This window comes from Carlito syrichta, unplaced genomic scaffold (assembly GCF_000164805.1).
Source record: "Carlito syrichta isolate Samal-C Ts95f unplaced genomic scaffold, Tarsius_syrichta-2.0.1 Scaffold307189, whole genome shotgun sequence".
NCBI lineage: Eukaryota > Metazoa > Chordata > Mammalia > Primates > Tarsiidae > Carlito > Carlito syrichta.
In genome coordinates this window covers 1-72,089 of record NW_007251285.1, presented here as the reverse complement: position 1 = coordinate 72,089, position 72,089 = coordinate 1, and the positions used below count along the sequence as shown (strand labels likewise).

At 33.6% G+C, this 72,089-nt stretch overlaps 1 protein-coding gene and 1 pseudogene across 2 annotated transcripts in view; one reads left to right on the top strand and one right to left on the bottom strand.

The window, feature by feature from the left end:
* The window catches only part of LOC103266461, a 949-nt pseudogene extending 794 nt beyond the window's left edge, over nt 1-155 (bottom strand). The window contains exon 1 of the transcript XR_002482315.1: nt 27-155. The product of XR_002482315.1 is annotated as a fumarylacetoacetate hydrolase domain-containing protein 2A pseudogene (transcript). The remainder of the gene's footprint in view (nt 1-26) is intronic.
* A 19,772-nt stretch (nt 156-19,927) lies between these two features.
* LOC103266460 (sodium-driven chloride bicarbonate exchanger) lies at nt 19,928-62,782 on the top strand. The gene is made up of 12 exons (XM_008064096.1): nt 19,928-19,995; nt 20,693-20,853; nt 26,625-26,813; nt 35,925-36,016; nt 36,990-37,079; nt 41,863-42,020; nt 45,307-45,394; nt 52,854-53,000; nt 58,094-58,194; nt 61,223-61,397; nt 61,977-62,110; nt 62,533-62,782. Exons 1-12 carry the CDS (start codon nt 19,928-19,930, stop codon nt 62,780-62,782), a joined length of 1,653 nt encoding a protein of 550 aa, XP_008062287.1.
* Nucleotides 62,783-72,089: the final 9,307 nt, after the last annotated feature.

Here is a 72,089-nt window from a genome sequence, read left to right as displayed (position 1 = left end):
TTCAACTCTTTCATTCACATTTTTACCTGGGTGAAGGGAGAGGTATAAGAACTGTCAAGAGCATCTGGTTTCTTAGAGTAAGATGCTTCGCAGTGGAAAAGTCTCAAGATAATGTTAATTATTTTCCAATACATTTCAAAGTATTTTCTGAACATATTGCTAAATAAATACTAATAAATATGTAAGTACAACTTTTGGATTCTCATTAAAAATTTTATTTATGTTGAGCTTCAAGCCCTCTACAAGGATAATTAGTTCTCAAAACTTAGGCAGGAGAAAATCAAACTATTTGGGGCATTTGACCTATCAATATGAGATGAGTGAATAATTTCAGTGCAGAGAAATGTAAACTATCTGCACAATTCAATTAGATTGTAAGATTAAAAATTGAAAATGAAATTCCAGTCATCTCAAAACTAAGTAAAATAATATTCTAAACCTTCAGAGAAAATAAAATTTAAAATAACATTTAATACTCATTAAATGTTCTCTATTTGTATATCTCCTTTTATCAAGCATAGGAGATATTGCTATAATGATAACCTGCTACAACAAATAACAGCAATTTTCCAACTCACCTATATAAAATTGGGATAAAGTAAATCTAGGGCCAAAGGTTGCCACAAATATAAATGAAGATGAAAGGATTTGGTCTCTTACAACACTGACTGTTGGTAGATTATTCTTTGCCCAGTGAAATTTCAGGAGATACTGATTTGAGCCTTGGAAGAGAAGGCTTGCATTTATTATTAACAGCAATAGTAATTTTTTCTAAAAAGTGTCAACACATTGTATCACCACATTCTGTTCATAGCATTTATAAATACAGTCATACAGTCTTTAAACTACAAATAATTTATCCTACCTCAAATAAAAATAAACCAAACAAAAACAAAAAACTAATTATATTTTATTTATTTCCTTTAAAATTCTTCCTACTTTTTTTTTTAAGTTGGTAGCTGTCACCCAGGCTGGAGTGCAGTGGCATGCTCACAATCACTGCAGCCTCAACCTGCTAAACTCAGGTGATCCTTCTGCCTCAGCCTTCCAAGTAGCTGGAACTATAGGCATGTACCACCATACCTGGCTCATTTTTTGATTTATTGTAGAGACAAGGTCTCGCCATGTTGCTCTGGCTGGTCTCAAACCCCTGAGCTCAGGCAATCCTCTCACCTCCACCTCCCAAAGTGCAATCCTTTCTACTTTTAAGTAATACACGTGTGTACAAAGGATTGATTGAATACGATGTATTAAGATGAATTTATGAGGCATGTTGGCTAATACCTGTAATCCTAGCACCTTGGAAGATGAAAGGATTGCTTGAGCCCAGGAATTTCAGACTATCCCAAGCAACATAGCAAGACTGCCTCTCTACAAAAAAAAACCCCCAGAAAACCCCCCAAAATTAGCAGGGTGTGATGGCATGTCCCTGGGTTTCCAGCTACTTGGGAGACTGAAGCGAGTGGGTTGCCTGAGCCCAGAAGTTCAGAGTTACAATGAGCTATGATTGTGATACTGTACTCAAGCCTGAGCAACAGAGTGAGATCCTGGCTCAAAAAAAAAAAAAAAAAAAAAAAGAATTTATGTATTTAATATATTTTTTTTGACAGAAATGGGACAAGGGGAAATGAGAAAAGGATAAAGAAAAAGAAAAGAACTACCTGCCAAAGGTCAAGTAGCGGGTGCTGCACTGGATTACTTAATTCAATAATACCTCAATAGAGTTCACCATTACTTTTTTTATTATGGCATATTGGTGCTTCTAAGAACACTAACAGTGAAAAATAAATGAGTATGGCTTCAGATGCTGCAGGTGACAGTGGGAGGCCAGGTTTAATTCACTCTTATGAAGTCTTCTTGGATTGTGTCACTTGTAGAATTTGTACTTGACTTTTGGAAACATAAAATGTTCTTGCCACTGAGAACTAATTAAAAAATCTGGCCCTCTGTGACTGAGCTCATTTTGTTCAGGTTGACTGCATGTTCAAGTTTGACTCAAGATGCTCATCTAATGTATACTGTGACCAACTATTTTAGTTGGATTAAGATAATTGCCTAGCTCAACATTATCCTTATACATTCCACAAGAATGGTATTCAAAGTCCTTAAATGAGACTGCTACTGAACACCACTCCAGGTTTTTAAGATGCTTGAAGTTAACGTTGTGCTTTGGAATGAACCCAAAGTAATCCAAGACTACCATAAGCAAATAAAGAGTAGAATGGACCTTGTAGCAATTATCAACATGGATGAATCCCACAGATATTAGGTTAAGTGAAAGAAGCCAGATTCATACAAGAAGCCCTTATGATTCTACTTATATGAAGTTCAAAAACAGGCAAATTTAATTCACAGTGACAGAAGTCAGAATACCAGCTATCTCTGGTATTGACAGAGGAGAGACATGAGGCCATTTTCTGTATCTTAATCTAGAATGTCTCCATAGGATATTATATGTCTATACAAATTTATTGAACTGTATTCTTTGTGGTTTTACTGTATATAGGTTGTATCTTAATGAAAACACAAGAATTCTGGAAAGTACACAATTATGCTTCAACCGATTTTTTAATGAGACTGCTACTGAACACCACTCCAGATTTTTACAATGTGACTATTTGACTACTATAAATGAATATGAGTGCTATTTTTTAGATCTAATTTGCCTTTACTGCTATACAAGTTCAGCAAAGGCTTCAAAGTCTAGGTTATCTTAGCAAAGTAAGCACACTGAAGCTTTGTTTCATTGTGTCAGCAGTGCTTAAAGCAGAAAAGTAGGAAAGTTGAGTCTTTCATGAAGGCCATGACCACAGTTCTGGGACTCAGGAAATTATTCATTAAATAAATATTTATTGGGTACTTTCTGAGTGCCAGATGCTATTACAGGCACAGAAGATACAAGAATGAACAACTAAGGAAAGGTCTCTGCTCTCGTAGATCTTACACTCTGAGATTAGGAAAGAAAAGACAAGTAATTTAAACATAAATGTACAAAATACACTAGGAAGTAGTGAGTGCATATGGGGAGATGCCATTTTAAATGAAGTGGTCAGAGAAAGGCCTCTTTGAAGATATGACATTTGATCTGTGTCCTGAATGATGAGGCAGAGCCAGCCATGTAGAAAGCCAGGGAAACAAAGAAGCAGGTAGACTGAACAGCAAGCCAAAGCCCCAGATGAGGAAAAAGCTTGACATGTTTGAAGGTCAGTTTCTCAACCACAAGGAGCTAGTGAGGAAAATGTATGAGAAAAACTAATAGAAGGGCTTAGAGGTCATTTTATTTTGTTTTATTCTATTCTATTTTATTTATTTTTTTGAGTCAGAGTCTCACTCTGTCACCAGGTTGAAGAGTAGTGGCATGCTAATGGCCTCTGCAGCTTGACCTGCTGGGCTCAGGTGATCCTTCTGCCTCAGTCTTCTAAGTAAGTGGAACTACCAGCACAGGCCCCCATGTCTGGCTAATTTTCTGATTTATTGTAGAGATGAGGTCTTGTTGTGTTGCTCAGGCTGGACTCAAACCCCCGAGCTCAGGCAATCCTATCACCTTTGCCTCCCAAAGTGCTGTGATTACAGGTGTGAGCCACCATGCCCAGCCCTGGAGGCCATTTTAAAGAATATACATTTGGTTCTAAATACAACAGCAAGCCATTGGAAAGGAATAGTAACAGAAGGAGAGAAGTTAGAATTGAGACATATTTGGAGGTGGACTATATCAGATTTACATGAATTAAATGGTGGATAAGGAAAAGGGCAGATTAAAAATAACAGCTTATAACATCACATTGATATCCAAACTGGGTAAAGATCTAACAAAGAAAGAGAACTATAGGCCAATATCCTTGATGAACATAGATGCTAAAATTCTCAACAAGATTCTAGCAAACTGAATCCAATAACACATCTCAAAAATCATCCACCATGACCAAGTAGGCTTCACCCCTGGGATGCAGGGCTGGTTCAACATCCGCAAGACCATAAATATAATTAAATACATCAACAGATGTAAAGACAAAAACCACATGATTATATAATTAGATGTGGAAAAAGTTTTTGATAAAATCTAGCACCTCTTCTTGATAAAAACCCTCGAACATCTAGGCATAGATGGAGCATACCTCAAAATAGTAAGTGCCATTTACAATAAACTCACAGCTAACATTGCTAAATGGTCAGAAACTGGAAATATTTCCCCTGAAAACTGGAACAAGATAAAGCTGCCCTCTCTCACCCCTCTTGTTCAACACTGTGTTGGAAGTCCTAGCTCGGGACAATTAAACAAGAGAAGGAAATCAAGGGTATCCAAATAGGAAAAGAGGAAGTCAAGTTATCCCTTTTTGCTGATGATATGATCCTATACCTTGAAAATCCAAGAGCATCTGTCAAAAACCTACTTGCACTGATAAAGGACTTTGACAAAGTCTCAGGGTACAAAATAAATGTGCAAAAGACAGCTGCATTCCTATATACCAACAACAAGCAGTCAGAGACCCAAATTAAAAGCACAATCCCATTCACAATAGCCACCAAAAAAATGAAATACCTCAGCATCTTCCTAGCCAGAGAAGTGAAAGACCTTTACAATGAGAACTACAAAACATTGCTCAAAGAAATCCAAGAACACAACCAAATGGAAAAATATTCCATGCTCATGGATAGGAAGAATCAACATTGTTAAGATGTCCATCCTACAAAGGCAATCTACAGCTTCAACACAATACACATTAAGTTACCAACATCATTCTTCTCAGACCTGGAAATGACGACACAGAAATTCATATGGAAACATAAACAACCATGAATAGCCAAAACAATTCTTTGCAAAAGAAACAAAGCAAGAGGTATCACACTTCCAGACTTTAAACTTTAGTATAAGTCTACAGTAATCAAAACAGCCTGGTATTGGTACAAGAACAGGCATATAGACCAATGGAACAGCATAGAGATACTGGAAGCAAAGCCTCAATTTCTCAAGCAACTCATCTTTGACAAAGCCTCCAACAACAACCACTGGGGAAAGGAGAACCTATTGAGTAAATGGTGCTGGGAAAACTGACTGATCACATGCAGAAGATTGAAACAGGACCCCTCACTCTCACCATACACAAAAACTAACTCTAAATGGATCAAAGACGTAAATGTAAAACCTCAAATATAAGAATCTTAGAAAACGCAGGAGACACCCTTATGAAAACCAATTCCTATTCAGAACCCTAAATGCCCATACCTTTAGAAATAAGATAGACAAGTGGGATCTCATCAAACTAATGAGCTTCTGCAAAGCAAAAGAAACCATCAAGAGAGCAGGGAGACAGCCCACAGAATGGGAAAAAATATTTGCCAACTGTATATCTGACAAAGGCCTAACATCTAGGATCTACAAGGAACTGAAACACATTGAAAGGAAAAAAAACAAACATCCCCATGAAAAAGTGGGCAAGAGATATGACTAGACACCTCTCAAAAGAAGATATATGGGCAGTCAACAGACACATGAAAAAGTGCTCAACCTCACTCATCAGAGAAATATAATCAAAAACACATTGAGATACCCCCTAACCCCAGTAAGAATAGCCATCATTAATAAAACAAACAACAGATGCCGGTGAGGATGTGGAGAAAAAGGAATGCTTCTACACTGCTGGTGGGATGCGAACTAGTGCAACCTCCTTGGAAGAACTAGGAATTGACCTTTCATATGACTCAGCAAGTCCCCTATTGGGAGTATACCTGGAGGAAATCAAATCATTCTACAAAAAAGATACCTACACACGTATGTTTGTTGCAGCTCTATTCACAACAGCAAAAACATGGAACCAACCATGCTGCCCATCAAAGCTGGACTGGATAAAAAAAATGTGGTACATATACACAATGGAATATTATGAAGCCATAAAGAAGGACAAACATATGGACTTTGCAGCAACTTGGATGGATTTAAAATCGATCATACAGCTGGGCTCGGTGGCTCAGCCTGTAATCCCACGTCTTTGGGAGGCTGAGGTGAGTGGATTGCCTGAGCCCGCGGGTTCGAGACCTGCCTGGGCAGCGAGACCTCATCTCTACAATAAATCAAAAAATCAGCCAGGTGTGGTAGCGCATGCATGTAATTTCGGCTACTTGGAAGACTGAGCGGAAGGATCGCCGGAGCCCAGCAGGTCGAGGCTGTGGTGGCCGGGAGCGGCCACTGTACTCCAGTCTGGGCGACAGAGTGAGACTCCAACTCAAAAAAGTAAATAAATAAATAGATAAATAAAAATAAATAAAATCGATCATACTCAGTGATCTATCACAGAAACAAAGAACAGAGTACCATATGTTCTCACTCATAAGTGGAACTTAAACAATTATTATAATACTATAAGAAACTGTTGGCAGTAGTGGGAAGCTGTCAGGGGAGGAGTGTTGGGATTGGCAGTTGAGAGTAACTGCTAGGGGAGGGAGGGGCATACCTCATCAACAAGGGTACCTGCATAATCAATGTTTGTATAACTAACCCTGAATTGTACCCCGCATCTTTATTCTAATATATATATACATAGGAACATTTTCTATACCAGCAATACAGATTTATGCAATATTTTTAATGACTACACTGCATTCAGTTGCACACATTTTTAGTTATTTATTTATCCAGTCTTGATAAATATTTTGGTTGCTTGATTTTTACCATAAAAATTGCTACAATGATCATTACACAAATATTTTTTCATTATTTTGTAGGTTTTTATATCAAGTAAATTTCTAACAATGGGACATATGAAACAAAGAGAGAAGACTTTTTTACTTTGATAGATATTGCAAAATTACATTCATAAAATTTTTTGGTAGTTTACACTTCTAACAACAGTGTATGAAAGTACTTATTTCCCCCAAATCCTTGCCACATTTAATTATCAAACTGCTTGATTTTTTTCTCAAACTGCTAAATTTTTTTCAGTTTTATAAATAAAATGTAAATATTATTGTTTTAATTTGATATCTTTAATTATTAGTGAAGTTCAACATTTTATACACGTTCTTATTTTTTCCTAGAAATTATTTATTTCCTTTCCATTTTATGTCAAATTATTCATTATTTTCCTTATTGCCTGTTTGAATACCTTAAATTGGTGGCGTATCATTCTGTGTGAACTACTTTTATAATGAAAAAATTTACATAAATCAATTTCCCTTGTGATGCTTTCTATTGTAATATTTTAAATATAGAACTAGATTTAAGACAGTTTTTATATAACCTGGTACATTCTAAGGTTGAGCCTTCTGCTTTACATTTTTTTCATTCCAACTGCATCAAAACTATGAGTATAAAAAATGCATAATACATGTGCTCGGCTTCTTTATCGGGTGACAGAAAAGCAACATACGATCATCTCCTCCACAAATTAGTGATATAACTTTTCTTTTGTGATTAAAGAGTTGTGGATAGGGAAGTTAAAGTGACTATCTCCCTGCTTAAGGCTATAAGCATCTGTCTTCCACTGATAACAAGAAAAGGTATTCTCAGATGACTTGGAGGAAAAAGATCTGGTGGTTGTGATGACTAGACAGTTCTAGTTAGTTAGAGTCTCTTTAATCTATTGCTAAGCAGTACATTTTTGAAGTATTTATTTATGTATTTTTACCCTCGTGTTGCATAACAACTGGAAAGAAAGATTTGAATCTAGAATTTGGCATGATCCCTTATTCTGGTGGGTGATTTTTCGTCTTTCAGATCAAGTAGTGATCCATTTCTTTAACTAATAACTTTCGTGTAACTTGCCACTCTCATAGAGCTAGAAGATAGCAGAAACTTCTAGTCGAACTTAGAAGAATCTAGTTCTTTCACTCTGTCACAGTTGAGCAAGTAGGATGTCATCATGTTCCATTCTAACTGGAATAACATGTTTAACCTAAACCACCAAAATGTAGTACTGTTTACATATTAAAAAACAAAAGAGACAATACAGTTAATTAATTGCACATTCTCTACTGTTATTAGATAGGACCTGTGTTCTTAGCTATGCTTCTGGAACCTTATTCATAGACAGCTGTTTGAGATTCAGAGAGACATCTGATGCCATCAAAATAGTAACAGTTGTTGAAGAGGAGGGTGGATGAATTTTGGCTAAGACACAATACTTCAGGGAAGAGTAGAACATATTTATTGAGGTATTAGAAAAGTAATGGGTTTTATTTTTTTTTAATTTTGGGATACAATTCAGGGTGAGATATACTAGTGTTCATTGTACAGGTAAAGTTTGGGTCTCACTTTGGTTCCCACTTTATCTTAGTAATGGATTTTAACGTGTCAGAAGTAATTTTGTTCTGGTTGCCCTTGTTCATTGAAAGGTTAATTTTTAAAAATTCACGACTCCTATCTGATTTTTCAAATGCAATTTAATTCTAATAAATCATTAACATAAACATTTGAAGCACTTCTTTTGGTTAGTATTCCAGGTGGGACTAATAATTTTCTACCATAATAGAACTGAAAAGGATATTTTATCAGCACATTGCACCTGCCACATGTCACATCTTGAAATATGTCCACTGTCATTGCCAAGTAAAACTTAAGCAAAGTATTAGATTTTGAAGCTAAATTTTTGAATCATAATTATTTAATAAATGTTTGTGAAAACCAGCTTTTCACTTTTTAAAACCCTAAAAGAAATTATATGAAAAAGTTAATGAAATCTACACGATTACAATGGTCCTGCTAGTATAATGCTATTAACAGAAAAGTGAGCAAAGCTACCACAGTTGTGCAATTGTGAAGACAACATGCTTGACCACTGTGATTACTCTTTAAAATTGCTTTCCACAAATGAGCTCAGAAGAGGCAAAGCAGGAGGTAGCTGGTAATCCTCTAATATATACACAGTAGTATGGAAAAGGATTATTACAACAATTTTATTAACATTGTGAAGACATTTGATATTCAAAGCTAGTATAAGTTTAAAGCATCTGGATTTTTCAGGGGAATGTAAGGTGTGAAAATAATATGGATTAAGAATAGCTAATGTGGCTGGGCGTGATGGCCCATACCTATAAACCCAGTATTTGGGGAGGCTGAGGCAGGAGGATCACTTGAGGTCAGGAGTTTGAAACCAGCCTGGGGAACATAGTAAGACTCCATCTTTGCAAAAAGTAAAAAATAAAAATAAAAAAATTAGCCAGTCATGGTGGTGGGCTCCTGTAATCTAGACTACTTGGAAGGTTGAAGCAGGAGGATTATTTGAACCCTGAGGCTGCAGTGAGCCATGATCATACCACTGCACTCCAGCCTGTCTCAAAATAAATAAAGTAAAATAAAATAAAGAGTAGTTAATGTCTATAAACAGCAGGTTTGGATGTATTTCAGTTCTCCTTAAAATGACTATAGGCATTCTATGATTACATTTTATTTTCAGTCCCAGCCTAATCATGTGCCTCTACCTGCCATCTCTCTCAACTCTCCTAAAGGAGATTTTTTGTTTTTGAGGCATCCATTACTTCCTCCAAGGCTATTATTTTGGATAATATAGTAATTTATTTTTGTTTGGGTAGAATTAGAGAATAAAAATTCTAATTAACAATGAAAAGTTAAACTGAGCTAGTGGAAATAGAACACATAGAAAAAGTTAAATTCTCTAGAAAATGTCGTTTCTAATTGGCAGAATTTTATTTTGTATATTTTTAATATGAATATTTCAGAGGAGATTATTATCAAACTAATCTTCAAAGAATTCATCAAACACCTATTTAACATTGCTTAGTAGAAGGAGACTCCAGTGTACTAATCTTGTATGAAAACAGACTCAGACATATTGAAGGAAGTGAGTATAATCTGCTCAGGGTTTAAATCCTGTCCTAAACCCCCTCCCCATGGAAAGATCATGCTATTGGTCTACAATTTTTATTTTTTATTTTTTTGCATTGTCCATCATATCTCATTCATGCTTTGAGACTTTTGTTTGCTTTGATTTGCTATTCAAACAAATGTCAGCAGAGTTTATTTGAAAACTGGAACAAATTGCCTCACTTTAGGTCATTAACTATAATAAGGCATTTGCAACTGACAGTATATTCAGTGACTGCAAATTTTGAAACAGAATCTAGAGTGTTCCCAGATCTGTTAATTTCTATCTTTGAAAGATGAAATGGAATTTTAAAAAAAACAACAGAAAAGAGAGATATAGTTATGTATTTATGTGTATACATATTATTTTTAATAGCCTCTTTAAAAATATTCATTTAAATATCTTTCTTAAAGCTTTTGGCATCACTTCGGAGCTGGCAAAAAGCACTGAGTCTTGAAATGTTTAGTATCTTTAGTAACTTGATATTTGTAACTTGTGGGTTCCTTTTTATGGAAAGTACCTTCTGCTTCCTCTTATAATACTCTTAGAACCTATGGGTACATCAAACCATCCGTGCATATAACTTATATTTGGTCATTTTAGCTACCAGACTGCTTGGAATGCTCTGAAACTTCATTCTTTTCTAATAGAACCAAGCATCTAATTTAAAGAACATTATTCTAAAGAAAACATTATATATCTTGGATTTGTTTTTAAAATGCCATTTCAGATAGACACAGAGATCACTGCAACAGAAGAGAGAACCAATAAATAGACCAACTAACTGATTTTTGACACAGGACAAAACTATTAAAGGGAGGAAGAATAATCTTTTCAAAATGGTGCTGGACAATTAAACATCTATGGGCAAAAAAATTAACCTTGGTCTAGATCTCACAATGTACATACAAATTAATTCAAAATAGATCATAAATCTAAATGTGAAACATAAAGTTATAAAATTTTTAGAAAAACATAGAATAAATCTTCGGTACCTAGGGTTGTAAGATTTTAGATGTAACACCAAAGCACAATCCCTAAAAGAAAATATTCATAAATTGGACTTTACCAAAACTAAAATATTTGTGTTGTGAAAAATCCTATTAAGAGGATAAAAAGCTACAGACAGGGATGAAATATTTGCAAACTTTATATTTACAAGCTATATATATATATATATGGGATATATAAAGGATTCTCTAAGTTCATCAGTATGAAAATAAATAAACCGATTAGAAAAATGGGCAAATGACACAGGCATTTCATCAGAGAAGAGATACATATGACAAATAGCTCATAGAAAGTTGTTCAGCATTATATCATTAGGAAAATGCAAATTAGAACTCATGATAGACATATTACTGTATACCAAATAGAATCACAAAAATAAAAAATAGTCATAATAGCAAATGCTGGTGAGGATATTAGGAAATTGGATCTTTTATACATTGCTAATATAAATGTGAAATGGTACAATCACTATGGAAAACAATTTAGCAGTTTCTTATAAAACTAAATATGCATTTACTATATGACCCTGTAATTGCACTCTTGGGCATTTATCCCAGAAAATTAAAAACTTATGTTTACATAAAACTTCTGCATGAATGTTCAGAGCATATTTATTTGAAATAGCAGAGCCTGTAAACAACCCAAATGTTATCCATGAGTGAATGGTTAAATAAACTGATACATCCACTCATATAATGGAATATTGCTCAGCAATAAAAATAAACAAAATACTTATATGTACACCAACTTGAATAAATCTCAAGGGCATTATGCCTACTGAAAATAAAAGTCAATCTAAAAAGGTTGCAAACTGTAAGATTCAAATTAGATACTCAAAATAACAACACTATGTTGAAGAATAAATTAGTGGTTTCCAGGGGACAGGAACAGAGTGAGGGTTGAGAATATAAAGGTACACACAAGGGATTTCATTTGTGATTCTGGAACTGCTGTGTATCTTGATTGTGATTGAGGTTCCATGAATCTACAGATGAGATGAAAATGCATGAAACTATACACACACACACACACACACACACACACACACACACACACACACACTCATATACACACATACATATACTCCACATCTTATTGAGAGTTTTTAAATTTAAATTTTACTTTTAAAGGAGCCAAGATGAAATGATGTAAATGCTTTGCTACCTATTTAATTTTCTTCACTGTTATCCAGAGGTATTTAACTATACATTTTTAGATATGATTTGATCATTTTATATACATTAGGAGATCCATGAATATTTTAAAATAGAATTTATTATGAATGTTATTGCAACTTACAAACAATATTGTTGTATGGGTAAGTTCACAGGGCTGTACTTAAGTAGTTAAGAAACAACATGATTTTTTTTAGTAATGTACAAACACTCTTTTCAGGGTTTTATACTTGAGTAAAATTTTTGAAGACAGCATTTTAGAAATAATTTTTTATATAAGGATAACAGACAATACCATAGCTCCAGAAAATTTAATTGAGGACTTTTTTTTCACAGAGAAAAATATTTTTTCCCCAAATACTATTATACCCTTCTGGAACCCCAAGTCATCTTTGCCACCTAATAGACTGGAAAGTAGATTTGAGATACAAAATGTTCTTCAGTCAAAATTATACTAGCATACGTGCTGTTATATAGTTTCCCCTTGTTTTGTTCTTTTTGTCTGAAAACCACATCATATATCAGTAGTATACAGAGTGATAGAAGATTTAATAAAAATTGAATACACTTTCCTGGTGCCACTTCCCTGTGGAAAGTTTTATTACAGTCCTTCCAACAGAATAGAATGTTTGAGTCTTATTCACAAAGGAAAATCATCTATTTTTATCTAGCACAGCAGGTAATAAAGAAAATAAGTATGGGTAATGTAAAATGAAAAGGGAAGAACAAAGGACATTTTTCAACTTAAGATTGGTTCCAGACAAGAATGAAAATTAAATATTAAATCAATTTTTCTACTGTAGGCATTAGCATAAGAGCTTTGAGTTGAAAAGGACTTTAAATTCAACTCAAGTAATTGTATTATGTTTGGAAATGGCTATAGGTTCTGGAGTTAAAATTAAAAGCAACTTGGGATTGAATCAGTGTCCCTGGCTAGGTGATCTTACACAAATTATTCAATGCGTTGATTTGAAATAGCAAAATCTGTGATCAACCCAAATGTTCTCCATAGGTGAATGGCTGAATTTGTCCTATTGTTTTACAGATGAGAAAGCTGACTCAGAGAAATTAAAAGACTTTCCTTTGGATATATGGTGATTTCGCTGCAGAGTACAGACAAAATCTAGATTTCCTTTTTTCTTAACTAGTCCAAAACACTTTCTACAATCCTATTCCATTTCAAATATCTCCCAAGACATTTTGTGATATTGACATTCATGATGTGGCCACAGCCCTATGCTTATATCTGGCATGAAATACTAATTTTTTATATTTATTAAAATCATGTTTGCTCTCATAATTAATTCTAACTAGAATTTTTATGCTGGTATTAATAGCTACATGGTGAACTATATTAGTTGGGATAGGCTAAATTATGCTATAAAAATATTCTGAAATCTCTGGCTGGGCATGAAGGCTTGCACCTGTAGTCACAGAACTTTGGGGGACCAGGGCAAGAGGATTGCTTAAGGTAAGGAGTTTGAGACAAGATTTGGTAACATAGTGAGACCTTGTCTCTACAGAAAATCAAAAAATTAGCTGGCCATGGGCGTGTGTGCCTGAAAACAAAAAATTCTGCAATCTCAATGACTTAAAACCCCAAAGGTTTAGTTATGGCTCATGATCCATAGTCGTCATGGATCAGTGGATGCTCTGCTCATCTGTGCATTGTAGTTACTTAGAGACTACTGATAGAGCAGCCACCATCTTGAACATTGCTGTTTGTTATGTTGGAGCAAAAAGAAAGCTCCAGAGAGTCTCATCTTGGAAATTAAATACTGCAATCTGGGGTTACACACATATAAAATTTTTACTTCCGACTCATTTCCAGAACAAGTTACAGACACATGGACTCACCCAATTAAAAGGGAGCCCGGTAGTGATGTCCTTACCTTTAACTAGGAAGAAAGAATCAGTTGTAGTTCATGAGCAATACTGATGATCTTCACATGATTTATGAGGCTGACTAAAAAACTGTAAGAATCACAAATATGAAAAATTCCTATAAGACAAAAATATTATATAAAACTATCAGCCCTGAAGAGATATTGTCAGTAATTTGTGGCTTAAATATGTTATTTTCAATGTCCATGTGTTCTGTATAGGTATAGCTATTCTTCTCTATTGATTTCCTCTTCACTTCCTAACTTTTTTCCCCTCCCTGAACGCTAGAGACAAATTCATAACTTTTTAAATCTCTCTTGCTACTCTGCACATTATTCATTTTGACTAGCTTTTTTTGGTTCATTACTTTTGGCTAGTTCACCAGATTCCCTAACTAGTTACTCCCACATATTTGTTGTATATTAAATGAAGTTGACTCATTTGATTACATAAAACAGTAATATAATATCATAAAGAGAAATTGAATGGCATTGCTCAGAGTGAGAAAATAGGGCCAAAAATGAATAAGGAGAAAAGGAATAAGGGAAATGATGGAGATGGATGTCAGTGGGAAGAAGGCAATTAAAGATAAGGTTCTTTAAAAATGGTGGAATGATTATGGATGCTGGAAAGATTGTAGAAGATCCAATTGTGCCATGCAAGTCCAAGTGTGAGAGAGTGAGTGTATGGGAAATTTTGCTTATGTGTCCGTGAGTAAGTGGGCATGTGAGTGGCTGACTGAATGGGGACTTGGGAGCAAGTGGCCAGGGATTTCCTGGTAAGCAGCTGGTGCCATAGCTGCTCTGCTTGGACCCTAGCACTCCCTGGGGGCACAGGAGCCACATGCCATTTTTTAAAAAATCAGAAAAGCTCTTTCTGGAAGAAGCTGCAAGGAGTGACTGCTGGCTCCAGGCTGTACCTTACAACTGTAGTGCCTGGCTGGCTATTGGCAGCAAGGGCTACAGAGGGAGCATAGCAAGAGAGTCAGAGACAGAGTCCCACTGGGAAAGACGAAATAGGCACCCTGCCACCATCTTGAAAACTGGGCAGGAAAGTGCTCCAGCTTGCTCACCACAGAGTGAAAAATCCAATCTCTGTGACCAGAGGATTAACTACCGAGGGGTTGATCATGAGCCAGAGGGAATATCCCAAAAGCACAAACTTCAGAAGGACAGGACAAGTGTGGAGTCTTAGTTGCCCCACCCCCTACCCTGATTCAACCATGGGACAAACGGTGCAATCAGAAAAGGTTGAAAAAGACCCCCACAGAGATGAGGGGTGAGTCTGGGGCTGACCTAACCCCCTCTTCCCCAGCAATCATCTGAATGTCAGACCCACAGGGCTGGGACACGACTGAGAGGGACAAACCCAGGCAGAACCTGGACATCAACCATGATAGGTAGATTCTACTCCAGGATAAGCCTAGCTCAGGCACCCCCACCAGCACCTGGGGAAGAGACAGTCCCAAACCTCCCCACTGGAGGGATCCCCCTGGCCATAAGAGACTGGGAGGGGAGGACTGAAGCCCTACCCACCCCGACCACCTTCTCCTTCTTCCCCCAATGGACACTGAGGAGATTGTGAATAAGGCTGCATCTCTGCAGGAGACAGCAGAGTGGCTCACCTGTGAGTAGCTGAGAGGAACAATTACAGAACCTGCCACAAGAGGGCAGGTTGTTTTTTGGCTTTTGTCTTTGTTGTAATTTTTTTTCTTTTTCCTTTGTGCATGAATGTGTATGTGAGGGTTCCATCTGCAGTCCCCCCACCACCTTCGTCTTTCTTTTTAGTTTCTTCTTTTGTTTTTTGCTTTCTGTTTATGTGTGAATGTGAATGATTGTGTGTTCATCTTTTTTTTGTTTGTTTTGGTGGTTTTTTTTGTTCTCTCTTTTTAGTTTAATGTGTATGTGAATGTATGTGGCAGGGATTGATTTGAATTTATTCTGTTTTTTTCTCCTTTCAGTTTTTTGTTTGTTTTGGTTTTTGTTGTTGTTGTTGTTCTCTCTTTTTTAGTTTAATGTGTATGTGAATGTATGTGGCAGGGTTTGATTTGAATTTATTCTGTTTTTTTCTCATTTCATTTTGTGTTGGGTGTGTGTGTGTGTTAAGTTTTCTTTTCTTTTTTTTTTTGAGTCAGAGTCTCACTCTGTGACCCAGACTGGAGTGCAGTGGCTGCTCCCGGCCACTGCAACTTTGACCTGCTGGGCTCTGGCTATCCTTCCGCCTTAGTCTTCTGAGTCGCTGGAATTACAGGCATGCGCTACCACACCTGGCTGATTTTTTGATTTATTGTAGAGATGAGGTTTCGCCAAGTTGCCCAGGTGTGTCCCGAACCCGTGGGCTCAGGCAATTCACTCACCTCGGCCTCCCAAAGCGCGGGATTACAGGCTGAGCCACCGAGCCCAGTGGTGTTCAACTTTTCTCTGTTCTCATCATTGCTGTTACTGTATCTTAAACTAGGGGATACACACGTATACCCATTGCATCGTCATATAGAGTGGTGGTGGGGAGTGAACATTGTGATTTGCAGGTAGTTTCTGAATCCTAGCTCCCCATCCTCCACCTTATTTGACTCTCAAAACTACAAGAGACAGTAGAGTTTCACACCCACAATGCTGTTTCAAAACAGAACAAATTCAGAGTCCTGATCAGGGAAGAAGAGAGGGTTGAGCAAGTATCAGAACTGAAAGCCTCTTCCGCTGCCACTGAATAATGGAACTAAAGAGAAAAGAAAGAGATCTGTCACAAATGAGGAAAAATCAATGGAAAAACACAGGTCATTCCCATGTGAAAAGGAGAAAATGCCAGAAAAATCAGACCTAAGAGCCCAAACAATGGAAGTCATCAACAACTGGTTCCAATTACAGCAGGAATTAGGAAATGAAGGAAAGAGTGAATATAACTCAGAGATAAGATGCAACACTGAAAGAACTTGTAACAGAGATTTTGGCCATAAAAATTTTAATCCAGGAAATAACTAACAAAATGACAAGTATAGAAAGCAGAATTAATCAAGAAGAAAGAATTTCAGAACTAGAACACCAAAACATGGAATTAACCCTATCTGTAAAAAGAATAAAGGAAACTCAGAAAGAAAGAACAAAGCCTCCAAGAGATGTGCGATTGTATCAAGAGGTCAAAACTATGCCATATTGGTATCTCAAAAGAAGAAAAGGAAAGGGAGAACACCTTGGAGCAAGTATTCCAGGAGGTTATCCAAGAAAATATTACCTATCTCACAGAGATGTGTCCATCCAAATACAAGAGATGCAGAGAACCCCCACAATATATCAAATGAGAAGACCAACCCCTAGACATATAGTAATTCACCTACAAAAAGCAGGTACAGAAGAAAAAATCCTAAAGGCAGCAAGAGAGAAAGGTCAGACTATCTACCAGGGAAAGTCAATCAGAATAGCAGCAGACTTACTGGCAGAAACACTACAAGCTAGAAGGGACTGAAGTCCAATATTCAGAGTCCTCAAAGATAAACAATTTCAACAAGAATTTCCTACCCAGCCAAGCTCAGTTTCATCAGAGATGGAGAATTAAAATCCTTCCCAGACATCCAAATCCTAAGAGATTATGCAGCTTCCAGACCAGCTCTACAGGAGATGTTTGGAAAGGTACTAAAAATAGAAGAAAGGAAGAAAAAAAAAAAAGAATGACCACACACTTCCCTTCTTGATAAACTCTCAAACACCTAGGCTTAGAGGAGCGTATCTCAAAATGTTAAGTCCCATCTATGATAAACCTGCAACCTGCATATTGCTAAATGGACAGGAGGTGGAACCATTTCTCCTGAAAACCGGAATGAGACAAGGTTGCCCACTCTCACCCCACCTGTTCAACATTGTGTTGGAAGCCCAGCTAGAGCAATTAGACAAGAGAAGGAAATCAAGGGTATCCAAATAGGAAAAGAAAAAGTTAAGTTATCCCTCTTTTCTGACAATATAATCCTATACCTCAAAAATTCAAGAGAATCTGTCAAAAACCTCCTTTCACTGATAAAGGATTCTGACAAAGTCTTGGGCTACAAAATAAATATACAAAAGACAGTTACATTCTTATACACCAACAAGAAACAGAGAGCCAAATAAAAAGGACAATCCCATTCACAATAAGCCATAAAAAAAAAAAAAAAAAAGAAATACCTTGGCATCATCTTAACCAGAGAAGTGAAAGATCTTTCAAATGAGACTACAAAATGCTACTCAAAGAAATCAAAGACACAAGCAAATGGAAAAAATAGTTTATGCTCATGGATTGGAAGAATCAACATTAAGATGTACATTCTACTAAAGAATCTACAGATCTAGTGCAATACCCATTAAATTATCAGCAGCATTCTTCTCAGACCTGGAAATGACAATACAGAAATTCATATGGAAGCAAAAACAACCATGAATAACCAAAACAGTTCTTAGGAAAAGAAACAAAATGGGAGGTATCACACTTTTAGACTTTAAAGTTTAATATAAGGCTACAGTCATCAAAACAACCTGGTATTGGTACAAGAATGGGCATATGGACTAATGAAACAGGATAGAGATTCTGGAAGCAAAACCTCAATTTCTGAACCAACTCATCTTCAACAAAACCTCCACCAACAACCACTGGGGAGAGAAGAACCTATTCAGTAAATGGTGCTGGGAAAACTGGCTGATCACGTGCAGAAGATTGAAACAGGACCCCTGTCATCATACAGAAAAATCAACTCAAATGAATCAAAGGTCTAAACATAAAACCTCAAACTGCAAGAATCTTAGAAAATACAGGAGACACCCTTATAGAAATCAGAGTAGGCAACCAATTCCTGATCAAAACCTCAGGTGTCCATCCCATAAGATATAAGATAGACAAGTGGGACCTCATTAAACCGAAAAGCTTCTGAAAAGCAAAAGAAGCCATCAAGAGAGTGGGAAGACAGCTCACAAAATGGGAAAAGATATTTGCCAACTGTATGTCTGACAAAGGCGTAACACCCAGGAATTACAAGGAACTCAAACGTGCTGAAAGGAAAAAAACCAAACAGCCCCACTAAAAAGTGGGCAAAAGACATGAATAGACACTTCTCAAAAGAAGATATCTGGGCAGCCAACAGAAACATTAAAAAAAGTGCTCAGCCTCATTATTCATTAGAGATATGCAAATCAAAACCACATTGAGATACCACCTAACCCCGGTAAGAATGGCCATCATTAATAAAACAAACAACAGATACTGGCAAGGATGTGGAGAAAAGGGAACACTTCTACACTGCTGGTGGGAATGCAAACGAGTTCAATCTCTATGGAAAATAGCATGGAAATTACTAAAAGAACTAGAAATTCACCTTCCATATGACCCAGTAATCCCCCTACTAGGAATATACCTGGAGGAGCTCAAATCATTCTACAAAAAATATGTCTACACACACTGTGCTGTCCATCGATACTGGACTGGATTAAAAAATGTGGTACATATACATGATAGAATATTACACAGCCATAAAGAAGGACAAACATATGGACTTCACAGCAACTTGGATGGATTTAGAATCTATAATACAATCACAGAAACAAAAAACAGAGTACCACATGTTCTCACTCACAAGCTCACTCATTTACCATAATACTATAAAAAAGGGATTGGCAGTAGTGGGATACTGCCAGGGTGGGGGTGGGGACACAATATCAGTAAGGTGACCTGATCTCATGCCAGGCAAAGTAGGGAGCAAAGGGAGGCAAACTTTACCTGTATGATGTCCACTCATACACCTGATCCTGAATTGTACCCCACATCTTTAAAATAAAATGTTTTTAAAATTGTGAAATGAAATTGGTCAGGATTAGAAAAAAGTTCCTAAAAGGATGAGAGATTGAGTGGTTTATGCCAGAACAATAAAATAATTGGTTTCTCTTTATCCTTTCCAGTTATCTTGCTTATAGACAATCCCACGTATTCCTATTCATCTCACTTCAAGAAGGCAGTAGTTTCCTGTTTAACATTATCATATCAAGGTTTTTCTCCTATCATTGGTCTGGCAGGCTCATCTAGGGAATGGAGTCTGATCAATTCTCATATATTCAGTCCCTAGGAAGTGACCGCTATCACTTGCTTTCATCCAAGTAAGCCTAATTAGGATTTTTCCTAATTAGGGGAAACTGCCAGGGGAGGAGGGGCACACCTCATCAACAAGGGTACCTGCATAACGAATATTTGTATACCTAATCCTGAATTGTACCCCACATCTTTAAAATTAAAAAAAAATTAAATATTTTTTCTATAGGCCTCAAATTATACTAGCATAATGAATATTTATATACCTAACCCTGAATTGTACTCCACATCTTTAAAATAAAAAAAATAAATATTTTTTTCTATAGGCCTCAAATTATACTAGCCTCCCTAAAAATCTAAGGAGAAAATTATCAGAAGAAACAAATATTCTTGTTTAAGACCTACCATTAAAGTGATTGTTCTTTCCTTTTCGTTTTCAATTACCATTAACCATGGAGTATATTCTCTTTATTAATTGTACAAAAGATTTACTAAAATGTGTCTTTAGAGCTAGACAAATTAAAAAAATAGCAAGAGTTTTTCTTTGTTTTTAATTATCTTTCACTTGCAATAATAATGCTAGTTAAATGGAATTTAAGTGAAATAAATAAAATGGATTGAGATAACTTTAATGTACTTCAAAAACCTATGGAACCAAGAAGCAACATGAATATATTTCTATTTATATCTTTTACTGTTAGAATGAAGGATCATTCATCTACAATATAATAGGCAATGTGCTGATAATACTTTTTATTTGTATAGGTGGTTGAAGTTTGAAGAAGATGTGGAAGATGGAGGAGAAAGGTGGAGCAAGCCTTATGTAGCTACTCTTTCATTGCACAGCTTGTTTGAGTTGAGAAGTTGTATTCTGAATGGAACTGTGTTGCTGGACATGCATGCCAACACTTTAGAAGAAATTGCAGGTATATATTTTTCCCCTTAGTTTATTTGACTCTCATGGGTACAGCTACTTTTTATTACTCTCTTTCCCTTATAATTGCATATATATGTGAGTTTTGGAAAACACAATTCTCATGATTAGCCTTCATTTGAGATAAAAGAAAAATCGAATCTCAGAGAAATACGGTCGAGTTTGTCAAAGGCAAGTCTAGGACAAAGACCTAGATATCCTGACTTCCATTCAGTATTTGTTTTTCACTATCATATTTAGACTGTCACCATTAGAAAATTGAAGGTGAAACCCTTAAAGCTACAGATTCATTTTCCAACATTTACACATATGAAAAAATGTTGGTTTAGAACAAACACAAAATAATGTGACCATTTATTTTAAACTGAATTAAAACTCTTGAATTCTGGAGGAAACCAAGTGATTCAGTTGAGATTTGTTTTAATTTAGTACTATAGCCACTCGGATGAATGATTTGTATTAGAATCCTACTATGTCTTATAGCATAGACAGTTATACTTAGGAAATGTGTTACTGTTGCGGAAATGAAGTCAGAGAACTCATATCTTTTGATCCGAAAGACAAACATATTTTCGTAAAAACAAAATAATACAAAAACAGATACAATACTAATACAGTAATGAGTTTTGAAAGCATGTAAATGAAATGATTGATGGATGTTTTAAAAATTAAAGCAAAGAAAAGACAGTTTAAAAAATTCCTAGTTTGGGGGGAAAAATAAAATCTATTCCATGAGATTTTTTTTGTGAAGAGAGACTTCAATATTTTAATTATGTTGTAGAGATAGAGAAAGAAAAACCTCCAAAACTCTGTGTGTGGTTTTAGATCTCACAAATAAGATAATAATGTATTAGAAAAATGATATATCTAATTTAATCTTAGAACAGTCCTTTTAAGTAGTTGTCATTCTCATTTTTCAATGAAAAAATAGAAACTCTAAAATTTTCATGGTCCAGATTTCATCCAGGGCCTCTAACTTTAAGCTCAGAGTTTTTTCTATTACACTACAACTGCTCTCTGAAGAAAAAGAGATATCTTGAAATGGATATCACTCAAATTTTGATGGCATATTGATTACTTAAATTTTTTTTTATTTGGTCATTGTTGTTGATAGTCATGTATACATTGCAATGTGTGTGAAAGGAAAACTAAGTATTGAAAAATAAATGGTTAACTTAGAAATTAGCAAACCTCTTAAGAATCCTGAAATAGTAGCTGTCCATCTCGATTTCTTAACATTACATTATAGGGTCTTGTTGATACCCAATAAACATTTTAATAATTTAATTAGGAATGAAATGGCTGGACTTTTCATAATACTTTGAAGTTTGAAAAGCTGTTACATTTATACATTATCTTTTTGATGCTCAGACCTGTGACTTTGTGTTATTACTGTTATCCGTATTTCATAAATAAAGAAACTAAGGAACCTAAAATTCAGAAGGTTGAAAGTGTTGCCCTAAAGAATTTACTTTTGCTGGTTAGCTCAGTGGTAAAATTATCTTTGAAAATAGATTAATTCGAGTAAGTTTTGAACCAGGTAATGAATCTGTTAAATTCCTCAATCTGGCAAAATTAGCTTCAAAATATACCCTGTATACTTTTACCAGACTTTAAATTTCTTAAAGTAAGTAGTTTTAAATGCCTTCCTTAGGAAGTTATTTCTATGAGAAAGTTTTCTCCTAGTAATTTGCCTAAAACTGTATTCATCGTATCACCTTAGTTCAGTTTTGTTATCTAAAAATATGCTTCTTTTTCTTAGCCATGCCCCTCATCCCCAAGCTCAATTCTGTAGAATATGTGAAGGTTAACTGTGTTAAATCTAATTTTTTCAATTAAATTACATTCTCTAAGTTTATCCTTACAATGAAAGTAGTTCAACTGAAGTCTTGATGTCCCAAATGCTCTTTAGTATTCTCTCTGTTCTTCTAATTAGTATGTATCTTTCTGACTCCAAAGTAGCCCAACTTGAATGTCCCATTTTCAGCATAGAGCAGCCTGTAAAATGACATTCAGAATATATCAGTAGTTAGAGCTAACATCACATAGAAAAATATGATTATAATTGGTTTTGTTTATCATTGTAATAAACAATGTTATTACAATGTTAGATTCCTTAACAATAATTAATAAGAGATTCCTTCTCATCGAATAATTGTAACTTGATTTTATTTAAAATACAAGTTATTTATTTCTGCCTTCAATAAAATCTCATTAAAACATTTTCACTATAGCTTGTAATTATTTTTTATTTTCTACTATTTTCACTTTATTAAACTTGAGCTGCACTACTGAGTAATAAATATGTTTTCCATTTTTAGGACTTCTTATTTTGCAAAGTATTTTTACATCCATTATTATATTTTATTATTATAGCAACTTATGAAATAGGAAGGAGGCTATTTTTCCCATAAACAGATAAGCAGAAAGTGCTATATCAAAGATGACATTTGCAGAAATGAAAATAATTTCTTTTGATAATCTATAATTATAAATGTTGTTTATAATTATAACTGAAACTTTTTCCTTACCTCTCATTTATCATTATCTTTCTATATGTTAGGCAGTTACTAACAGGTATTAGTCACTAGTTTCAATTTTTCAAAAGCTAGATCTAACAGTTTACCTTTAAGGCTTCTGATTCCTACTAGTTCATGAAAGCACAAGCATTAGTGTTTTTCAGATATTTCTATAGAAGAATATGACCCAGATATTTTATAGTAATGATCAAGGATTTTTATATCAATGTTCTGATACATTTTTAGCAGACTCAGATAATTTCTTAAAGATATTTTTGTAGACTTAGTGGCAAAAATTTCTTTTGTTTCTGGCAGATCTGTCAAGAATTTTTGGTATAATTAAAGTAGGATTTTCTTTTGAATAAAGTTAAAATATATCTACTTCTCAGTGTTTCAGGAAACTCAATAAATTTAAACTTCATCTTTCAAAATATTACTTAACCTTTAAAATCCAAAAATCTCCAGATATATTTTCTTATCATGATTTACTCTGATACAGAGATTAATTGTATTATAATATTTATTAATTATATTCATGCAAATCACAGGCAATTTTATGGTCTATGTTAATCTCTTTGAAATTAAGCATTATAAAGATTAATGATAGAAATGTTCTCTCAGTAGTGTATATACTTTAACCTAATTCTGACAATGGGAGTTAGGAAGAAATTAAAACCAAACTAAAATTAATACCCGTGACAAGTGATCAATCTTTGTTGTTTAAAATCTTTCATTGAAGGAAAAGTCCACAGTTTGTTCCACTGAATGAATTTGTAGATTTGGGGATATGAGAATAATCATATATTTTTTAACATGCCTATTCTATGGTAATCCTTAGTCTGAAAATTATGTGTTCTGTGGTAGTTTATGTCTTTAGTTCACACAATCCTGTTAACACTGGCAACCAAACCACAAAATTTAGAAACTTCATATTCCCCTCTCCTCCTATTTATATGATAATCTTTAAAAAGTCAGAGATTTATATCAGATCTGCAAAATCTCATGATCTCTAGGGGCTTTCACTCAAATAGATTATGATAAAATAATTACTTGATTAGTATAAACAATAAATTTTCTACAGCTTTTTTGCACCAATGTGACTAATTTTTCTAGAGCCTGCTTGGTATTAGAAGAGTGTGACCTATTTATCCTGTTGTTTTTTTATTTTTCTGTTATCATCCAGATCCTAACATTGTGCTTTGACAGGCTAGATTGTATTATTTAGGTTTCACAGCCTGCTGAGATTTTAGGACTTGGTGCTGGGCCCAAAGCCATTATAGTCCATTATCCTTTCCTACTTTCAAGTTAATCCCGATATATATTGAAGTGGTAAAGAGAGCAAAGTGATTATTGAATCAGATTCCCTTTGGTACTTAAATCATACCCCGGTTTGGGTTATATTTTTAAGCAAAATGATTACTTTTCCAGTTAATCAAGATATTATTTGATACAATTATACTTTGGAGGAGTTCACTGCATATTTCTGTGTGAATAATGAACAGAAGAGTTTTTTTTAATTTACTTTTCCTTACATAACTATCTCAAATAGAGAACTTATCTCTGAAAAACTGTAATGTCCGCTACCTGTGGGTTTTGTAGTGTTCAATCCTGAAAATAAAATTGTGCCTTAGTAGAATTTAAAAATCATAAACATGTGCAGAGTTTTTAATATGATTACTTTTGATTCTAGTTAGAATACCAAAGTGGGGATTTATAACATGGCTTTCAGATGGAACAGCCTTATAATTATATCATACTGGTGTTTCAATAACCTACTTTACAACTTCTATTATGAGGTATATAATGTATTTATATACATTTTTCATCTTAGCAAGGTTTCAGTGTAATATCATATATATTGATAATTTATTAGTTACATTATTCCAGATTAATTCAGGGGTGTTATAATTACTGATCTTCAAAGAACTTTAAAATAGATTTAAACATTATTCTATAGTATCACGCAATTTCAGAATGAGAAGGGACCTTTGAGGTAATTTTAGTGGCTAACTTTCAGACACATCCTGGGTATCTATTATGGCTGACTCCCAAATATTTATTCTACCTCTTTCCATTATAAACAGAAAAGTGATAGAGCAAGCCATACTCCTTGAGCCAAAGATTGCCTACTGCCTGATTTTGTAGAACTTTTGAGCTAAAAATAGTGCTTTCATTTCACGTGGTTGAAAAATAATAAAAAGGATATTAATATATTCTTATGTGAATATTTTGTGAAATTCAGATTTCAATATCCATAAAAAGTTTTATTGAAGCTTAAAAATAGTCAGTTGTGTACATGTTATCTCTGGGTGCTTTTGTGCTACAAAGGTAGAGTTGAATAGTTGTAGTAGAGATCATATGGCCCACAAAGCCTAAAATATTTATCATCTGGCTCAGCTCGGAAGAGCTTGTCTGGTTTAGATAATTAACTCTAGAGTAAAGGGCAGTTTTGATTAGTCTAAGTCAATCATGTGAATCCCATCTCCTTTGCCAGTGATTGGTTCAGGCTGGGTAGCAATAGGTCAGTTGGACTTAGGATAATTATTAAGAGAAAGTCACAAGAGACCAATATATTTATCACTGGATATGAAACAAAGACATATATTTCCTTTTTGCTGCTGGAAGCCACCTTATGACTGTAAGGAAAATTAGCCTGAGGTTACAGTTTACACTAGAGGAGAGGAAGCTGACAAAAAAACCCACAGAGAAACAGAATAAGAACTAGTCTAACTTTTGCTATTTCTGTGATGTATGCCAATAAAATTAATTGTTTTGGCTAGTTGGATTTTTTATAGATGGACTTCAGCTCACATAAGGAGGAAATGAGGAAATTATTCTGTACTATATAATATTAAAATATACATATAAAACAACTTTTCAATTTCAAACATACCTATTAATTTAATATTACTCCCACAGTTACTTCTTCCCACTAGTGTGAATAATATAGAAATAAAGAACTCTCTTCTCAATGCAACTATTTGTAAAATAATACTGCATAGAAATTATATATTTGAAATTGAATGATTTGTAATGAAAATTTACAAGTCTTTCTTGTGCAACATTTTTATAAAGGGAGATAGATTTTTGTTTGTAACACCATAGAGATTTTTTAAAGAAATTGTTTATATTTTATGATGAATAATGTTATTTAGAGCTTGCGTATTTAGACTCAGTGGTTCGCTACTGACAGATGCAGGGTGGGAAAATGAGCTTATCTCTTCTTCCTGGCATTTCTCTTCAGATATGGTTCTTGACCAACAAGTGAGCTCAGGTCAGCTGAATGAAGATGTTCGCCACAGGGTCCATGAGGCATTGATGAAACAGCATCACCATCAGAATCAGAAAAAACTCACCAACAGAATTCCCATTGTTCGTTCCTTTGCTGATATTGGCAAGAAACAGTCAGAACCAAATTCTATGGACAAAAATGGTAAGTGTTTCTTTATTGTGGTCCTTATTTATGTCTACTCTAAAATATTGAAGTGCTTCTAAATCTTTTAAAATGCTTTCTTTGAAAATAATTTTTTGAGAATGCTATTGTTATAGGATAATTTTTCATATGCATAAATTGTCTTATTATCAAACATCAGATTCTAGAAATTTTAACAAGTGTTTTAAGTCTCCTGAAATGTTCATGACAAAATGCAAAGAAAACTGTTATCCAATGAGAACTTATAGATTTGAATGCAGCAAGCATTTATGGAAAATTTATTGCATACCAAACAAGGTCTTAGTCTCTGTCTCATAGCTCGAAATTGTAATGCAATGCTTTGAGTTATGCCATAGACGGTCTGTTAGTTAAAAGAATAAGGAACTTCATCTAGTGTTTATGGAAAAAGACACTGGTTTCATGTTTCTGATAGTCTACAGAGTCCATTAGAGATAATGATTGAAAAGACCAGACAGTGCATTGGTTGTGGCTCTGCATATATTAAGCCCGATTCAAGTTTCATAGGCTCATTGCTGTTTATAGTACAGCATCTTCAACATTCATGGAGCAACCCACTTACCATCCTCACATACCAACATAGATGACCACCACCCTTTCCTAGCAATCATGACTTACTATGATTTATACTTCAGACTATTTTATCTTTCCCGTACTTTTTGTACTCTCCTTGCATCCGTTTAACCCTTCATCATTTGCACTAAGGAAGTCACTTAGAAATCTCCTATTATCATCCACCCTTCCATTAGTCTCTTGAAGGAAAAAAGTTTCCATGAAGATGATGAATTTATTAAACTTCCACCAGCTATAAAAGTTTCCAGTTATAAAAGATAAAAATTAATGAAAAATATTTTTGAATGCTACTGGAAAGACTCTGATTTCCACAGCTGGACTGAAGCACATATATTGACAACTTGGAATATTATGATTTCACTTTTATCTTAACAAGTTTCAGAGATGCCTTAAATACAAATGTATGAAAATGCATTTTCTCCAGACTTTGCTTTATATGGGAATTTTTACTAGTTTTCATACTACTGTATCAAATATATGCAAATATAGAAGAAGTGATTTAATAAATAGATGAAGATTATGTGTCAATTTGTCTCAGAATATAGAACTAGTTTTTTTTTTTTTTTGAGTTGGAGTCTACTGGTGCCCAGATGGAGTGCAGTGCCGCTCCCCACTGCAACCTCGCCTGCTGGGCCCCGGTGATCCTTCCGCCTCAGCCTTCCGAGTAACCGGAATTACAGGCACGCGCTACCACGCCTGGCTGATTTTTTTGATTTTATTATAGAGATGAGGTCTCGCTGCCCGGGCGGGTCTCGAACCCGCGGGCTCAGGCAATCCACTCACCTCAACCTCCCAAAGGCGCGGGATTACAGACTGAGCCACCGAGCCCGGCTAGAACTAGTTTTTAATGGCAAATTTATTTTAGAAATCCTTTTTTGATTTTTAAGACTGTTCAATGACTGCATGTGTCATTGTTATATAGCTGTAGCTGTAAATACAGTACGTTCACTAAAAGTGTTATAAAATGACAAAATTTGAAGCACACATTGTAAAAATGGAACTTTGTCTTCATTTTATCACTTTTACTGGAAATCAGACAGTAAGATATATGTCTATAGGAAAGATATGCCTCTTCAAAGAGGCAAAGATCTTGGGCTGTGAACTAGTTACAGTTTATACCTCAAATTCCATTAGGGACAAAGTTTACTATATAAATAATTTCATTGCATTCTCTTTTATTGAAGAAAGAGGGTAGATAATTTATTGGTCTAACCATTTATTATAATATCATGCAGAGCTAGATATATTGTTCACTACCTTAAATCTCTATTAAGCTTAAGAAGAGACAATAGAAGTATAGCCATGAATCACAAATATACATATAGATGCAAGGTTTTCTGAGAGTCTGCTTTTTATCTTATTTAGGAAATGGCCTAATTTTCCTGAAAACTAGAATCTGAATGGTTCTGAAGTGATTCTATCACCATCTGCACAATCAGCCTTTATCTGAACACATACAAATCATTTCAAGGCATATATAAGGGTAATAAAAACTTGGAAACATTTCTAATAAGATTCATATACCCAATTAAGTATTGTTGTAGCGTGTGTTGTCAGAGTAGTTTTCTAAGCCTAGGCTTATAACACCTCCTTATGACTCTGTTTTGCTTCCTCACTCACTTTGCATAATTATGTGTGTTGAGAATTCTGAAAATATGTATAGACTTCACCAATTTAGAAATAAATCTCCCATCCAAAAGTGAAAAAAAGTGTGAAAGACCTTTACTACTAAGGTTCTCATTTACTCATGAACTCTAAAACCTGAAAAACTATAGATAAATAAACAAGTTGAAAATAATAGCCATACATACAAATTTGACATTTTGTTCTAAATATGCAATAGAGATTTAAATTGTTTGTGAAATAGTACAGAGAGATGCAAACAGATTTTAAAATATCCAAAAGAGATAAAATAATATTCTTATTATTTAAACAAATATCATCAATAAAATATTTTTTGCAAAGAGATCAAGTTTTTTTTTTACATTTTTAATCAATTTATTTTAAAGATGTGGGGTACAATTCAGGATTAGATAGATAAGTGGTCATTTTACATGTAAACTTTGAATCTCCCATTGGTCCCCAGTTCGCCTGGTTTGAGAACATGTACCTTTATTGATGTAATATGCTCCCCCCTCCCCTGGCAGTTTCCTGCTACTGCCAATCCCTTTCCTATAGTATTATGACAAATGTTCAGGTTCCACTTATGAGTACATATGGTACTCAGTTCTTTGTTTCTGTGATAGATCACTGAGTATATAAAAAAGATTATAGAATAGGAATTAAATAGGCCAAGAGTTTTCTAGAAACTTTAAAGCAGAATACATTTTCCTTCCCAAGCACAGGGATAAAAATAAGTCTTCTCTCCTTGAATGTGTTTTTACTTTGGAGGCAAAGCAGTTGAAATTTCCTTAAAAACAAACTGATACTTGTGTAAAGAAGTCTGAAAGAATCATATAGAATAAGGCTTCTTCTTTCTAAATTAACTTGTTTCTTGAACATGCTACCTTGGTAGGACTCCCAAGGGTTACACATTCACACTTTGTATTTCAAATGTGGCTCTTCCTCCTTTTATAGATTAGATTAACAAGATCGTGTATTTCCTTGCTCCTCTCCACCCAAAGTCTACACTCTTTTGTCTTGTCTTTGTTTAGTGATTTGTGATACTTTGTTAATCTCATCTCTAAATACACTAGTTTACTATTTTGTGTAATTTCTTTCTTGGTATTCTGAATTTTCTTCAAGGTTAAAATGCAGGATGCTATGGATTCACTATGCATTTTTAATGCCACCATGCTGTGTTTAACTTTCACTTTTCATTAAGCATCAAAACTGTGAGAATTAAATGCCTGAATCTGATGTTTCAATAAAAAGTGACAGTTACATTTGGCAAAACAGCAGACAAAATAATAGAAAAAATAATGTCTACTTTGACATTAGAACCTTGAAAAGGATATGAGTGGGAAAGAACTCAAAATAAATATATCAAGAATGTTCAAATAATTCTTTGAAACTAGAAAAATTTTCTAATGCTAAAAATAAGACTTTTGTGTTAAGTGATTTACAAAGCAAAATATATCAGTATCTGTGCTTATCATTTAGGTCATATATTCAATTATATTCTGAGACTTTTAGGTTACAAATCTATTGCAAAATTTTACTACCCTTGTAAATTATATTTTTGAAAATAATTTGGGATTTTTAGTTTCCTTAAATATATGATATCTTTATTCTACCTTTACTAATGATTTCTGGTTTTTTTCCTTCACATATCTTTTTTATCTCTTAATTTGAATACTATCCAGTTGTACTTTTTATTTAGGATCTCAAAAGGAGTAACAGAGCAGAAAGTCTCTAATTTATTGGTCAAAGTCATGGATTTCTGAAGAACATTTAGTATTTGAAGGATAAGATATGAGTTCACTCTTTAGGCCTGGGTAGATTTCCACCCTTAACAATGTACATATATGTATTGTGCATGATTTTTATTTATGGTTTTGGAAATCAGATTTATTACCTTATGATCACTTCTTTTACAAATGCTGTACTTTTTATTTTCAGATGCATGATTGAATACATAAGAATATCCAAGTTTAAAATTTATCCTCATAATGTTCTACCTTTGCAGAAGAAAATAAAGCTAGAATAATAATTCTTACAATTGCTTGAGAGAAAAACATATTAAAAGATTTATATATATGAAATAATTAAGCATTGTTTAATAAAGATGGTATTTTCCACCATTTCAAGAAAATTAAGATGACATTGTTGACCAACTCATGGGTCTTCTCACAGGCTGTATTGTTATTACTGAATTTTGGAATGTCGAGACTAGATTTTAACAGCAAACATATTTCTAGTATGGTATGTTTAAATTGGCTATTTCTTATATTACATTAATTATTTTCAAGCATACTAATTTTTCTCCAAGTCTAATTATGTGCATACTTCTCATGTTTTTGAAGTGTAGCTCACCTAATCAACATTTTCTGAATATTTAGCCCTTCTTTCTTCATGTTTTCTATTCCCATGAATAAATGTATTATTACTCATGTATGTAACTTTGTCATTCATCTTTATATTTCTTTATTTTGCTCTGTCTTGTGTCTGTCTCTAACAGGCTCATCTCATCTCTGTACCTCCCTCATCTCCTACCCCTTGGGTACTCTAATTGCGTTGAAGGTTTCTGAGGTAGTGTAAACCAGCTTGGTCTTGAGGTTAATAGTAATGTACCTCCATGTCTTCATCCCAGTTTCCTTCTTGTGTGCATGATTTACAGAGGATTAAGCAGTAGCAAATAATGATACATTTACATAATATATATTTCTATTGATTTGAATTTGGCCAAATATAAATTTAAAAGCTGCTATTTTATAATGCATATGTACATAAAGAGAATTATAGGTAAAGACAAATGTGTTAATATACTACTCATAAGGGTTTTTGAGAATATTCAATTGTTTCGTTTAATGAGGTGCTTTAATGATACTGACATTAAAGTAATGAAATAGTACTTTTGATATAACCTCATGTTCCTCCCGCACAATTTTAGGATGAAGGAAATGACTTTGCCACTCTCACCATAGACAATGGAAAACTTATGGTTTAACAAGAAGAAAAGTAGAACTTCCATTTTATAGTTAGTAGTTTCTTGAAATACTCTCAATTTTCTGCCATACTTGCCCACATCTTTTATAACTTGCCCTAGAAAAATATATGACCTATAATAAATTTTTGTCTGACTTGTATATGTGATCCCTACAAGGAAGTCCAGGAAAAATATCAATTCATGACTCAAAGGAAAGTAACTCAGGTGCCAATATGAATACTCTATAATATGCATCTTAATTGGTGAGATGTCAAACAAATACTAGAATTTCGATTTAAAATGAAGAACTCTTTGAGTTTAACAAGTTAGAAAATAAACATATGTAGTAAATAGTGAAGGATGATATTAGATTTCTCAAATGTTTACATTTAAATAGTCATAGACACCAATTAATGTTAATGATATAAACTTTTCATCAGTTTCTAAATAATTTACCCTAAGTGTAGTAAGGTTACTAAATTAATAATTTTTTATAGTCATCTTCATGCCTCAAAATTTGTTCGATATCATAATAACAAAGGTAATTAAGCATTCAATGACATCCACTTATAGGAAATATGAATTTGGGCAGTGATCAGTGAACAAAATGAAGGTGACATAAAGAAATAAGCAAAAGTATTTATGTTTGTAAATGTGTCATAGTGATTAGAAAAATTATCATATGCAATTAAAATTCATAAAGCTTTCATTCATATATGAGTGCTACATTCTAACTTTTGTCCTGGAGGGGAAAATATTATAGCAAATTCTTTGTTATTCTTTTAGGGAACATATTGACTTCTTGTTGAAGGTAAAATCCTGTACCTGAAAATTGTCATTCTGTGAACTAAAATTGTCCTTTTGTAAACCACTTTAGACATAAACAAGAAAATAAGAGATGCCCTTTCAAATTCTGAATTTATTGATCTTCTTATATAATAGTATTTAAGTTAATGAAATTCATTTAATCCTATAATCTTCTTCTGAAAAGTGGTAATAGTGTAAATAAACTAAATAAATATGTATTTAAATAAAGATTATAATTGATAACAGAATTATGAATATTATTTTAATGTATGAGGTTTCCATTAGTGCTATGGACTAGAATTCTTTTATAAGAATTCTAAGTTTTAAGCTTTTTAAAAAAGGCTTCTGTGTTTTCAAAATAATGCAAGCCAATCTTGTTAGTTTAATTTTTAAATAATATGTAGACATTGTTCTATATTCTTAAGTTTTCAAAACTGCCTTGATACACATTTAATGTGTATTGTCTCACTTTAACAAATTAATGTACATTTTTAAAAATAATACCAAGATTTGAAATGCTATTTAAACTTTGCAGGACTATTGATGTTCTTATAGTATTTACTAATATTTACTACTATTATTTACTATTCTGAAATACAAAGATATAAAATTTGTGGTTTATACTTCCATATTATAGACTGGGTAATTTTATGCTTTTTTCCTGTATTAGTGTACATTCCATGCATATGTCTAGAATATAAAACTAGCAATGAATTTACTGCCACCTAGTATGTCTACTGCTAGTCAAATATTCTCAATAGGTCACTGTCAATATCACTTAAGATATTTATAAAAAAGAGTTTCTAAATCCCTTCTTGATTGTCAACTTTTAAGGTAATATTTTATACAATTTTTATTTTAGAACAAGAATAGCATAGAATAATACATCTCAAAATATATTATTACATATAGTATGAATATATTAATTATTAAAATTATTTACAAGAGGAAATACTAGTGCTAATGTTTTAAATATACTGCTTGAGCTGAAGGTAATTTATGAGATTGTCTGCTTAAAGTATATAAATGTAAACATACGATTCAATTTCTTCACATTTTAAGTTTCAGTGTATCTTCTATAAAACTCAGTATCTTCAAAATTGATAGTTTTGCACTGGGTTGACTCTCTTTTTGGATGTGTTTGCTGATAGAATTAAGTAATCATTCTTCTCTAAAATTTTATAGCACATGAAATACATTATTATAAGAAAACAGATACATGTTTATTTAATTTTTCATGACTTAAATTTTACCAATTTTACAGAACATTCAATAAATTTTGGTTCAAATATATTTAATGTTCTAACTCAAGAAAATATAGGGAAATGATGTGAAACTGGTGATTGAAGACATCTGTTAGTAGCACAAATGCATTATGTAAAAGGTTTTTAAAAATTGCAGTTATTTTGAGAATGGTAAATTGGCTGCTAATGAATAGTTCACAGTCATAGCTGCACATTGTAGCTAGAAATGGGAGAATGAAAATAATGTATATAGTTTGTCTGACATTATTCTGAAGTTTATATATCTCCCTGGAATATTCTATAAACAAAATTTGTGAACGTGGTTTGTTTGTTTAAACATTTTATTAATTTATTTATAATTCTTTTTAATTTCAATACATTTGGGGGATATAAATAGTTTTTGGTCAGGGCTTTTAGAGAACACCATCCCCACCTGTGCACGTTTTATCCCTTCACCTCTAGCTTTACCAGATGATTTATTTTACATTGCTTAGTGAAACCAGTGAATTATTTAAGTTCTAGAAGAATCTTTTACTTTTACTTTTTGATGATATAATAATTTTGAATCATAAAAATATCGCTGTTAATTAATGGCCCTTGCCTTTATAACTTAATCATCCAAAAAGAAAAATTATAGTACTATTGGGAGTAAATAGTGTTTTTAATCACACTTGGTAATTTTTAGGTAACAAGGAATAAGTGGGTTTCCAGGAGAAAATTTAAAGAAAAGAGGGGTTTTTTTGTTTTGTATTTACTCTAGGAGTTTAGATAAGTTTGATAGAGATTGTATTATAGTATATTAGAGTATTTGGTGAAGATGACACTAAAGGTGAACTTAGAATAAAATTGAGATTTAAGTAGGAAGAGGGAAGAACTTGACAGAGAAAGTACTTCCAATGTCTAAAACTGATGAGAATAAAAGCACTTTGGAGCCACTGTGTTATGATCATAAATATGGTCAAGGCTTAAACTTTGGGCTGCCATTACTTATCTTACAGCAAAAATAACAGTAAAGATGGAGAGGGCTTTTTTTTCATTTCATTACTAACTATGAACAAATTTCAAATGATTTGTGATTGCAAAGAATATTTCATATTTAGTTAATTATTGAATTTAATCATTTCTAGCCATTGCCAGATTCTCAGCTCTACTATCCATTTAACTAATATCATTATCTTCCCTGTAATAGGGAAAATAACAACTAAGAGTTAAAAGTTTGGTTAGTGTTAATGAAAAACTAATGCAGTTTATCTTTTCTTGTATCACAGACTAATATTAGTATGCGTATGTTATAGAATAGTCACAAATATAAAATTATGTTCAGTGTTCATATTGTTTTAAATAAAGGTATTTCTGACCCTTATATATTTATTTGAATCTCTTACATAGAAATCTCTAAAAGTTGTTGCCAAAGAACTTTTGCTCATTGGTTTGGCTTTCTAGATGCAACAGAAACTAAAAATAAACTGTGTAATTTTCAGATAAATATTCGTCTTTTTAAATGCTTTACATTTAAACTTTTTCAATCTGAACTTAAATCTTGATAGAGATCTATCTTGTCCTTTTTTATACACCATTAATTTTGGTTAAATCTAGAAATCAATGATGATTCAAAATCATTGTTATATTTAGATATTTTTGTAGGCGATCTTTTTAAAGAATAGCATTTTAGAGTTTTTATCTGAAAGCTGGTTTAAATTTTTTGATTGAATTCTCCCATTTCTATCTGATAAATAAGAATTTTTGCATTAATATAGATATTTATATTCACTCTTTATGCTTACATCATAAACTCATTAAGAATTAAAGTTCATATTTCACTCACTATGTCTAGAACTATGTAAGTAATTGTTTGTATTCTGTATTAACAATCTCTTTTAGCAGGTCAGGTTGTTTCTCCTCAGTCCGCTCCAGCCTGTGTTGAAAATAAAAATGATGTTAGCAGAGAAAACAGTACTGTTGACTTTAGTAAGGTAAGCTTTTCTCCCTCTCATATAAAAAAGCTGCTAAATTACTACTAGAAATTACTACCCATCTTAATAGGTGTTGACACAATATTTTGCATGTACTTTTTTGTTTCTTAAGTCAAAGCTTGATATTATTATATTTAATATTAGCATTAAGTCCACATTTTGCTTATTAATAAAAAAGGAACATATAAGTTTTATGCATAATCTTCAGGTTTCAGCCACTTGGTATAATGTAACTCTAAATAAAAAGAATACTAGACATCACATGGAATTTAACATAAGTTTAATCTATCATTTACAAAATTTTGCTAGTTTTTGTTCAGAATCACTTTTCCTCTATTTGTGCAAAAGCTAATCATATAAAGAAAGCTTCGTTGTCACTAATTCAGAGAGAGGCATTAGTGTAAATAAATACTAGAAGGACAAAGTAAAACTGAACAGAATTTTGAATCAAAACATATTAAGGACTGACTGTGCTGAGGGATATATCTCATTGGAGACAATTAAAATGAAATCATTAACTTGAATGTATTCTAAGAAAATAATGAGTCAGTGAAAATAATGTGATTTTGCTTAGCAGCTTCCTGACATTGTATATGTGCCATCGTAAGCTATGGCAAAGTTACGGTTGAATAGAAAAGAGGAGGAGTTTCAATACTGGGAGAAAATAAAAGAGGGTCAGCAATTCTCTTTATCTGAGTGGCTGAAACAGTAGTAACTCAGAGTAATATTTTAATAAAACTCCTAGCACTGGCTATGATGGTAGTAGTGGGAGAAGGTGGGAATGGGAGGCAGCAGTAGAGGAATTAACCTGAAACAAGATTAATAGTGAACAGCTCCTTGAACCTGTTTCAAAATCCCTCTGACAATGCCTAAATGACCTAAGTCTAGTTATGTGCATGCTCTCCCTCTGGTGTCTGGCGGAGTCTCTGTGGGGCATGGTGTACCAGCTTAAGTCTGTTAATTATACGTGCAGGGACTGGGAGGCCAACAAAAGGGGCATACTAGTCCATGTGGGATGAAACAAAGGCATGAAAAAGGACCTCCACACCAGCAAGAGAGAGAGGTGAGGGCATACTCGGCTATGTTTCTACAGTGGTTCAAAGCTCATTTCACTGTATGGAGGCATGTGATTCGAACATTAAGTCAGTTCAAATGTATTCCATCTGCCACTCTAAAAACTCTCTTTTTAAAACATTACATCTTCATTCATCTGCAAGTTGGAATAAAGTTGCCACAAACTGCCACACATTTAATTTCTGATATTCTTAATTTGAAGCACTATCTTAAAAGCAGTGACATAACAAGTTGCTTATTTATTTATGCAAGCATTAACAGTATTACAAGGACATATTTAACATCATCAAAAACAATAATTGTGAACCACATACCTTATCTTTCCAAATAAATTACTATTAAACTTTTAAAAAAACAATATAACCCTTATACAATGAATTTTATATCTCAATATGGTTTTACTTTTAGTTGTATATACCTATCTTTGTAGCCTTCGAAAATGTTTCATCACATATGAAAGAAAATGAAGACTGCCAATTAGAGACAGTAGTCTTATCTTCAGGTCCCCCAAACAGTTAAAACTATAGAAGAGTGAAATGTAGATGTTCTTTCTTTTAATCCTTTTCTTTCTCAGTGCATTTCCATTCACTGGCCTATTCTATCTTTTAATAGGCAAGTTAAATTTCCTGAGTCCTCTACTTAGTGTTAGCCAGCTGTATTCCTCAGTCTCTTGTTTCTAGCATGACACATTGGAAAGAATATGGCTTTTGAGAAAGAGCATGAGATCTTAAATCTTGACTCCAGAGTTTATATACTATCTGATCTTGGAAAGTTTTCTGTACTTCAGCCTTCTCATTTGCAGAATAAGAATAATAATACAGTTTTGTTGGGAAGATTTAATGAGATAATATAGAGAGAGAGCCTGGTGCTCAATAAAAGGTGGTTACTCTTATTATTGTTGTTAATATTAAAAATGGTAGTATCAAAAATAAATACCAGACCAGAATTTAATATGTTTTGGTCTCCATTGTATCTTTAGTGTCTTGAGTAGTGTTTGGGATGTGACTATTGAATGAATCCTGCATAATTCAACATAATTTAAGCCTTTAGTTTTAGAATTAAAACAGAGTAACACTTCTTACTTTATAACCTGAGAAGGCAGAGAAATAGGGTTTGAAAAGATCAATTGTGATTCATCACTATGAAAATAAATTTTAGTGCCAGATTTTGCAGGTGCATGACTTAAGGTTTCTTTTTTTTTTAAATCAGCCTTATGATTTTAGTTTGGTAGTGAATTTATCAGAGCTCACCTAGTCTCCAGATTACTTTGTTTATTTAAATATTTTAAGTTTTAATATGTAGTATCCAAAGCCCAGTCAAACTTCGAGATGCTAAGGAAAAAAGGTCTTTATCATTTCACATGATTTGATCATATATTCTATATATTGAATCTACATATTTTTAATTTTTCAGTGACTAGACTTGTCAGATTTATTCACTTAAAAATTATTTAGGACACAACTTGAATTGTCAGGTGTCAACTTTCTGTAATGCTTTAAAAATCACATGTGTATCTGCTTTTCAAAACACTGTGTATCTTTGTTTTTCAAACTGAAAGTAGAAGATGGCTATTTTTTGTTGGTGTTGTTTCTTCATTTCAAGTGACCCAAAGAAGGCTTCACATAATTTTCTATGTAGAAAGAACTTTCTAGCCTTAGTGCATGAACCATATTACAAAGTCTTATTAAATCCTAGAACCATAGGAAATCTTAGACATCTCCTCATTTAGTCAACAAGAAAGCTGAATCCCAGCGAGATTAAGAGAGCTACTCAAGATCACTGACTAGTTAGTGTCAGGACACCATTTCTCCCCAGAAAATTCCTATTAATTTTCTTGTACTTTCTCTAATGGGCTTAAGATGTAAGCTTTCTTTCTAAATTTCCATCTGTTTTTTCTTCAACTCTTAGTGTGTGGTTTACCCAGAAACTTTCAGTTTCACCAGAGTCTTCTATCTAATCTGGTTCCCTAGAGATGTGACCATTTCTTGCTCACAACTCAAGTACCAAATGCCCCCCAAAAGAATATTTGCCTTCTTAGCATAAAGGTGGGATCTGGGGAGCCCAGAAGCATAAGTGTGATTATAGACCCAGAAGAGTATGGCTTGATTCCTTCAAGATCCCATTCAGAGGACCAGAAACTTCCAGAATGTCTTCACATTCATTCCAAATATTTGAGCCTACTCAAGGATTATTTCAGGATGCAATTCAAACTAGATCCCCAGAAATGTTTTAAGTAGTTATAATTTTATAAGAGGTTAAATTGTATTTATGTATGATCTTTTGTCATATTAGAAGGTAGTTTGGTTGCCAAATAAGGTTCTTTATGAATTATATAGTATCAAATACAAAAATGTAGGGCTATCCCAGAAAGAATATAATTATATATCCTACATAATACCATAATTAGATAACATATTTTATAATTTGTTACTCCTCAAATATATGACTACTCCAAGAATAATATAATGTAATGAGTATAATATAATGGCTTACCCAGATGTATGTTATATAACTCTAATCTATTTGCTCATCCTGAAATTAAATTCTGTATATCTTAATGTTTTCTCTAAATAACAGGTATCAATGATATATTAGGTATTATGTAATTTTAAAAATCATGTGCAAGGATCACATATTTCCTTTCATAAAATTAAACTATTTTAACATACTATGTGCTTATTGATTTAATTAAATTTCATCTTATAACAGTTATGTCTATGGTTGCCACCTGCCTCAGGCACAGATTTTAATAGTTAAGACTATGGCATTTGTCAAGCATTAAAAGTGTTTAAAGAAAGTTTTGCTAGGTGGAATTTAAATGTCAGGTATTATCAATATAACTTGTATTGATGATCAATTATGGATTTTCTTTAAAATATATTTTCATATTCTAAGTTTTGTTACAGAATATTAATATTGTATCCCTGTTCTTCCCATTGAAGGGGAAAATATATTGCTTATTCTTTTCAACTTTGAAAGATTTATGTTTTTCTCACAGGGCTATTCCCTTCTTAGGAATTTTTGCATTATAATGAAAATGTAAATCATGACTAATTTAAAGCGTTTTTAAAGTATGTTTTTCTCCTAGGTAGAAAAATACATACAACCATACCACAAAAAATTCCATAAAATGAAATTTTACTTATTAAAGTAAACAAATACTTTTGTTATTATAAATTAAAAGATTAGAGTCTACAAAAGCAAAATATTTGCCATATAATTCAGTTTACATACTTTACGAATTTACACATTTATTTTGGGGTATATGTTTGTGGACTAAAACTTTAGAATTTGTAATAATTGTCATGTATTTTATTATTTTATTTTAACAATGTGGGGTATAATTCAGGGTTAGGTATACAAATGTTCATTATGCAGGTACCCTTGTTGATGAGGTGTTGATGAAACTCCCCTGGCAGTTTCCCATTACTAGACAGTTTCACTTTGTTAAATCATTCTTCTTTATTTAAAATAAAATATTTGTTTTGTTTGATTTTTTGATGGAATATTGCAGATTATTTTTATATTTAATCTTTGTGATATATACACATACTGTGTGTTATGTTTTGTGGCATCCTTATTCTACAAAAGGATTAATTAGTTATAAACCTTCCAAATAACTACTGAAGTCTTTATTTCAGAAAACAACATGTTTAATGCAGTCACTAAAGTATTACTGTGGATTTTCTATGGTATTCCTAAAAGTTAAAAAAAAATTTTTATTTTAAACTTTTGGAAAAATTATTCTCAAATCATTAAACCTGCAGAAGAACTATCTAGTCTAAAAATTCTTCTCCGCCTCACCCATATTTGCCAGAGCTCTTTCCTCTCTCTCTTGGCTATTTCCACTTTGATCATTGTTCCCACTTCATTAACATCAGGGCATAAAATAAATTACTAGAGCAGATAAATTCTTATTTCCCTAAAAACAAAGTTCGTAAAAAGCAACTCAAGTGAACCAGAAACAAGAGACAGGTCTTGTAAAATCTATTTTAAAGTCACTGCTTGTCTTTCACTGAGGCCCTGTGCATAAAAAATGATATTTATTCTTAAGGCTATTTTACATTCATTTGCCAGACTTCACCCTTTATTCTTAACATTTCTTCTTGTAAATGAACACTTTTGTTTTGTGTGCATTCATTTCAATCACAGACATCTCATGTCAGAAATTCAACTATGACTCTTCAGTAATTACAAATGTTAATACTTTTATTCTGATTTTTTCTTCTCTATAATTTCTAAATTCTATGATGAAAAACTAAAATTTAAGAATTATCAGGCCAGATATATAATGTGAAGAATGTATAACAACTAGAAAAAAGATGAAGGCTAAAGTCATAATTTATACTGTAAGAAGAAATATGACTATATTTCTTTAAAAATGAGCATATTTGAAAATTAATTGAAATGCATTGTTTACAAATGAAGGCAATGTAGTATAAATATTAAATAAGTTGGTAAATACTAACTATAGTTATTTAATTGAACACATATACATCCTCCCTCTAAAATTTCAAGATTGTTGATGCTAAAGAAACTTCTTTGAAAAATTATGAGCAGAAAAACTAGCATATAGTTTATTGATGACAAATTAAAATAATTCACAAGTAAAGAATAATTTACTATAGAAAAAGGCAAATGAGATGTTTACCTATGTGTATTTATTTAAGCCATATTTATTGATGAATTATTATATGTCAAGCACTGTGATAAGATATAATCTGCTCTTTTTTCCAATTTTGATTACCTTATTTACTTGGTGATGTTTGCAGGTTGATCTGCATTTTATGAAGAAGATTCCTCCAGGTGCTGAAGCATCAAATATCTTAGTTGGGGAACTGGAGTTCTTGGACCGAACTGTAGTTGCATTTGTTAGGTTGTCTCCAGCTGTATTGCTTCAAGGACTGGCTGAAGTCCCAATCCCAACAAGGTAAAAAGTATAAGAGCATTCTTTATATTTTTCTTAAACCATCTTTTGTAGGGGAAAATGAAAATTAATTTCTTTTGAGTTTTGGATAAAAACTAACATAAAACTCATAAAATTATAGCTTTTTTGTTTGAGGAGGAAGAGAATAAGTGCAATAAAATTATTCAATTCTTTTAAATTTTCTTTCAAACTTCTTGGTTTTATTTTAGGCATGCTCAAGGCACCCTGAAACCCTATAAATTCTTTAAAAAACTTTTTGTAAGATAAATGATAGAGTGTTAGGATTTTCCCAGAGATTACATTAAACAGTTTGCTTTAGAAAGTTAGGATTCTGTATATGAGTGTGGTCAAACCCCCCAAAAAAAGTTTTTAAGGTTTGGCTTATAGACCTTCAAAATACATTTAAATGCCGTCATTTGAATAGCTCCTGCCATATGAAATATATTCTATATTTCAATGCTAAGCACAGTATGCCTCCCACACAAGGGGTCTGCAGAATCACTGGTAGAAGTATTATGGCAGTGTGGTTGAATCTGAGTTAAAAGCACAAATTTAATTTGGTTACCTGAACTTGTTTTTTACTTAACTATACATAAAAACTAATAGCTTAGGGATAATACAGGTTGAATTATGTTGTTTATCATTTATCCTTATTTGATAGAATAAGGCTGCCCGTGGTAAAATTATGAAAAAAATAGAATAATGACTTTAGCACCTTAGGTTCCTAGCCATTTCCCCAGGAAACTTGTTTTCTTCTCTACTTTTACCATTAAATGTTATTTCTATATGCAGATAGCCTTCTCTCTGGTCCTATTCTCATGTCAGCAAAACATGTCTATTTAGGGCTCCATTTCCCATACAACTGGTGCCCTGTGATGTTACAGTTGTCTCAGATGCTGTTAGTATGCCTCCTCTTCCAAACACTGAATGCTTTAGCCAAAATAAATTGACAAAAAGTTCAGATGCTGTGGCAACTGACTTTGTAAAATATTTTTTCTCTATGGATCTTTTACCTTAACTCAGAACAGTGGATTACATCGCCCCACACTTTGATTATAGATAATATATTCCAAGACTAAGGAATAGTGCACCCAGGAGAGGCCTCATTTTTTAAGAGCTCAGCTGATTGGAATGGGTTTCAGTGTTTGGGTTTTGATGTCTAACTCAATAGTTTGAAGGAGGAACCTAGTTACCATTTAGGTTATACGAAGAAGTTTCTGTTTATCCTGTCTGATGGGTAGTGAGATTTCTGATACACATCAATTTTTATTTAAAAAGGGAAAGAGTGAACTGAGCACATAAAAGTGGCATCTTATTGTATTTTTCTATGCACAACATATTACCTTTCCAAAGTTTCTGGGAATCTAGGTTTCAGATGTAAGATGTGAAATTTACTAATTGCAGAGGTATTTTTTTAGCTGATTAAAATTCCTTTTCAGTCCTCCATGCAGTACATCTGTGTTCCACCATTTGGGAAAGTGGTGAACTATGAATAAATGATGACTACTTATAACAATGACCGTTTCTTTATTTTCATAGGAAAGAAAAGAAAAATTCCTGTGAGTAGAGAAAAGCCATAGTGGGGTTATATATCCTCACTTTGAAAACTACCAGGTTTAGGCAACCTCATTTCATCCTGACATAGCAAAATATGTGTAGGAGAACAGTGGAGGAAAAATTGGGTACTGCAGAGCAACTGTATAAGGAGAGATTCAAAGACTAGACTATGTATTTAGGAAAGGTGAAATGGAAGATTAGCTGGAAAAATAGAATAAAGAAAGCCATTCAGGGTTTCTAATTATCCTTTCTTAGAAGGACAAAAAGGCGTCCCATGAATATAATGGCAACCCATAGTAGAAATGTCAGAAAATAATTTTTTAGAACTTTATAAATAGCCTATGGGATGGAAACCTGAAAAATAGCAAGATATACAAAGGTTAGGCAATTTCTTTAAAAGTATTATAGTTGATAAAGTATCTGCCACCACATTAAAATATTCTTGTTTTTGTTTTTTGAGTTGAAGTCTCACTCTGTTGCCCAGGCTGGAGTGCAGTGGCATGCGCTCATGGCCACCACACCCTCCACCTGCTGGACTTAAGTGATCGTTCCACCTCAGCCTTCCAAGTAGCTGGGAACTATAGGCATGCACTACGATGTCCAGCTTATTTTTTTATTTATTATAGAGATGAGGTCTCACCAAGTTGCCCAGGCTGGTCTCGAACCCCTGAGCTCAGGCAGTCCTCTTGCCTCGGTCACCCAAAGTGCTGGGTTTATAGGCTGAGCCACTGTACCTGGCCTATTTTTGTTTTTAATATACAGTGGACATTTCTATATAGGAAAAATTGACTTGGCTTCAGTTACAGCTGACACCAAAAATTAATGTCACATCTTCTAAGACTGTGTAATATATTATTCATGTAAAAACATGTGCAACTCCTAAGGTTTATAACTAAATGAAGGGTAAAATTGTAGTAACTACTTTAGTACACCTTATAAAGTGTTTAGTCCTTATACTTAATAGCATAAACCATTTAGCAAATTAACACCGTAGAATGATACTGCAGAATTCAGGGCATTCTTTAATTTTCACAATTTCCTTGAAGTATTGACCTTCTCAGAGACAAAGCTATTACCAGTCTGCTAAAGTTAGAATATATATTGATTTCTTTAAAAGTGTCAGTTGTGTTGATGAATTTGCCAAACCTTCGACCTAATTTAGATGGGATATTATTGTGCTGCTGCTATTTTTATTTCTCTAGTGTTGGAATTAATAGATCACCAACTCTTCATTTTCTTCCTCCTAACTGGTTTGGATTCCTGACAATAATTTTTTATATTTTGATAAAAATTTACATACATGTATTTGCTGTTTTTAACTATATAGTGTTTGTTCATACTATTATATTACCCATTTTCCCCTTTGAATTATTCTCCATTTTGTGTACAAGTGAGTTTTTCTTTCTTCCAATTTAGAAAGGTCTAATCAGATTTTGGTTTTTCCACCTTCCTTCTTTGAGGATTATGAAATCCCTGGAATTTCCAATAAGTTTCCAACTTAATGGGGAAACACTGGGATAAAAATAACCATGCATTCCCATTGGTCAAGGATCCTAAGCATGAGAGTCAATCATTATAAAATATTTCAAAATAATAATGAATTGTGAAAAACCATGAAAATATTTACATCAAAATCCTCATTTTGAATAATTCCTTTGAGATGAGTGATTCTGTACTACTAAAATTATTTTTATATTTCAACCTGAAATCATTTTTTTCTTCTTAATTACAGATTTTTATTCATTCTTCTGGGACCCCTGGGAAAAGGTCAACAGTACCATGAGATTGGCAGATCGATTGCAACCCTAATGACAGATGAGGTATTTATTCAAATTTATTGGAAACATTTTTCCCCCACTAAATTTTGGAAGTCCTGCTTTCAAGACAGTTTGTTGTGAATCTGACTTCTCTATATTGTATCCCATTCTCCCATGCTTCCATAATAAAATTTCCTTTGGAAAAATTTGTTCCAAAGAAATATTAAATTAAACACATGAATATTTCAAAACATCATATTGTAAAAATATGTGTTTAGTGGTATTTATGATATATTATTAATATTCTCCTATACAGTATATGTGCTGCCAAAGTTTGCACCATTGTTAATATCATTGCAAATCTAGTTTTGGATAAATAATTTTAAAGTCTAAAGAAAAAAACAATGGCAGTTTATCTGAATAGTATACATAACACCAAAAAGCCATACATCTTTCAATTCTCTACAATTGCCTGAATATAGATCTTCTTAAGTTGAGAGTCTTTGGGCTATTAGAGGAGATTTAGATGGATTTCAAGGGGCTTGTGATCTCCCTGATATAGCACACACATTTTTCTATGTAAAAAATGTATATGTAGAATTTTTTTGAGCTGAAGGAATCTTTCAACAGCTTTTCAAAGAGAAGCGTATCTCAAAAATGTAAGACCATAAAAAGTAGCATCATACAACTATTTTCTTTGACTATGCCCCAACACATTATGGAAATTTGGTCTTATTGTTGAAGGGAAGAGAAGATGTAATAGATCACAGAAGGGCATTAATTCAAAATTCAGTAGTAAATGAACAAAAGGGACATTCACTTTCTAGTATATCATCTAAATAATTTAATGATGTATTTGTTGAAATACATGATTGCAGGTACTTGAAAATTCTGGAAAAAGAGCCATTGGTATCGTGTACTACTTCTTTTTCTAGGTTTATGAACTCTGAAAATTTGAACTTGTGTTTGGAGTTCAATAGTATTCTTTTTTTTTTTTTTAAGAAAACAGGATTTATTGAGAGAACAGAGAAGCTCCCACAGTGGGAGGGTACCTGAAGGGGTTGCCCCAGTATTAACTCTTATAACTCTCCAAATTGCTTTATGATTTTATATGAATTAGTAATTGATACAAATAGGAAATCAAAAAAAGAAAATTTTTTTATCAGTTTTCAGAAAAAAACAACTGAATGAGAGTATTAGTTTACAATAGCTGCCATAAGAGATTACCACAAATTGGATGACTCAAAACAACAGTAATATATCTTCTCACATTTTTGAGGCCAGAAATCTGAAGTCAATAACTTACCAAATTTAAGAACAAGCATCAACCGTCTAATAAAGTTTAGAACATGAATCCTTTAGACTTGAAAGTTTAGAGCACAGCTTTAGTGCAATTTGTAATTCTTTGTGGGTCACAGGATAGAGAAGCAGAAGCTCAACCAGAAAGTTACTCTAAAAGAAAAGAGGTGATAATTATAATAGAATATCTTAATTATAATAGGACACTGATTGAACATTAAATAATATTTAAATACTTTTGAAAGAGGACACTTTTTTTATTGTTCAAAGCCTAGATGGGGTTATTGTTCTCCTTATGTAATTGCTTTGAAAGCTATTGAATAATTATACTCATTAAGGATAAAATTTAATATGTTGATTCACTAAGTTTACTTTGGTTAAAACAGCAAATTGGATTGTGTTATCAAACTATAAATTTCATGAGAGCATTTATGACTCAATATTCATTTTTTTGTTCAGTTTGATATTATTGAGTGTCCCTTCTTGCTTTTTTTCCCCATGAATAACAGCTAAAATTTGTTGTGTGCTTTGTTTTGACACTAAATCTCTAAGATTTCTATTATTTATTACCTTGAGACCATGAATTTACCCTTCTGTATTGTGTTCAATAAGTTGTGTACCTTTATCACTCATATCTAAGTTTTTGATGTTATCTGGAATTGATTTATGTGTGGGATGTGGGTAGAGATCCAATTTAATGTTTATATTGATAATCACTTGGCTTAGTACCATTTATTGACTACTCCATCTTTTTTCACTGGTTAGCAATGCCTTCTTTCAAAAATAATTTGCCTCTATGCCAATGTCATGGTATCTTTATTGTAGTAATTTAATAATGAGTCTTGATCTCTAGGAAGAAAAGTACCTCCTCTCTTTGTTCTTTGTTCATTCATTTATTCAATATTTATTGGATGTAACCTAGTTATCAGGCACTCTTACAGATATTGAGTATATAGGAGTAAACACAATGGTCAAATGCTTTTTCTTTCATTGAACCCATAGTCTAATGGAGAGACAGACTAGCATATAACAAGTTAAAAAAATGGCCCATGGTAATAAATGCTATGGAGGAAACCATGAAAGCAGAAAAGGAAGAAAGAGGTGGGGTGAGGGGAGTTACGAGTTAAAATAAAGTGGTCAGAGAAGACATCACTGAGGAGACATTTCAGCAAAGAACCTAAAAGGAGAAAGAGGGCAAGCTATGAAGATACCTGAGGGAAGAGCTTTCCAAGCAAAAAGATAAGCAAAGGCAAAGTCTTCAAGACAGGAGTGTGTGGCTGGAATATCTGGTGAACAGTAAAGAGGACAACGTGGCTGAGCAGAAGTGAGAAAGAAAGAGTAGGCCATGAGATCAGAGAGATAAAAGAATAGAAGCCAGCCTGTATTGGGTATTTGTACGTCATGTAAGGATGTTGAATGAGTTGCAAAGCAAATGAAAATCTTTTATTAGAGAATTGACATGATTTAACTAACATTTAAAAATTATCACTTGGCTGCTATGTTCAGAGTAGACAGTAGAGGAGCAAGGGCAAAAAGGACCACTTGAGAGGCTACTGCTACAGTCCAGACAAGCAGAGCTGGTAAGAGAGATATCAATACAATCGCAATTTAAATTCTAACAGGATTTATAAAGGAGCTTGAAAAGTTTATTCTAAAAAATATCTGGAATAACAAAGGTCCAATCATAGTAAAAAACCGGCATGAAGAGAAAAAACCTTATATACTGGAATTTCTTCCTAATTTTTGCTACTTCTTCCCAGTCTCCTTTTCTGGGTCCTTCTTTTTTCCCACCCACTGAATTGAGGAGAACTTTGCTTCTTAATTATTCACTCTGACTCCTTCATCATCAGTTTCTTCCTCATGTCTACCAGCTCACAAAGATGATATAGAACCTCTTATCTTTTAAGAAAATGAAAGGAAGGGAGGAAGGAAAGAATGAAGATAGGGAGGGAGGGAGAAAGGAAAGGTTATTTCTAGTTTTGTGACCTTAGACGAGTTAAATGACCTCAACTATCTCTGCCTGATTTCCTCATCTTTAAACTGGCAATGATTATAATATTACTTATTTCATGTTATTAATGTGATAAATATATTCTTATTGTGTACTATATATTGGAGATAAAGTGGTAGAAATTAATAACTGGCCTCATAGAACAACCCTGAAGTTATCCTTGACTCCTCTATATCTCTAACGTCCCAAATCCAATCTGTCGGTAAATCTTCCTAGCTTGACTTTCACAGTATATCTAGAAGGTTATCTATCTCACTTTCTGCACAATTACCTGGCTTTCACTGTCATCATTTGGTCCATGTCATCATCATTTTTTTTATTACTGTGGTAGCCTCTTAGTTGTTCTTTCTGCCCTTGCCCCACTTTATTCTATTCTCAACTCAACAGCTGAAGGAATTCCTATTCAAGACCCTCCCATGGCTTCTTATCTCATTGAGTAAAAGTTAAAGTTCTTATGATGACCTACAATCCTGAAGGAAATTCTTCCGCTTTTTTCACCTTATTGTTTGGGTAACCTCTCCTGCTACTCTCCCTCTTGCTTGGTCCTCTCCAGGAACTGGCCTCCTTGCTACTTCTCAAACATGATATAATTGCCACACTGGCAATTCCATCTGCCTGAAAACTCTTGCTCCTGATAACTACATGGTATGCATCCTTACTTCTTCAAGTCTTTGATGAAATATCGACTCGTTGAGACTTCCTTAATCACTCTGTTTAAAATTACAGCATCCCCCAGTCATACCCCTTTCCTGCTTTATTTTCCTCCATAGCACTTTCTATCACTCACCAAAATATATTCTTATTTATATTGTTTAATTTTGGTCTCACTCTTCTCTTAGAATGCAGTCTCCATGAGGGTTTGGATTATTGTTGAGTTTGTTTACTGCTGTATCCCTAGCACCTAAATAGTGTGATAAATAATTGTTGAATAAATGTTCAGTAAATGAATGTTTTAGCAGGAAATGGGCATTAAACAATGAATTATATACGTAAAAATTAATTATAATTACAATGAAAGCTATCAAGAATAAGGAGAAGGTGTTAGGAGAGTATTAACAAAATGCATCATCTTGCTTGAGAGGGAGTCAGGGAAGGCTTCTCTGAGAAGTCAGATCTATGTTGAAATCAGAATGTAAGGTTAGTTAGATAAAAAGAAGATAGAAGAGTAATTGGACTGGATAAAAAAATGTAGTTCAGATAATACATGATAGAATATTATGTAGTCATAAAGAAGCACAAACATATGGACTTCACAGCAACTTGGATGGATTTAGAGTCTATAATACTCAGTGATCTATCACAGAAACAAAGAACTCAGTACCCCATGTTCTCACTCGTAAGTGGACCTTGAACAATTATCATACTACTACAAGAAAGGGATGGGCAGTGGTGGGAAACTGCCAAGGGGAGAGGGAGCACACTTCATCAATAAGAGTTCCTGATCTCAAACCAGGTGAAGTGGTGAACAAAGCGAGGCCCAAATTTTACCTGTACAATGACCATTTGTATACCAAACCCTGAATTGTACCCCACATCTTTAAAATAAAAATAAAGTAATTAAGTTATTGGTGAAATTGGTGATAGAAAAACAATAGTAAATACTGTTTATAATTTAAAAATCAAACAAATTGTGCTGTCTATATCTTTAAGAGGTTTTAAAATAACACAATTAGTTGTCCTGGATGAATTCAGAAATTCATCTATATAAAATCTGGACTCATGTAATCTCTCAAAGCAATTTTTTAATTAAATGAGATTAAATCAAGAAAGATTTCAAGAGAATTGCTACTAACAGAAAAAGAATGGAGTAGCTAAACTCTCATTAAAGATGAAGAATATTTGCACTTCTTAGGTGTTCAGATTAGGTCTCAAGGCTGTGAGATAATTTTTGGAAGAGGTTATTTTGAGTCATAAAATCGATAGTTTGTGGCAGGGAAATCTGTGTGTTTAATATTTTAAAAATATCTTTCTCAAAATACAACAAAACCATTAATATATCTTTGATTATTTTCATATTATCTTAGCAAAGACTATATATTTATCACACTGGTGATATTTTGTGATGTGTTCTTAGTCAGAAAGTCAAGAAAAAAGACTTTTAAAGTGATTATTGGCACTTCCTCAGCAGTTTAGATTGAGTATCATACCAGAAATGGAAACAAATTGTCTAAAAGTAGAATAGAATCTTTGAAAGTAGAATTTTCCTGGAAATTTTGAGATATTGAATCACTGTAATAAAGGCTGGCATAAATGATAATTAGGAGCCTTTAATCTCTGCTACATTTCATCTTTTGTGAAATAAAAAATATCAGAAATATTTATATTTAATTAATTTTTCCTGTTTATTCTATTTTTACTTTCCCCATTTGTACTAAGTCTATCATTCCTGTATTTGTTCATTAAGAGAGTTTAGGTTTGGGTGCAGGAATAACCAACTAAAATCTTAGTGGCTTTAAACAACAAGGTTTATTTCTACAATGCTGAGTGTCTACCACAAGCTGTCAGAGAGGCTTTGCTCATTATGATCACTCAGGCACCCAGTCTCATAGAAGTTCTATCTGGACCCGTGTTTTCTCAGTCTCTAAACCAGAAAATAGTAATGTGCTAAGTTACATGTTGGCACTCATAACTTTTGTTCTAAAGTCATATATGCACACCTAAGTAGAACACACCTAATCCAAATATCAAAAAAGGCAAAGAAGTGCAATCCTGCCATGTGTCTAGAGGAGGATCTAGAATGTCTGTGAACAGTCTAAATGTGTACTCAATGTGTGTGTGTTCATCTTGCTTGAAAGGGATGTGTGTGTGTGTGTGTGTGTGTGTGTGTGTGTGTGTGTGTGTGTGTGTATGTAGGAGGGCTGGGGAATAAGTATAACATATAATTTATACTTTGAATGGAAATACACTTTCTGCCCTATGTAGATATAATATACAATTGGTCTTTCATATCCACAGTTTCTGAATCCTCAGATTTAAATTACTGGGAATCAAAAATATTTTTAAAAAATACAATAATAAAAATAATACAAATGAAAACTTTATATTATCACAATGATTTACATAGCATTTACATTGTATTAGGCATTATAAGTAATCTAGAGGTTATTTAAAGTACAAACACTCCTCAACTTTCAATGGGATTGCGTCCTGATAAACCCATAATAAAATATCTTAAGTTGAAAGTATATGTTTAAATTTGATAGTTTCAACTTATGATAGGTTTATCCAGACGTTACCCCACTGAAAATGAAGGAACATCCTGAATGTGTATTGTTTTCCCATAATCATAAAGTCATAAAATTGTAAGACAAACCATAAAAAACTTGGGGACCCTGTGTACACATTTTGATGTGGATAGGTTATATGCAAATATTACACCAGTTTCTACAAGGGACTTGACCATCTTAGGTTTTTGGTATCTGCAGGGAGTCCTGGAACCAATGTTCTGTGGATACAGAGAGACAACTCTATATCCAGAAAATACTTACTTATAAACTCATTACTATTTTCAAAATTGAAACAAAATTAACCTTTAAAGTTAGTTTATGTATGCCAGAGTATAAGTATTGATGAAATTTTCAATACATTTTACAAATTTTGATTTGTATTTTTAAGTAAGGGCTTCCTCCAAAATGTTTGATTTTCACAAATATAAATAATCTTTGCCTATCTTAAATGATTACATCTAGTTTAATAAGTTTCCTTTCATCTTTTTCATTTCTGTTACTCATTCCTTCTAGAAATTTCAACATTAATCTGTCATCCTAAGAAAAATAGATATATGTGTGGATTCATAAAATAAGTTATAATATTTTACTTTACAAACTTTCTGAGATTCAGAGCTTCCTGTTTCTTCACATTGTTATAATCGCATGTAAGATAACTGGGATGGAAACACTGAGCACATAGTACCACATGTTCTCACTTATAAGCAGACTTTGAACAATTATCATAATACTATAAGAAAGGGATTGGCAAGTGGGAAACTGCCAGGGGAAGAGGGTAAGAGGGGTGGATGGGTTTGACAGTAGTGGGAAATTGCCAGGGTTGGGGGGTGGGGCACACCTCATCAACAAATGTACCTGCATAATGAACATTTGTATACCTAACACTGAATTGTACCCCACATCTTTAAAATAAAAAATTTTAAAAATAAAATAAACAAATTTTATAATTATTTTTAAACTATGAATATTTTTATTTCTTCTAAAGGTATTTCATGATGTTGCTTACAAAGCTAAAGATCGTAATGACTTGGTATCAGGAATTGATGAATTTCTGGATCAGGTTACTGTTCTCCCTCCTGGAGAATGGGATCCAAGCATTCGAATAGAGCCTCCCAAAAATGTTCCTTCCCAGGTATGTATATTTTAAGCCATTCTAAAAACACAAACAGATTTTAAAAACACATTATTTTATTGTCTTTTAAATGCCTGTTTTAAAATTGCATAACCCATCAGAAAAATTTAAATGATAACCTCTAAGAAAGCAGGGGCATGAAGCTACAAAAATTATTATATTTGTATTAGTTTTGTGTGGATGTGTGGCATAAAGATTGTATTTTACTCATCATACAATCCAGAAAGATAAAAATATACATATAGACCAATGCTAGTTTCTGGGGTTATATATTTTTTTATTATTTCAGACATTAGTGTTAAGAGTGATAGCCAAATGTTAGGTAAGCCCATTCCTCCTATTGTCTCCTCTACTTCTACTGAATGTGCCTCCCACAATGTTCCCAAGTTGTAATGTTCTAAGCTTTGCCTTTTGTCCATGTCCTGTGGAGTCTAGCTGGGTCTGACCATGCTGCCTTATTTGAAGCCTAATTGACCCAACCTTGGACTTAGAAGTTTTTCTGGTTCACCATAGGTGGGCAAGGAATTAGGTGTACCACTTAACAAAGTCACCTCAATCCTATAGTCAATTTAATGAAAATATACTGATATCTCATTTCTATATTTTCATTCTGAAGTCATTTCAAAATTATTAAAGACTATTTACTTTATTAAAAATTACCATTTTTTAGCTGGGCTCGGTGGCTCAGCCTGTAATCCCGCGCCTTTGGGAGGCTGAGGTGAGTGGGTTGCCTGAGCCCGTGGGTTCGAGACCCGCCTGGGCAGTGAGACCTCATCTCTACAATAAATCAAAAAATCAGCTGGGCATGGTAGCGCATGCCTGTAATTCCGGCTACTTGGAAGGCTGAGGTGGAAGGATTGCTGGAGCCCAGCAGGTCAGGTTGTGGTGGCCGGGAGCGGCCACTGCACTCCAGTCTGGGCGACAGAGTGAGACTCCAACTCAAAAAAAAAAAAAAAAAATTACCATTTTTGATTCTATAACTGTAGTCTTGTATTTCAGTTGATCAATTACTAAAATTACTTAAAAAATAATTGTAGAGGTTGTAGATATTCTCATTTCTCTTCTAGCATATATTTGTACTAATGATATTAGAAAAGGCAATATAACGCATCTTGAAGTAATAAGATAGGAACTCTTTAACTGATGTTATCTGGAGAAATTCTGTGAAAATATTAATACATGGAGAATGAGACTTTGATACCAATTAATTATTCAAATGTTAAAAGTTGAAGTTTTTGAAAACACTTTATTTTTGAAGAATAATATTTTTGAAGCAAGTTGAGGGATGGGAGGTCTATCTTTTTTATGTAATCCTTTAAAATCAGAATTAATTATTGGATTCTGGATATTGAGAAGCTGTAGTAAAAGAAACATTTAATTAATATATCAAGGCATCAGGGTTCTGTTATTTTCTATTTGTATAAACTTGAACAAATGCTTTAACCACTCTACTGATGTTCTATGTCAACATTGTCCAATAGAGCTCTACAATGATAAAAATGTTCCATTTTTATCTATCTAATAATCAAGCCACTATTGAGCACAAGAAATGTTGCTACTGCAACTGGAGGACTAAATTTTTAATTTAAATTAACTTAAATTTAAATAGACATCATGGTTACTGGCTATCATCTTGGACAGCATGTTTCTATACAATGAGTTTTAATTAGAGATACTCTCTATGCTTCTTTTCAATGTTAATGTTTTAAAAATGTATGTCGGGCTCGGTGTCTCAGCCTGTAATCTCGCACCTTTGGGAGGCTGAGGTGAGTGGATTGCCTGAGCCCGCGGGTTCAAGACCCGCCTGGACAGCGATACCTCATCTCTACAATAATCAGCCGGGCGTGGTAGCGCATGCCTGTAATTCTGGCTACTCGGAAGGCTGAGATGGAAGGATCGCCGGAGCCCAGCAGTTCGAGGCTGCGGTGGCCGGGAGTGGCCACTGCACTCCAGTCTGGGCGACAGAGTGAGACTCCAACTCAAAAAAAAAAAAGTATGTTGTAAATGAATAATAGATATAACGATGCTATATTTTCTTTTATTAGATAGAATAAAATGATTTAGTATGTATTAGGGCACTCTGATTTCATACTTGTTTAAATAATATTCTCCCCTGTGGAATAATTTCCATAGTTTTTACTCTTTTGAAATGTGTAAATCATGGCATTTTAAATATTTTTTCTTTTTAGTTAAGAGAATAACTTGTCACCCCAAAGGATAATCCTGAAAATATTCATTAGAACTTTGTGTCAGTCATTAAAATCACTCCCTTGTGTACACCTTCAACTTTGTTTTTCTCTCATGCCATGCACTTTCTTGTCAAAATAGCAGCCCTGTGAGAATTCAGCTCTTTATTCTGTACTTACATTGATGTAGCTGAAATTGAAGGAAATCATATAACTACACTGACTGACTTCATATAAATTCATGACCACCTATCTCAAGGGGGCCCTTGATGTTGCAAGTTCATCATACCATACTTCCCTAGTCCAATTATTCTCACTTGATGACTGTTTCACACCTATTATTCTCTCCTCTACCTTCCACACATTGTTTCTGATTCTTATTCTCATATGTTGACATGTCTCTTACTTCCCTGAGAAATGTGAAACTACCAAAAAAGAACTTCATACCTATCCACCTGCCAGCATCTCCACCCACCTACTCTGCTTTCCTATGTAGTATTTTAGATGAGCTATTCAAAGTCAGTCTTCTACTTGTGTACTAGATCTCATCTGTCTACACCTACTCAAGAATAGTCCTCTAGCAATTCTTCTTTTTCTCCTCTATATCACTACTTATTTTGTTTCTATATAATAACATTTTTATTAGCATAAAACATGCAATTAATTCACGAATTTAAAAAAATTGTCTTGATACTACTATGTGACTAGCTACTCTTCTTCATTCTCTTTTGCAACAGAAGGCCACAGAACAGTTTTCTGTATTACCTGCCTCCGATTACTCTCCTCCAATTATCTCTTAACACTTATTCTGGCAGGCTTTTGCCCCAACCACTTCACTAAAATACCTTTGAAAGTTACCAGTAATCTCCATGATGGTACATCCCATGGCCCATTCTTAGTTTACATTTTATTTAACTTGTTAATCAGCAGACTTAACAGAGTTGATGACTCCCTTTTTCTTGATATACTTTCTTTACTTGGCTCCCCAGACACCAGACTCTCTTGGTTTTATTGTTGTAAAGTGTTAACTTATCAGGAATAGTTCTCCAGAAGATCATATAATATTACTTGCTTTCTGAGACTTGTAGAAGCTATGAAGTATTCTCCTGGGTGGCTGGGAAATAGGTATTGAGGGCCACTTTTAAATCTCTTCAATGTATCCTATTTGCCTATAAAGCCAGTTTCTTCATCAGTTGACAAAAGTGTTCTCTTATTTGTGAACTTCAATCTTATTGTATCTACCCATATGCCTTGAGAGATTGCAAAAATATTAAGTAATAAACTTTCCTATATGTATGTACAAAGGGGGCCAAAAAACCTGGAATTTATTTATAAAAATTGTATATTTATTCTCACATGCTTAAACTTCAGTCACTTTCAAAGTACTCTCCATTTGATGCAATATACCCATCAAGACATTTTTTCCACTGCTCAATAGTTTTTGAACTCACCAATTTAGATGCCTTTTAGTGCTTTTGCCATTTTTTGTTTCACGTTTTCCACATCAGCATAACGTTGCCCTTTGAGAACTTTATTTCATCCAGGGAAACAAAAAAAAGTTGCTTGAGGTGAGATCAGGTGAATAGGGAAGGTGGGGCATGGGAGACATGCTGTTTTTGGTCAAAATCTGCTGAACACTCAGCATGGTATGAGCAGATGTGCTTGTAGGTCACCCATCATGAAACGGGCAAACATGTTGAAAGAAACTAAAAAAAAAAAAAAATTTACTGAAGCTGAATGCAGCCTCTTACAACAATGCTAGCTGGTACACTGATGTCAATGGGTTCCTAGAACACTTACCTAGCAGGGGAAGCCTGTACTATAGGGAGTCCACCCACCAAAAAATAATTCTGGTTTTCTTGGGGTTCCCCCTCATATTTCAAAACCTGTTTTCTTATATTTTAAATCTGTATAATTCCATCTAAGTGTTCCATTGTATATAAGAACTGTTGATGAGTCATTTTTGTTCTTCATGTATAAATATGAAGAACAAACTAATTCTATTTTGGAATAGCAGTCAAATAGATATTTTAATTGCACAACTTAAAATTTTTTATTATCCTTTGTGTTTTGGACACATTGGTATGCTCTAAGAGCACTATAGATAGGATTTTAGGTTGGACTTTCTGAATTCTAAAAAAAAAAAAAAAAAACCCTGTCACAAATAAAAGTGCATGGAAGAGACCTATGGGAAAAACAGCATGTATCTAAATTTCTATTAATTTGTCATGGATTAAATTAGAAGACTCCTTTTCCAATAGTTTTTTGGGTCTCTATGGAGATGAAAAACCCCATATTATAAATTATTTCCTGAGTGGAAAGATATCTACTGGAATCATAGTGAGAAATATAGTTTAAAATTAGTGATATTGTTCATGTTTATTGAACACTTAAGCTATGTTGGGCATATAACAGTACCATACCTAACACCTTCTCAGACTAACCTAATCCCATCCGGATTGCTTTTCATCCCTTTGTCTTACTTCATTTTTCTTCATAGTTTCTTTCTCTACCTGATATTAAAGATTTATTATCTCTTTCCACTAAGAGTGCTTTTTCTTGCACACTTTTCCTACTCTAGCATTCATAAAAATGAATGGCATATACGAGGCGCTCTAAGTATTAGCTGAAGGAAAAGTAATTGTTTGAAAAAATAAATGCTCATCACCTCATTTAATTTTCTCAGCCACACCAACAGTATTAAGATAGGTACTATTGTCTCTCTCAGTAAGGAGGGAACTAAAACTTTAGGAGACTAGATAACTTCCAAAGGTCAAGCAGCAAATAAATAAGAGCCTGGGTTCTTAGCCACTCCGCATATTGTTTCAAGGAAACAAGCTGTTATTGTTGTTTACAATTAACACCTGAAATTAAAACAAAGCAACTTGCAAAGCAAACTTCCTGCAGGAGAAGAGGAAGATTCCTGCTGTACCAAATGGAACAGCAGCTCATGGGGAAGCCGAGCCTCACGGAGGACATAGTGGACCTGAACTCCAGCGAACCGGAAGGTTAGTGAAAACCACTTGTATGGAACTTCAAGAACCAAATGACATGCCATTCTTGTTTGTCAGAAATTGCTATTTCAAAATCCAATCTATCTTATATTTTTAATACCTACTTTTTGGGGAATGAAAATGCCAATTAACTTGATTTCTCTGAAGTTACTAATGATTATCATTACTGTTAAACCAAAACAGTGGATATACCATTCCATTTTATCTTACCTAGTCTTTCATTTTGCTGTGCATAAAATGCGTACCCAGTTCTTAAAATGAATAAGGAAACTGTTAATTGGCTCTTTCAAAAGAGCCCGTTGAAAGTTTCAAGTACAAGATAGAAATAAAACTAAAACCAAGAGCTCAGCCTTGTAGACCCTATTTCATTGAATCCAAGTAGCATGTATATAATAATATTTTTTACCTTTATGGTTGTTGAAAGAGCTATATGATTTATTTTTCTAATCACACATCTTTGAAGAGATGAAAGCTTCAATTTATTTCTTAAAATTGTTCTTTATGGTTTTCTGACAGCTAGTCTCTCTCCAAGCAATGTGTGAGCAGAAGCCCTTGGGTGGGTGTCTCTTCAGGGAATATGTGTTTACAGCCTCCATTATAATTAAAGGCAATTGCAAATGCTCTGTAGGATTGGTGTTCCCCTCCCTTCAAGGCCATTTCCTGTACTGCTTGCAATGTGTCCTCTAAGCTGACTTTCCAGTTCCTGACAACTCTGCATTTTAATTCTGTGTTCTTTTCCTTTATCTATGTTTTGTCTCTGAGGAAATGTCCTTTAATGTCTTCCTCAGACTTGAGACTTTATTTGAGATGGTTCGAACAATTTTTTTCCTTTTCCCTCACTGGAAGCTTTGTTAGTCATTCTGTTTGCCTTCATACTTTCAAATGCTGTCTTTATTTTTGGTGGTTTTATTTTCTTTTTTTTTCTCTCTCTCTCTCTCTTTCTCAGGTATACATGCCACATAGCTTAGATTTTTTTCGAAGTTCACTTTTCCTTACTGCTTCCTAAATCCTCCCAGGTCACCAATATCCGGTATCTTCGCTTCTCCAGAGTTCTTCCACAGATTCTGTTGCTGACATGACTTGAAGTATCCATTACTCATCTGCTCTCCTGGAGTTGCTGGTGTACATCTGGGCTGCTCTTGCACTGTTCTCTGTAATGAACTCCCACTTCTGGATTTAGATTTTTACTGCTAAAAGCACATTTATTACACAGTAGTATGACAGCTATTCAGACTAATGTATGCTCTAATAAGTAATTAATTGGAAAACAATGGTCTAATATAAAGTGCTATTGAAGCTATAAATATTAATTACTAATTAATAGCTCTTAACCACCTCAAATTCTTTTTGGGATTAGTTGGGATATAAATCACAAATGAATGCATCAATAGAGTAGTAGAGTAAATCTGTTTTGAATTGTAACTTTGATAAGTTAACAAATTATTCAGAAATGATCTCCCAAATTAAATATATATATACTTTACCAAACACAAGTAGAGATACCCAAGGTGATATTTGTGTGTGTGTAAATTTCACAGGTTCTCTGCAAGCTTCTCTGAGCCTCAGATGTTATTTTTTTCAATTGAAATTTTATTCTTCTCAACCCTCTCCTATTTCATATCTCTCCAATGGAAGCAATGACTAGAAAAATATAATGATTTTATACCCACATAATTTAATAGTAATATAGTTACTAATATGTAACTATTATGTATAAATCAGGTCAGGAAAATTAAAAATAATGATAAAATTTTTTAAATTATTCTGAGTATGTACATTTTTCAAGGCAAGCCAGGATTTGTTTCTTAAAAGAACATTCATTTTTGAAGTGATTCTAAGACTTCCAAATGAATATTTCTACTCATACAATAAATAACAAAAGTGTAACATTTTTGTACAATCCTAGTATATTCAGCATGCTGGCAGTATATTGAAGCATAATATATTTTTAAAGAAGAAACATCATAGGTTTTATTCACCATTAACTTTTATGTAGCAACTTAATCATAATTGTATTCATTTTTATTTCACATCTTTATTCCATAGAACACAAAGAACTTTCAGTAGTCAAATGTTGTCTTCATATTATAATTAAATGTTGAAAGAATGAGAATACTGTTTATTAAGTTCTCATTTCTAATAGACTAAAAAAAATTTTAGTGCCCAAATTTTAAGCATCATTTTACAGTTTAATACTTGCCCCCCTCCCAAAAAAAAATCCTCTTTCAAGTGATTTAGAGTTATTTTGGATATATTTGGAATAAATGAATTTATACCAAGTAAGGTCATTATTGTAGCTAATAGATGATGGGATATGTTAAGACAATAGTGGATTGAAATTACATTTATCTAATTTAGTTATTATAAGCACCTTTCTAGTTTACTAAAAATGAAAACAACTCTAAAACCTATCTGTCTTTACTAAGTATTGCTACGGTTCATGAGGCTATTTAGATGTCTACCTAGAACAATATCTGGTGAACATTTCTTTTCTTTTTGATTTTTTTTTTTTTGGCAGAGAGAGTAGTAACTGGACCCATAGTTAAACACTGCTTTTTCTCTCTAGAGTGATGTTCACTACTGGAATATACAAAAGCCAGTTAACCCTCCCTCCTTTACTTTCTGATATGCTAAATGAAATGTAAACAATTAGAAAATATTGCCAATGATTGAGGATGATAGGCCTGAGTTTAGGAGGAGTAGATTGATGCAAAATGACAAAGAGATTATAATAATCATTGAATCTCATTATTTGAGTTTTGATTGATGAACAGCTCTGAACCTTGTTTGAGAGAACCTGGGATTTTTGGTAGTTGATACAATATTTGGTTAGGAATTGAGGTAACATAGTGGTGCAAAGCTGTCCCTATAGATCACTATAATACAACATAGCAGGTTAATGCGGGTCTTACCTCTGCTGATGGAAAACATGTACTGTGGCCTGGCAACAAAACAAGTGAACATTTTGATGTGTGTGTGTGTTATATTTGGGTTTCACTGTTGTGTTTTCCCCCCTTCTTAGGATTTTTGGGGGACTTATTTTAGATATCAAAAGAAAAGCTCCATACTTCTGGAGTGACTTCACAGATGCTTTCAGCCTGCAGTGCTTAGCATCTTTTCTATTTCTCTACTGCGCGTGTATGTCTCCTGTCATCACGTTTGGAGGACTGCTGGGAGAAGCAACTGAAGGGCGTATAGTATGTATTATGCTTTCCTCTGAACTGTGAAACTTAATCCATTTTTAAGATCCATAGTTAGATAAGTGAGCATTTAATTTTGGATTCCTTTATGTGGAGAGATTTGATGTATGGTCTGGCAGATAAACCTCAGATGAATTTCCTGGATGGCTAATGGAACTGGTAAACTGGGAACGGACTATCTCAGAACAGCTAGTTCTGAATCTGACACGAGGTTCTGATCTGATGTCCTGCTTCCTTTTCCCCAAGCCTATGTAGCTTTAGGCTCTATTCTTACCTGACAAGAGTTCCATTTCCCATATATCCAGCTCATGTTTCTGTTCAGACGCTAATCCTGAACACACTTAAACCTTTTGTAACGCAACAGAAACATGAGATAGGAAGGTAGAGGACACCTCCCCATTTGCTACCATCCATTTTCTGCTTACTGTCAGCCCTTTTCCTCGCCCTCCTACCACACATGCCAGGCTTTTCATAGTGAAGAAGAAAGCACATACCCATGTATTTTAACATTTTCTCCCTAGTTACAATGGCTACCTGTACAGCATAGGTAATGGAACCATTTATATCTCTACACAGAGTGCAATCGAATCTCTCTTTGGAGCATCCATGACCGGGATAGCCTATTCTCTCTTTGGTGGACAGCCCCTTACCATATTAGGCAGTACAGGACCAGTTTTGGTGTTTGAAAAGATTTTGTTTAAATTTTGCAAGTAAGTGTTATATACTCTTGGCCCTTAGCCCTTTTGTTTTTCTTTCTTTCTTTTTTTTTTAATTGTATTTATACTTCTCCCAGTATTGCTTTTGGAGGTCTACTGGTAGAGGTGGAAGTGGCTGATTTGATTCAATTTTGTCATTTTTGTCTCTCTGTGAAAATAGATGAAAAGTGCAAGATTTGTGTATAATGTTATGTAATATTTATAAAAAGTAAGACTCAGTTCTAAGTACTGAGAAATCCTTTTTAGTTTTGTCATCTTAGATATTCCCTTCAGACAAAGTCTTGAGTTCAGATACTCATGGGATGTGAAGCTTATTTTCTTTCACTTCCTGAATTAGCTTACTTTCAGTTATTTAAAATAGTGGCAAGCTGTTAAATGACCTTCTTTCCACTATTCTTTCCTTCTCCTCTTCTTAGAGAATACGGGCTGTCATACCTATCTTTAAGAGCGAGTATTGGACTTTGGACTGCAACCCTATGTATCATACTTGTGGCTACTGATGCAAGTTCCCTTGTCTGCTATATAACTCGGTTTACTGAAGAAGCTTTTGCTTCTCTAATTTGCATCATTTTCATTTATGAGGCTCTGGAGAAGTTGTTTGAACTCAGTGAAGCATATCCAATCAACATGCATAATGATTTGGAACTGCTGACACAATACTCGTAAGTACCATTTCCCCTGTTGTCTGTGGGGCTTTTCTTTTTACAAATATTGCTACTGTTATAAGACATATGAGGAACTTACTTAGCAGAGAATATGCCTTAAGTTGATTCATGACCTAAATCCTGGACTTTCAGAATTGAACAGGATTTTAAAAGTCATCTAATCAACTACTAATCTGATACTTGCATCCTGATTATACCATCTCTGAGTATCTTTTTCAAGTTCTATTTGTCAAGTATGCTCTAAAATAGAGATAATGAACCAAGTCAATTTTAATATCTACAGATTTTACTTTCACAAGCTATATGCTATTCTGATGTTCCTTCAGGGTCTTTTCAATTTGCTAAAATTCAAAGAAATATAGTTATGAAAATATAAGATTTCAGATTTAGAGTAGTACAGTAAAAAACTCATTGGGTTTAACTTTTACTAGCTTGATATTTGAAAGTGTGATAAAAACATAAGTCGCTGAATATCTATTTAATTTTGCTTTTGGAACTTGTGGCATTTATGTTGGAAATACTCAGGTATTACTTGTTGAAGCTGATATTACAGTTTGGGATTAAAGATGTGATTGGATCTGTTCCTCTTTCTAGTTTTTGTATGCCAGCAGTTTGGAATTTTTTTCCAGGTTTGTCTGTAGATAATATGTGACCATTAAATAACTTTTGAATCTAATTTTAGGATTTTTTGTTGCATTTGTGAATAGACTTTTATTCAGCAATTACTTAAAGCAATATATTCTTTATGAGACAATTTAACCTCTGCATCAACCACCAGTGCTTTTCCTATAAACTGATTAGATATGGGCTCAAACCTTTTGAAATTTTTTTATCTTTACTTACTACTAGAGATATAAATTGTTAAAAATAGAAATAAAGTAGTGCAACATTATAACTTTGTTTAGAATGATGTAATGATACAATGTTGAAAATAACATGGTTTTGGTCTTTAGAGCTAGCTTTAATATACATATTTTTGGACAAGAAAAAATCAAAGTATAAATATAAAATGACTTTTCCAATAAAAGCAAATAGTAAGAGTGTTGTGAGCAAGGTTAAGAAGGGTCACTCAAAAAGCAGACAGGTGGAAAAAGCAGTATGATTAGAAACAGAGATAGCATTAATATATGTCCTTTCATTTATCTTTATCTAAAAAGAGAGTTACTGGATTTGGATATTCTTACTGGGATATATAATTATTTCTGGTTGGATTTTCAAACCTACTACATGCCAGGTATTATATTAGGTGCTAGGGAAATCATTATGAATAATATTCTGTTCTTAATGAGCTTCCAGTTTAGTAGGGGATGTAGACAAACAGACAATATGATTAAATGAATGCTGTGTTAAGAACTTGGTACAGAATGCTATGGTTCCATGTCAGAAGAGCACCTAACCCAGATTTGGGGTTCAGAGAAGGCTTCCAGGAGGAAGTGACATAGAACAAAATTCAGTAGGGGTCAAAAAGACACTGAAGAATAGGGCAGAAAAGTGGTTCTGACAGAGGACATACACAAGACTGGATGCAAGAGATTCATTAAGGCTTTGAAATATTTGTCCAAAGTCATAGAGATAGTGGCAAAACAAGAAATAAAATCCAGATTTTATTACTGATGTACTTTCAAACACACTGATAAATACAAATAAGTACTCCAAAAGAAATGATGTTGAGCAAATCCAACAGGTAAATGCAGAATTATTCTGTCTGAAATGATAGGAAGGCACCTATTGCCCACCCTTCTACCTGTTCTCTGACCCTTGGCAACTTCTTAAGTATTTCAGACTGAGGAACACAGTTTGAAATCTTTTGGTCTAGTATGGAAAATAATTGGAGAAGCAAGGACTGAGCCCTGGATAATGTTCACAGCTTAAAGGTAGAAGAATGAAATATACAACCTAATGAGATTAAAAAAACAAGAGGCATCAGAGTAGGAGAAAATCATGGATAATATCAGGTCTTAGAAAGCAAGGGGCAAGAATGTATGAAGTCTTTAGAGAGAATAGTGTGTGGAGATCAAACAGAATAAGAAAAGGATTTTGAAAAGAGGTCTTTGTTAACTTTAGAAATGATAGGTTGACAGAGAAGGTAGGATGAGAAACTAATTTGCAAAAATCTAAGAAGGAAGTAAGAAGTAAAGAAATGTAGAAATTGTTCACAGGCCACGTTGGTGCCAAAGAAAATAAAAACAGAAAGCCTGTTGAAGAGGGCAGTGAGATCACAAGAATGGTAATTTGTGATAGAAAAGAGCTACACAAGTTTCAAAATAAGGACATTGAGATAGAGGAAAGAGAGAGATAGAAATGATAGAGAGAGAGAGAGAGCAGATAAACATGGGATTGCAGCTTCCTAGGAATCAAAAAGTGATGAGATCATGACAAATAGTGTGGTTAAGTATGACAAATGCTCAAAGAATAATTTGAGAATGAGAATAGCTTTATGTGTTCATAATCCCTGTCTGTCATGGTGACCAAAAAAGGAATGGCAGAGGTACTTTTTCCATGTTTCCATCTCTGCTTTTAAAAAAGTAACTGCACAAATTTGTTTTTACTCTATCAGTGTATGTGAAACCTAATTGTTTAAAGCCTGAGCATGAATGTGTGTTGATCACTGTGTTCCATTGCCTAAGTGACCTTCTCCACCAACATTGAAGAGAGAGAAATAATAGAAAGGCTGGTTCATCCTAATGGGCAGTGAGGTTTTAGTGTCATCTATCACCTGAAATGAGTATAACAGAAACAGAATTGACAGCCTCCCTGGGAAATGTGGTACTGACTAGATACCCTTACCATACTGGTTCTTCACTTCAGTTGTTACACCATGACTGGCCACCAGTAACCAGTCATGTTGTATACATCAATCTGATCAGATATTGCCATTACTTGCTCTTTGGAGAGGGAAAAATCAATGCTATTCATATTACACATATATTTATTAGTGTACTTTTAGTTATGTGCATAAAAAATACATGTTATTGCTAATAGCAGCTATTTTAATGTATTTATAATTACACTTTGCATAAAACATTTACTCTGTCTCATGTAAACTTCATGAGTTTACACAACACTTTTAGTGACTTTCTTGTTACTGTGACCTTTTTACACTAAATCGGTTTTTGAGTACTAATATAAAATGTCCACCAAAAGTGTTCTCCTTCATATATGCTTTCACAGTCTGTTAGAATAGTTCCTAGAAAATGTTACAGCTAGGATATAAAATATCTGAAGTTGAGATCTCTGAAAACTGAATATGCCTATAATGCCACATATTTTGTTCAGGTGTGAGATACTTGAAAAGTAGCATCATTTTAGGATCTACATTTCAGATAGTCTTTATATTTGGGCTTCCTATATTCATATTTTTAAAAATTCATAGTTTTTCAACCAAATAACAAAATGTCTTTGACTTTTAAAATAGTTTTTTGACTCCTCTGGCATCCCAACCTTATACTGTGGTAATACGTAGACCTTATATTTGAAGATATAAGATTTTCTTTCATTGTGCCAAGAGCAAGTGTCAAGATAATCTATTTAGTTTTGAGAATATATACATTACACCAGACGATCAAGCTGAATATGTCAAGTTAGCAATACGTAATGAGTTTTGTGGGAATAATTTTTTCTTGGTTCTTTGAATTTAAGAAGTTGCAAAAATAGAATGAAATATTCTTCTTGTTAAGATGTAATGTTCCTTCAATGTTTAGTAATAATCCAAAGTTCTCAAAGATGGCTAGCTAAAGAAAGATCACAGATGTATATATTAATCTTTTGCAATTTGTGGGTCAAAGCAGTATGGAGAGTCTGACTACTGTTCTAATTTTGATATGTATGTTGACTAGAGTTTAATAAAATATAGTGATTACCAAGCTATTGAAGGAGTGATTACACTGACCATTTATGACAAAAAATATTTGTTTTTTTCTATCTCTTTTTTGTATCTCCAACACCCAGCTTTCTACATAACCCCAGATAGTGACCTGGTCTGAATAAATGTTATTTACAGATTTATATTATACTCATAGAAGAATATCTTCTTTCTCATCTCCTCGACTATATTTGAACTTTCTTTAAAGTATAAACATGCAATAATTTTATCTCCCATAATCCCCAGAATAATACTGTAATTTTATCTCCCATAATCCCAGAATAATACTGTAGACATGGGTAAGTCATACTTAATGTATATTGATTAATGGAACATGTTGCAAAACAATTGACACCACTTGACTAATCTGGTTTGAAGAGTAAAGACAATTATGCTTATTTACATTATCTTTAACAGTGCTCAAGAATTTCAGCTACAAGTTTTGAATAAATTTGACACATTGTGAGAATCTTAACATGGCATAAAGGTATATAAATTTGAATTCATAAGACTATTTCCTCTGTAATCCTAGCACTTTGAGAGACCAAGACAGGAGGATTACTTGAAGCCAGGAGTTTGAGACCAGCCTGGGCAACATAGTGAGACTCCCATCTCTTGACAAAAAAATTTAAAAAATTGCTGAGTATGGTAGCACATGCCTGAAGTCCCAGCTCCCTCTGAGTGGGAGGCTCACTTGTGTCCAGGAGATCCAGGCTGCAGTAAGCTATGATCACACCTCTGCACTCCAGCCTGGGTTTATAGAGTGAGACTGTCTTAGTAAAAAAAAGAAATTAAAAAAAATGAAATCTAGATTTTTCTGTCAAATGGCTTTGAAACACAGCAATTTACAAGGGCACCCAATATCAGAGGGTAAGTGCTAAGCAGGTACTGGTGGTTTCTTGGTTTCTTTCTTACAGATGCATTCATTAGCTATGGACGTGACCATATTTTAGTGAGATGTGATAACTGTTCTGAGAGAGTTCACAGTCTTTGAAGTACTGACCCTATTTCTCTTTGCTTTCTGAAATGACCTAGATTTAAGAATATGTTCTGAAATATTTAAACTGGAATGTAGTAATGCTTTAATTTACGTTAAAATACTTCAACATAGATACTATGATCATGTGTGTATTAGGTTAAGTTATAGCCATAGACAGCTAGTATTCTGATCAGGGTCCAAACTCTAGGTGTGGTCAGATAGCATTAAAGCAGACTTTCTACACTCCAAAAAAAGCTACTGCAAACCCTATGGTTATTAGCAATATCTCGGTCAACACTGAGGCTTTACTGTATGTCAGAAATGAATTTTCATTGGCAAAATTAGTGACCTGTCAATCAGCATACTTTGAAATGCACTCAAAAGGTACTCAAGATATGTGGATTGACATTATCTCTAACAGTACTCAAGAGCTATGACCATAGAATGTTCTTACAAAGTAAATTTCTCCCTTTTCCAGAACTGTATATAGTTCTGCTAGTTTGGTCGGAAGAGAACCTAAGAATATAGCAAGTGAATCCTGTAGTCTCACATCCTAGAGATGTACTCTAGGCTTAATTCATAAATGATTCTGTGTCTAGCCATTTTTGGTGACTGATGTCACTAAAACAGAAGCAGAATCTTATTTGTGGAATATTGTCACATCATTTTTAATAAATCTTTCATGCAAGATGAAGCCAAAATGCCTAAAACAAAAGAACTAGAACTTTAATAAGCAGATGAAACAGGTTATAGAAAGCATTTTGCCCATATTTCCTAATAAATGTTTGTTTAATATATATGTTTGTGAATGTAACTAGAAAAATAGTACTCCTTGTCTTTGCTTTTCTGAGACACATTGGAGCACAATTTACTTGCAGTCTGTGAGCTCATCTAGCTTCTTAATATTTCTTTCAAATACTAGAGTTTTAAAACTTTTTTAAAGTACTGTTTCTCAATTACTTATACACATACCATAAGTGAAAAGTAGAAGTTTAAATAAACAACAGTTGTTTTTCTTAAGCAAGTATTTATAATAAAATGTGCTTCCAAAAATTTAACTGAATTTTTATATCCTTAATATACATTGTAAATTAAAAATATAATGAATATTAAAGCTACATAGATATTTGACAGAATAGATTAAAAAATATAGATATAAAAAGTTGTGAACCATTACTCTAGTATGTTGCAATTCAGTTTCTAAAACAACAGTCAAAATAAGTTCAAACCTCATTAAAATTTTAATTCCAGGGAAAGCACTTTTTTCAAAGTCCCTCTGAATTTTTCTTTTTTTATTCACTGAAATCTTGTAAAGCAGCTAAGATTTGTTTTATAGAACAAGTTAATGACTTATGACTTACCAACAGTCAAATGAAGTATAGTGAAGAGTAGAGCCTATTTTTAGATGGTATAATCTCTGTCTTCCACTCAACTTTATCTCACCTGTCGGGCATATTTTCATGGTTTCTTTATGAGATTAATGTAATGCATCGTATATGGTTTGATAATTTTACCCAAGGTATCTGCCATATCTATTGAGTAATTTTGAGCAAATTATTCTTGTTCATGCAAAATGTTGATACGTTTTTCATTCATTCACCTTTACTGAATATCTTAAGTGTCACTGATACATACTTTATAGTATTAGTCATGCTAAATGAATGCTTAGAGACATTGCCAATAACTTGTTTTAGTGGAAGAAACATTTTCCTTTAACTATAGAAATTAACAAGTTACTTGCTCTGAGCACTATTCTTACTAGATATTTATAGAACTAGCCGAATTCAGTTAGCTCAGGATATTTTTTTCTATGTATAAATGCAATTTGTAATTTTGATGATATAAGGCCTTCAACTTGTATCTTTTACATACATTATTTAAATACTGGGAAACATCAAGTGAAGAAGTATATATACAACTCTGGAAAAAGAAGAAATTTACTTTGTGAAAGCATTCTATGACCATAGCTCTCAGTTGTAGGCAAAGCCGTTTTTAATACCACCCCAAAACACTATAATTATTAATACTATCTCTACATGGCTGTTCAAATATTATGAGAAGGGTCATGAAGTATCTTCTATAAAGAAATGTGCATTGCCAGTCTCAATGAAATTTGTGTCCAGGCCCGTTCTGCTTTCACTTCCCCACTATGTCACTTATCTCTTCATTATGCAGGTACCTGGTGTCTTCATGGTATATCAGAACTTACTGTAAAGATGATTAGTAGGAGGTAATTTTATTTCTTCTGGAAACATTGCATTTCAATATCTCCCATCCAAGTACTAACCAGGCCTGGCCCTGCTTAGCTTCTGAGATTAGACAAGATCAGGTGCATTCAGAGTGGTATGGTTGTAGACTGCATTTTGATATCTAAATGAATATTGATATCTAAATGAATAAGATACCACGGTAGACTTTTCTTCTCCTAAGAAACATGTTTTTAGGAGATAGCTGGGATGTTTCTACCTTCTCTGAAATCATATCACTGATTGTTATGAGGTGAATTATGTCCCTCCCAAATTTATATGTTGAAGCCTAACCCTCAGTACCTCAAAATGTGACTGTATTTGGAGATAGGGCCTTTGAAGAGGTGATTAAAGTTAAATGAGGGATATCCTAATCCGATCTTGTTGGAGTCCTTCTAAGAAGACAAAAGTTGGACACGCAAAGTGATACTAGGGATGTGCGCACACCTGGCCTTCTGTAAGCCAAGGAGCGAGGCCTCGGGGGAGACCAAACTGCAGCACCTTGATCTTGGACTTCAGAACTATGAGAAAATAAATTTATGTTGTCTAAGCCAGCCAGTCTGTGGTATTTTGTTATGACAGGCCTAGTGAACGAATCCACTGATAAATGCTTGTAGTTTGGTACTACTTATGTTTGGAGTCACAAGCAAACTCTTATAACTCTTTCTACTTCAGTTAATGACACTACCATCCTTTCAGCTGTTAAAACAGACTGAAAAACATGGGTTTATTCTTGCCTACTCTCATTCTCACACATCCAGACTTCCCAGCAAATTCTAGCAGATCTCTATATAGAATCTGAACACTTTTTACCACCCTTTCTACCTCCATAATCTCTTGTCCAGATTATTGCAGTTGCCTTCTAACTAGTGTTCCTAATTTTACACTTGCTCTTCCACAGACTGTTCTTTATGAAGAAACCAGAATTATCCCTTTAAAACCCAAGTTAGATCATGTCACTTTGTTTCTCAAAGCCTAGTGATGGCTTCCCATGGCACTCAAGGTGTTGCTTCACCTGTCCCCCAGTACCTCTCGGCTCTCTCTTCCTGCTGCTTTACCCCTCTGCTCCAGCCACACTGATCTGATCTCCTTTTTCTTCCTTAAACATGCTTGTCATGTTTCTGCCCCTAGGCCTTCATAGTGGTTGTTTTTTTTTTTTTTTTTTTTTTGGCCTGGGTCATCTTTCCCAGATACCTGTGGCTTCTTCCTTTATTTCCTTCAAATTATCTACTTATGAACTTTCTATCTAAAATTTCAACCCCCTTCTCTCTCTCCCTTTCATAACGTATTATGTAAGTTATTTACCTTTTTAAAGTAAGGATTATTGAAGTATCATTTACATACAATAACATTTGCCCCTTTAAAATATTCCTTTAAATGAGTTTAGGCAAATGAATACCACCATAATTGATATATACAGCACTTCCCAAAAATGTTTTCTCATGCCCCTTTGCAGTCAATCTCTCACCCCTACCCACTGGCCAATGGTGATATGACTTATATCTCTAAAGTTTCATCTTTCTAGAATTTCACATAAATAGAATCATAGAATGCCTGGCTTCTTTCACTTATCATAATGCTTTTGATATTCACCAATTTTAAATGTATCAATTTGTTCCTTTTTATTGCTGTGTTATATTTTACTATATGAATGTGCCACATTTTATTTATTCAATCACAAGTGGATGAACAATTGGGTTGCTTCTAGTTTGCGGCTATATTGTGTCGCATGCAAGTCTTTTTTTTTTTTTTTATAAAAAAAATTGTGTATTTATTCTTACATTCTTTTTTTTTTCAGAAAGTATTTTTTATTATGGTTTTGTGGGGTACAGTTAAGGGTTAGGTGTACAATTACGTTTTATTCAGGCACCCTGTTGATAAGAGGTGTTTTCCCATCCCCCGACAGATATTTGCTACTGTTAATCCCATCCCCCTCCCCCCCATAGTTTCCCAGTACCATCAGTCATTATCTTATAGTATTACATTGGATGTTCAAGGTCCATTATATGAGTGAGAACATGTGATATTCGGATCTTTGTTTCTGTGAGAGGTCACTCAGTATTATAGACTCTAGTTCCATCCAGGTTGCTGCGAAATTCATGATTTTGTTCTTTTTTATGGCTGCGTAGTATTCCACCGTGTATATGTACCACATTTTTTTAATCCAGTTCCTCTTTTGATGGGCAGCATGGTTGTTTCCAGGTTCTTGCTATTGTGAACA

Excerpts from the sequence above, each read along its gene's own strand:
- LOC103266460 (XM_008064096.1), top strand. The coding sequence starts at position 19,928 with ATGGAGTCTGATCAATTCTCATATATTCAGTCCCTAGGAAGTGACCGC. Across the intron at positions 20,854-26,624 it reads CACTTTAGAAGAAATTGCAG|ATATGGTTCTTGACCAACAA; the intron begins GTATATATTTTT and ends ATTTCTCTTCAG. Across the intron at positions 61,398-61,976 it reads AAGCAACTGAAGGGCGTATA|AGTGCAATCGAATCTCTCTT; the intron begins GTATGTATTATG and ends ATCTCTACACAG.